Source organism: Haliotis asinina, chromosome 1, assembly GCF_037392515.1.
Source record: "Haliotis asinina isolate JCU_RB_2024 chromosome 1, JCU_Hal_asi_v2, whole genome shotgun sequence".
NCBI lineage: Eukaryota > Metazoa > Mollusca > Gastropoda > Lepetellida > Haliotidae > Haliotis > Haliotis asinina.
Window position 1 is genome coordinate 102,428,303 of NC_090280.1, and position 72,089 is coordinate 102,500,391.

The 72,089-nt window shown below is 40.1% G+C and overlaps 1 protein-coding gene across 1 annotated transcript; it reads right to left on the reverse strand.

Moving 5' to 3' along the window:
* Positions 1-9,773: 9,773 nt before the first annotated feature.
* Positions 9,774-25,275, reverse strand: LOC137285323 (uncharacterized). The gene is made up of 4 exons (XM_067817684.1): positions 24,967-25,275; positions 22,542-22,632; positions 10,542-10,739; positions 9,774-10,234 (listed from the first exon to the last, which is right to left on the reverse strand). The coding sequence occupies exons 1-4, from the start codon at positions 25,273-25,275 to the stop codon at positions 9,774-9,776; spliced, it is 1,059 nt and encodes a 352-aa protein (XP_067673785.1).
* Positions 25,276-72,089: the final 46,814 nt, after the last annotated feature.

Here is a 72,089-nt window from a genome sequence, read left to right on the forward strand (position 1 = left end):
CTGCCAAGGAGAAGAAAGAAGACGGGGGGGGGGGAGCTATTTTTTCCAGCTCAATGCCTCCCGAACAAAGAAATGGTTTAATTCTATGTCCTAGAGGCGGGGCGAGAGATGTTTTGCTGTATAAATCCTCATAAAGGGGATTGAAAACACAGTTAAATGCAGGGTTAAATTCATTAGAGTATAATTTAGTAATGTACTGTAAAACTATCTTCATACGGCGCTGTTCAAGAGATGGTTCATCAGCCTCAACATAGGGACTGTCAACAGACCTGGACAGAATCTAATAGTTTTAAGTTGGTTTTGCAGGCTCCACCATATACGATGGAGCCATAATCAAGTTTAGAGTGATCGATATAGATGGAGAAGGGTAGCTTGATCCCCTCCCCATTTAGAATTTGAAACCATTTTCAACAAGTCAAGTGCTTTCAGGCATTTAGTTTTAAGGGATTTAATATGCGTCAAAAACGTTAAGTGTGAATCAAAGATTAGACACAAGAAGTTAGCTTCCTTCACAACTTTAATTTCCCGTGTGGACCCGGGACAGAATGTGTCCACAGCACCCCATTGCTGGTCGTAAGAGGCAACTAAATTGGGCAACCTGTTTGCCGTGGGTTGCGTCCCGTGTCGGTGGAGGAATGGAACCTGGTGGTTGAGGGCATTTGGGCTTTTAACTGCTTTCCATTTGCCCAACACACCACTTTGGCCCTTACTTCACCTAGACGGGTGGTAGAACTGGCCCAGTTCTATCAATCGGCTGGTCACGCCAAGCCCTGAGCTGCAACTGTGTATGCTCACAATTTATGACATTGTTCATTTTATGTTTCATGCTTAGTCCTATCTTGAGACTGTTATTTCAAATGTATAATGTTATGTATGTTTTCGCCTAGAGTCGTAAGCCCAGAAGGCGGTGGCTCATGGGCCAATCAGGTGGAATAATTACTTTTATATTATTCTGCTTGAGTATATCATCCGGGTATCCTTGGTGCTGCAAGCTGGAGATCCGCTTGTTTTTAGCATTGTCCTTGTGATACTCCGTGGCGGGTAGGGAGCTCGGATGATGAAATCTAAACCCTAAACATGGCTTATGAAATCCCCACCAAAAAAACCAAACGTCCTCTTGAAAATGATGTTGATGATGATGACCTTCGACCGTCCAGAGCAATTGACTTTTGGCCACGCTTTCTTGTGATTGAAACTGTTGACAAAACACCTCTAAAACTGAACCCGTTTGCATTTGCCAAAGGTATTCAAGGTATTGCCGGGGAAGTTAAGAACATTAAACGGTTACGTTCAGGTGCACTGCAGGTTGAGTGCGGGAAACGGCAGCAATCAGTCAATTTGTTGAGTACAGAATCGTTTGTTGGCATTCCAGTTAGTGTTTCTGCTCACAAGACGTTAAACACGAGCAAAGGTATCATCAGAGACCGTGATCGGTTATTTTCTCACATGACAGAACTTGACATCGCGACTGAAATGAAAGACCAAGGTGTACTCTATGTAAAACGATTTTCAACACGTCAAAACAATTAAACTGTTCCAACAACTACCTACCTGTTTTCCTTTTCGTCACCAACTGCTCCCAAGTTCTTGAAGGCAGGTTACTGTAATATCACTGTTGACACCTACATTCCCAATCCGCTGAGATGCTTTAAATGTCAGAAGTATGGCCATGGTGTGAATACGTGTACATTGTGTGTTGTGTGTGCTCACTGTGGTGAAAAGACACACACAACTGAAGATTGTACAAGTACTTTTAAGAAATGCACCAACTGTTCAGGTGATCATTCCTCTTTCTCTAAAGAATGTCCAATTTGGAAAGAACAAATGCAGATCAACAAGATCAAATTTACCCAGAACATTAGTTTTTCTGATGCCAAGAAACTTGTACAGAGATCTGAGCTGACAGAAAGTTATGCTTCAGTAACCAAAACACCAATCGAGCTAAGCCCTAAAGTATCTAAATCAACCACAAGCTGCCAAACAAACTTGACTTGGATAAAAGGCAACTCTCCACAGAATCTATATCCTGCTACATCATCTCAAACTGCGGAGTCAATACCTAGTACGTCAGAGGAAGTATCACAACCGTCATCTAATCATACGTCGTCTTCTCAATCAAGTTTACAGTCTCAGTCATCATCGGATAGTCAGCAAGCTGTGAAAAGCAAAACTAAACTGAAGCACGATGCTCCCAAAAAGCAACGTGGCAGAGCCCCAAAAGGCTCGGAAAATAGAATTCAGCTATATAACAAATATGGATCTCTCGAGGACATGGACGTCTCCGAAAACGTCCATTCTAGGGCCCACATTTTGTCGCCCTCAAAAAAAGTTCGGGGTAGATCCCCAATCAACCCACCTAAAAGATAATGTCTTCCAACATTATAGTACAGTGGAATTGTAGAGGATTGAGGACTAATTTTAATGAATTACAGCTATTAGTCCAAGACTTTGCACCATCAGCTGTCTCTCTACAGGAGACGTACCTCAAACAGACAGATACTTTTACTTTACGTCAGTTTGATGCATATCATTCTTTCTCACCTCTGGGTGATCGAGCCACCGGAGGATCATCGACCCTTGTTAAGCAGAATGTTATTCACAGCCCAATAACACTACAAACTAACCTTCAAGCCGTTGCAGTGAGACTAACTCTTCATATTGCTTTTACAATATGCTCACTGTATATTCCGCCTTCTTCCACACTTCATTTGTCTGATCTTCAAGCTCTTTATGATCAACTTCCAAAACCCTGCATTATAATGGGCCATAATCCACTCTGGGGTGGTACAAATACCAACACTAAAGGTAAAACAATGGAAGATTTTATCTCCAATAACGATTTGTGTATATACAACGATGGTTCGAGTACTTACCTGCATCCTGCAACTGGCACCTACTCTTCTCTGGATTTGTCTCTTGCAGACTCTACTGTACTTAATGGATTTGAATGGTCAGTCCACAATGACCTTTGTGGAAGTGATCACTTTCCTACGATACTATCAGGAACTTCTCCAACTGATTCTGCATCTCACACACGATGGAATTTTTCCAAAGCAGATTGGTCTTTATTTCAAACCTTATGCACATCTAGACTAAGACCCGAATGTTTCTTGGATATTGCTGATCCTATTCAGGTGTTTTCTGATGCCTTAAATAAAATTGCTGATGAGTGTATACCAAGGTCCTCTACAGCTCCACATGTACGGAAGCCATGGTTTAATGCAGACTGCAAAAATGCTAGGAAAGCAAGGGAAAAGGCAGAGAAATATTTTCGTCAACACCCAACTGTCCATAACTTAAATAAATTTAAAATACTAAATGCGAAGGCACGTCGTACCTTCAAGCAAAACAAACGGCAATCCTGGAGGAACTATATTTCCAAAATTAATTCACGAACGCCTATGTCCAAAGTATGGAACATGATTCAGAGAATAAAAGGCAAATGCACAAAATCGGCTGTTCACCATCTTAAAGATGGTGAGAATTTAATTAAGGATAAATGTAAAATTGCAAATAAAACTGGCGAAACTCTTGCCAAAGATTCTTCATCAGCAAATTATGTTCCTGAGTTTCAGAGATATCAGAAACAACAGGAAAAGACAAAACTTAATTTTGAATCAAATAACGGTGAAGATTATAATGAAGTGTTTTCATTACATGAGCTACATACTGCTCTTGAGCAAGCTCATGACACTGCAACGGGTGATGATAATATACATTACCAGTTACTGAAACACTTACCTGAGCCATGCCTGGTCACACTTTTAGACATATTTGATAAAATATGGACGTCTGGAACATTTCCTCCTTCATGGCGTAATGCCATTGTAGTCCCAATACCCAAACCTGGCAGGGATCATACAGATCCATCAAATTATAGACCGATATCTCTCACTAGCTGTGTCTGTAAAACCATGGAATGTATGGTTAATAATAGACTAACTTGGTATCTTGAAACCAATAACCTGATCACAAATATTCAATGTGGTTTCAGAAAAAATCGCAGTACCATTGATCATTTGGTACGTTTAGAATCCTTCGTGAAAAATGCTATGGTCAATAAACAACATGCAGTATCGATTTTCTTTGATCTCGAAAAAGCTTATGATACGACCTGGGAGCATGGTATTTTGAAGGATTTACATGACTTTGGGTTGAGAGGCCGTCTGCCTCTTTTTATATCAGAGTTTTTAAAAGACAGGCAATTTCAAGTACGAGTAGGTTCTACCCTGTCTGATCATTATAATCAGCATCAGGGTGTTCCACAAGGCAGTATTTTGTCTGTCACATTATTTAGTATTAAGATCAACAGTTTGTCGAAGGTTTTAAACGATTCCATTGATGGATCACTTTTTGTGGATGATTTTAATATTTCTTGTCGAGGTAAAAATATGCATACTGTTGAACGACAACTACAGTTGTGTCTAAATAAAATAAACAAATGGTGTCTTGAAAACGGCTTTAAATTTTCTAAATCCAAAACTAATTGTATACATTTTTGTAGAAGATATAAGCCGCATAAGGACCCTGAATTATCTTTAAATGGCTCTCCCATCAAAGTTGTCAAGGAGGCCAAGTTCTTGGGTTTAATTTTCGATTCTCATTTAACCTTCTTACCGCACATTAAATCCCTCAAAGCTAAATGCCTGAAGGCACTAGATTTGTTTAAAGTTGTTTCCAACTCCAAGTGGGGAAGGGATCAAACTACCCTCTTACACCTATATCGATCACTGGTCCGTTCAAAACTCAATCGTATATGGTGGAGCCTGCAAAAACAACCTTAAACTTCTTGATTCTGTCCACCATCAAGGCTTAAGACTTTGTCTTGGGTCTTTCAGAACTTCACCCATTGAAAGTCTATACGTTGAGGCCGATGAACCATCTCTTACACAACGTCGTATAAAACTGTCTACAATACATTACTAAATTGTATTCTAATGAATCTAATCCTGCGTATAACTGTGTGTTCAATCCGCTTTATCAGGATTTGTATCACAAAAAGGCTTCTCTTGTTCCACCTTTTGGTCACAGAATTAAACCATTTATTTCTTCTGCCGGTATTGAGCTGGAACGTATATCGCCTTCCCGTCTTCTTTCTTCTCCTCCTTGGCAATTAGTTAGGCCACAAGTTGACCTAACATTAACTTCATTTAAAAAATCAGAAACAAATGCATTACAATATAAACAAGAATATGATCAATTAAAACATAAATATAGCAATTACAAACCCTTATTTACAAATGGATCCAAGGACGGTGGCGCAGTTGCTTGTGCTACTGTCATTGGATCCAGAACAATATCTTCTAGATTACCAGATAATAGTTCTATTTTACAGCAGAAGCTAACGCCACATTAACAGCTGGTCATGCTAGATATACTCATTCATACCTATTGAAAGGTGAGGATCCTCCGTTTTGCATCCCTTGTGATGAGAGAACCACGGTCAAGCATATCCTGCTTGACTGTGTTGAATTCACCATCATAAGGGATAAATATTTCAATGTAAAAACAATTAAGGATCTTTTTAACACCGTAAGTTCTCATTTAATTCTTGGATTTTTAAAAGAAATTGATTTCATCATTGAATTTTGATTATTATGTTCTGTAGATAGGTGCATTTTAATTCATGGTAGTTTAGATTAGTAACTTGAATTGTTAGTGACTGTACCCTCAAAGGGGGTTGAAGTACCGTAAAATTATTGTCCTCCTGAGAGGGTACGTAAGTCCCAAAACATTTCCTGTACGTTTAGACTTCCACTGTTTTTAATCGTAGTATATGTGTATTTTTAATTTTTGGCTAGATGTGTCTAAATTGCTAACAGCTGAGGGGATGATGTAAATCCAACTAGGGTCCATGCAGGTAGCAAAGGTACTGTAAGTCCCCATGGTCCCTAGTATGGTGATCTACCTTCGGTTGTTGGCAATCTATAGCCTGATTTTATGTTGTATTGTCCGAATAGTGATACTATTTTTAACTTTCCACACTAGTTTTAATCATACTTGTGATATTCTAGTTGTTTTACTGTCCCTCGTTGACAGGTTTTTATAGTATCGATATATTTCACTTCAGTATTAAACATTCTCGTCACGATATGGCTGAGATATTGCCGATGTGACGTTAAATATTAACTCACTCACAACTTTAATTAGCGTGCCATCGATTTAGAAAATTTAAGCCCGTTTTCAAGACACCATTTATTAATCTTGTTTAAACACAACTGCAGTTGCCGTTCAATGGTATGCATATTTTTACCACGACAAGAAATATTAAAATCATCCACAAATAACGATCCATCAATTGACTCGCTTAAAACTTTTGATCTTTATACTAAAAAGTGTGACAGACAAAATACTGCCTTGTGGAACACCCTGATCCTCATTGTAATGATCTGACAAGGTAGAACCCACGCGGACTTGAAATGGTCTGTTATTTAAAAAGTTGGCTATAAATTGAGGCAAACGACCTCGCAAGCCGAAGTCATGTAAGTCTCTTAAAATACCATATTTCCAGGTTGTGTCATACGCTTTTTCGAGATCAAGAAAGATAGACACAGCGTGTTGTTAATTAAGACTCTAGGCAAAATTCAGAACTTAAAAATACATCCCAAAACCTGAAAAGTCGATGAATAATTCAACCTAGACCGAAATTAAAAGTCCAAATATATATATATATATATATATATATATATATATATATATATATATATATATATATATATATATATATATATATATATATGCACAGGGCTTGGCATGACCGTCAGGCAAACAGAACATGGTTGAAGGTCCAGTTGCCGTTAACCACCAGGATCCCGTCCTCCAACGACACGGGACGCAACCCACGTCAAACAGGTTGCCCAATTTGGCCGCTCCTTGCGACCAGCAATGGGGTGCTATGGACCTTGCTGACCCGGGTCCACACGGGGGTAGGCGAGCACTTACCGTTACCCAGCACCCACCACAAAGAGCTGGCTCGCCACGGGTGCCCCGTCTAGGTGAAGCTAGGGCCGAAGTGGTGTGTTGAGCGTTAGGAACACTGGTCCTACTCCCACGACCTCAACCACCAAGATCCCCTCCTTCACCGACACAGGGCCGCAACCCACGGCAAACGGGTTGGTGGACCATTTATGCCACCGGGTACACGACAGGGGTGAACGACTCTTGGCGTTACCCACCACGAGGAGGTGCCGTAAGGCATCGGGGATAGACTTGATAGATAGTGTTGACTTGATGGCTCCATTGTTAGCTGAGCTATTTAATCTCATATTTGAAAAGGGTGTTTTACTAGAATCATGGTTAACGGGAATAATTAAGCCGATTTATAAGGAAAGGGGCGATAAATCTGATCCGAACTCATATAGACCAATCACGTTACTTAGCTGATTTGGAAAATTGTGTACCAAAATATTAAACAACAGCCGTTCAGCTTTCTTAGATACAAATAATATTCTCAAGCCTGCCCAAGCTAGGTTTAGAAAGTCATTCTCCACTGTTGACACTGTATTCATTTTCTATAGCTTAAAACATATTTTCAAAAAAAGAAAAAACACCTCTATTGTGCCTTTATAGACTTTACAAAAGCTTTCGATACTGTATGGCGAGCATTACTGTGGAGAAAATTCCATATGATTGGTATAGAGGGTAAATTCATGAATCTTGTTAAATCAATGTATAACAATATCAAATCACTTGTACAATGTAATAATGAGGTATCAAACTACTTCTCATGTAACAGGTGAAGCCCATTTTCTGGTGTTCCCCACCGTGGCATTGCTGGAATGCTACTGACAGCGGCGTCAAACTAAACTCAGTCACTCCCCCACTCACTCTCATGTAACAAGGCGTCAGACAAGAGCGAAATTTGTCACCGCTACTATTTTCCATTTTCATAAATGATTTTGAATCTCGTTTACTTCATTCCGACAGTCATGGTGCAAATCTAACTTACACTGAAGACGAAAATGTGGTGATGTTTGCAAAGTTGTTAGTTTTGTTATACACAGACGATACAAAAATATTTCATGAATCGCCAAGGGACTACAAGATACTTTGAACTCATTTAAAAACTTTCGTAAATTCATGGAAGCTAAAAGCGAAAATAAGCAAAACTAAAATAGTAATATTTGGGGAGGACCAAGTATTAAAACTGTAAGTAATAGTGCTTCAAAAGCAATATATAGTTTAGTTAAAAATGTTAGAAAGTTAGACTTGCCCTTAGGCTGCTTACATGCTCTTGTACCACCCGTGTGGTTTATGAGAATAAAGAATTGACAATCCAGTGATTGTTGAAAGTACGTGTAACATCTCTGTTGTCCTGTTTGTTGTCAGTACTCTGTCCAGCCGGGTAACTGTGTGTTGATTGCTTATCACATTGCTTGTCATCATTGCGGTTACATATTGGAATTTCTTCCTCATGTCTTCATGCATATGCATAATGTCAGACAAAGCACCAGATAATATCTCTTTGTCTCTCTTGTTTAATAATGTCCCGTTGTCCGCTAAAGTGTTGGTACGCTTATGTCTAGACAACTTCGTTCTGTATTACATGTGCAGGCACAGAGCCTTTCACAAACTTATACAACAGGTATTATATCAGATGCATATATTGTCTAAAAACTCTTTGTACATGTCGTGTTATCTTCTTCATCTGGACGCCGTCGGGTAAATCATCACACTGTGTTTTTTCTACGTCATATGCAGACTGTCTCATGAAGTTTAGACCAGATTCATGATTATAAAAAAATGGCAATAAACTTTTTTTCTCAGGTTTTTCTGTCATTTTCTCCTAAAGGTCATCCAGTTTGTTAATGATAAAGTTGTCATGACTGTTGGATTTTGTGTATCATAAACCCGTGAAGAGCACTGATCACTGAGTTCTGATTACACATATGGCTGAAGTGTGTACATGGTACAATTTACCTGGTTTCCTTAAAATTCATAGATCCAAGAATAAAATTCACACACCAGAGCATATTCACGTAAGAGAAAGAGAATCAGTCACGTCAAGATTTGATGTCGATCATTAAAAGATTTGAATAAGTAAGTACAGAAGGGTGTAAATAGTATCAATCAGCGGCAGTAGTTTCACACACAAAAAAATCACTCAAAGGTTACAGCAATGTACATCTGAAAATATTATTATATATGAAATGCAAACCGGATTTATGAAGGGCAACTCAACGGTGGATAACATATTCACCATATTCTGCATGGAATGATCGGAAAACACATCTCAAAATCGGGGTGGGTGGGGGGGCGTTTCTCTTTTCCAGTGACTTTTCGAGGGCGTCTGACAACTGAAACCATTCACATCTTTAATGCCCACTCGTCAACCATACTATACCATATCTGTAGATTGTAATGTAGGACAGCCCTGCAAGATATTTTCTCTAAACTATAACTATATGTCAGATATCCCAGTGGTTTAACAGAACTCGTAAATGAATTACATCAAAGAGAACCAACCAATAGTTACACCTACTTGAGTTCTAACTGACGCAATGGCCATGCAAGATATATATCATCCAAAGGAGTGGATTCTTCATTTAGAATGCCTTGTAATTTTTCCATCAAAAGGGATCAATATTTCAATCATCCACTATGAAGGCTCATTTATTGTCTAATCCCTTTAAAAAGAAATTGATTTTAGTCATTTTTTTAATTAGTAAGTGAATTGGCATTTGTATAAATGAATACGTAACTTTGAGTGTTAGTGGCAATATTTTCAAAGGGGATTGATCGCATAAACCGCATAACTTACTCATTGTTGAGTATTACTGCGCAAGGAACAGCCATGTGCCAGGATTATTAATGTAGGTGCTGAGACTAACGTGATTTATCACAATGGGACTATTTGGGGCCCATTCCATGAACTTATTACTCCCAGCAACTAGTCCTTTCCCTCCAGAGATGACGCCATTCTTCCAGCTGATCCAAAATGGTCTGTACTCGTTGCAGGATACAATAGATGATTCATAGAGGAAAGCCATGCTCCCGCACTGCAGGCATCCATTAATAGAGGACCTGGAGTTACCGTGACCACCAAATGACACCTCATACATAGCAGCAGAATACGTGTTGGGATTTGTGTGTAGGGCAATGTTGGCATCGAAGCACGTCTTGACCAGAAACACCAGGGTAGAAGTGTTGCCTGTGATAGCTTGAAGGTTGCTGGTTGATATCTGTTGGAAGGTGTATGTGCTGATACTGGGCGTGGTCTGTGTGATGTAAGGACCTGGAAATGAAATGATTTGAGCATGTTGATGATTGTCAGTGAAAGTACAGAACAAATAGTAGATCTGCCTAATCGTCTCCTCTCTCTTGGAGCAGGCCAAATTGGAGCACATAATAAGGATGCAGCTGGATGCCAACCTGATCCGCCTGATGCAGTCGTAGGTTTACCAGTTTAACAATAAAGAGACGCAAACACACCAACCCATTATCCGCATCAAATAGTATCAGTCCTAAATACGTACACCCATTCTGTGAAACAAACAGGTGCTGGCAGAAACAAAAGAAATTTCTTTTGAAAAAATGGTTACCTGTGCAGTTGATCACGGGTGGAGTCCAGCTGCCATCGACCACGCAGGTGTTGTTGACACTGACGACATCCAGCGGTACATCTCTGTACTTTGTGTTACACGTACATGACCTGATATCCCCTGTTAGCTTGGATTCAGAACTACAGACTGCGTTAGGGAAAGGTTCTTCAGAACAGACATCTAGTTGATAAACTTCAGCTGTGGAGTAGAAAAGTTGACACTGCCGTCATACTAAGCGCTGCTCTGTTCAGTACGATCGGTGTCAAACTATGCAACAGTTCAATCGTACCCAAGTGGTCTGCAGATAATCTAGGACTCCTTCCACATAGCAACCTTTGCTACGATTAGCCTTACCTCCCATTCTTTGACATTGTACTAAGGTTACCTTAGTGACCTACGATCACCTTAGTGCTTTGTGTAAGGAGAATCTGGTCTGGACATTATATGAAGCTTTGACTCAGATCTCAAACTGTATTTGGAACAGGTTCTTCAGAACAAACATCTGGCGGATTGACATTAACGGTGAAGTAACTAACAACATACAATGTTGTTGGGAGGTCAGATTAAAGGGTGCTAGTGACATCACTTCATGTGTTTTATGTATTGACAATGATGTATGAGTGACCTTTAGCTCCACCACAGAAGTATTTCAGTCACATCCTGACTACAGATAGTTATAAATACATAAAACATGTACTCGAAGGACAGTAAATCCATCTAAAATATCACAGTATCTCAGGAACTGATACTAGCATCCTTCTCTAAAATTCGATTTCAAATTAAAACAATACAGTATGAAAACGCGATGAGTATCGCCTGCACCTGAAGGTAGATCACCATACTAGGACTGCAGCAATGGCATCGTGTTCAGCGGAATGGTATATCTATTCCTCATGATTTTTGTGATGAAAGGGTTCTTCCAGTTACGCCCAATACTTCCTTGTCTACGCAGTAAGGTGAGTCCCACTCTGGGCAGATCTGATCGGAGATTGACTCTTTAATTTGGTTGACTATAGACAAAAAGCACACATTCTTTGTCGGACTGTGGATGTATAAAGTGTGATATCATCACACCGTTGGTGGATCTGGACATAATGAGGTCAAGGAAGACTCGTCTGATAATAGTATCAAGCTGAACAAGCTCGGAAGACCCTGCATTCTGATAGCTTTGGTTCTTGATGACTTCAACATTAGGCCGTCTGCAAATCAAGCTATCATTTGATTGATTAATGTTGGCCCTTCATGATATGAGTCCAACCCTGCCAGTACTAATATGAGACACTGAAGAGTCACAGGCTTGGTCATGTTCATCCATTCCACATGTGCTAGTTGGAACGTGTTGGGGGTCGTGTGTCTTTTTTCTGTTGGAGGGGATCACAAGCATTCCACAACTATTCTATATCGTTATGAAATAAGCAATTAGTATGAGTCCGTATAGGGTAAAGAGGGAAAGTTTGCACTAAACCAATTGATATTTACCATTAAACGGTAAAACTAATTGAGTATGGCTTGTACCGGACAAAATGACAGCTCCTTTGATAATATGAAAGATAATATGAATTATACCCATTGCGTGCCCTTGAGCCATAAAGTTGGGGAATAATGGAATGGATTTTGATCCTAAAATAGACTGTTATACTCCCTTTGTATTAAAATGGACTCCATGCGAGCCCATTTGTCTTCCGGAGCAGAAATGTATAAACCGTTCAATGTTTCTTCACCAAACCTGGCACAAAGATAGGTATGGTGGTGTACTGGTGCTTTTGTGGTAGTTTGGGTGAGTGAGTGAGTTAATATTTATCGTCACATCGGCAATATCGCAGCCATATCGTGACGAGAACAATACAAAAAACATGATATATATATCAATAATACTTGAAACAATCTAAAAACTGTTGACAAAAAACAGCAAAACCACTAGTATATCACAGATATTCATTTAAAACTAGTAATAATGTCTAAAACAGTTTAATTACTGAGGACACTACAATATAAAAACGGGCTACAGACTGCCAACAACTGAAGGTAGATCACTATACTAGGGACCATGGGGACTTACAGTACTTTTGCTACCTACATGGCTAGCTGGATTTAAATCATCCCTTCAGCCATTAGCAATTTAGACATATCTAGCCATATATTAAAACAACACATATGCTCCGAGTAAAACAGTGGAGAGCTTTAATTCACTTCGAAAGTTATGCCTCGGGAGGACAATAATTTTACTGTACTTTAACCCCTCTTGAGGATACTGCCACTAACAATCTCAGTTACTAATTGAAACTTCCATTCGTATAATATTTATCTATTTACAGCTCAGACAACAAAACTAACTCTTCCAAAAAAGCAATGATTGAATGAGAACTATCATTAATAAATAGATCCTTCAAAGTTCGTGATGTAAAATATTTATCCCTTGTGATGGAATATTCTACACAGTCAAGCAAGACATGCTTGACTGTGATTCTCTCATCACAAGGGATACAAAATGGAGGATCGTCATCTTTAAGCAAATATTCATGTGTATATCGTGTGTGGCCAATACGACATCGTCGCATGATGACCTCTTCAAAGTTGTATTTCATGTAATTTGTTGATACCTACTTGAGTGTCCCACCTCTTCTGCATCAGGTCACGGATGTAAGACCTATTTGTAGCTTTATAATCAGTGTATGGAGTAAGTAGTGATGTCACAGATTTGTTGAGTGCTGCTTTAGCAGCAAGGTCAGCCAGTGTGTTCTCAGAAATGCCCACGTGGCTGGGTAACCAGCAACAGACGATGTCGTATTGGCCAGTAGCAAGATCATCATACAGTTCAATAATGTCTATTAAAAATGGATGTTTACAGGAAATATTTTTAATAGCCTGAAGACAAGAAAGAGAGTCTGAACAGACTACATATTGTTTACGCTTAGAGTGTCTTTGAATATATTTAAGAGTTGTTAATATGGCATTTGCTTCAGCAGTAAAAATAGAGCTGTTATCTGGAATTCTACAAGATATTGTTCTCGATCCAATGACAGTGGCACAAGCTACTGCACCACCGCCCTTAGAACCATCTGTAAATAAGGGTTTGCAATTGCAATATTTGCTTTTTAATTGATTATATTCTTGTTTATATTGTAATTCATTCGTTTCTTATTTTTTAAATGAAGGTAATGTTAGGTCGACTTGTGGCCCTAACCAACTGCCAAGGAGGAGAAGAAAGAAGACGGGAACGAGCTGTTTCCCATGTTTCTTCAGCTGTCTCAATGCCGGCCGAAGAAAGAAAGGGTTTAATTCTGTGCCCGAGAGGTGGAACAAGAGGAGACTTTTTGTTGTACAAGTCCTCGTAGAGAGGATTGAAAACACAGTTATATGCAGGGTTAGATTCATTAGAGTATAGCTTTGTTAAATATTGCAAAGACAATTTTATACGGCGTTGTTTAAGAGATGGTTCATCGGCTTTAACATATAGACTGTCAACAGGAGATGTTCTAAAGGACCCAAGTTCTAAAGGAGCTAAGACAAAGTCTTAGACCTTGAGGATGAACAGAATTTAATAACTTTAAGTTGCTGTTGCAGGCTCCGCCATAGACGATGGAGCAATATGCAAGTTTAGATTATCAAGGGTAGCTTGATACCCTCTCACCTCACCTCTCCATTTAGAATTTAATACCACTTTCAACAAATCAAGTGCTTTCAGGCATTTAGTTTTCAAAGATTTGATATGAGGCAGAAACATTAGGTGTGAGTCAAAAATTAATCCCAAGATCTTGGCCTCCTTCACAACTTTAATGGGAGTGCCATCTAGAGTTAGTTCAGGGTCTTTCTGTGCTTTGTATTTACGACAAAAATGTATGCAATTATATTAGTTTTCGATTAGAAAATTTAAAGCTGTTTTCAAGACACCATTTATTTATTATTCAATTGCTGCTTAATGGTATTCATATTTTTACCACGACAAGAAATATTAAAATCATCCACAAATAACGATCCAATTGAATCGTTTAAAACGTTTGATAAACTATTTATCTTTATACTAAAAATAGTGACAGTCAAGATACTGCCTTGTGGAACACCCTGATCCTGATTGTAATGATCGGACGGGGTAGAACCCACGCGGACCTGTAATTGTCTGGGTTTTTTTAAAGTTGGCCATAAATTCAGGCAAACGACCTCGCAAGCCGCAACCATGTAAGTCTTGAATTCAAGTACATAATTCGAAGAGGAAGAGTGTTTCACTTAGTTAATTAGCAATATCAGATTTATCAGTAAGCAATTGATCTCCCTGTTAAAGATGATGGACAGTAGATTTAGTACCTTTACCTTTGATTTTCTGGACCATGTTCCATACCTTAGACATAGGTGTCCTCGAATGTATTTTAGATACATAATTTTGCCAAGATTGGCCTTTGTTCTGTTTAAGAGTACGCCGCGCGTAACATGTAACGTAAATCGGACGGCAACTGCTTGAAAATTAGTAGTGAGTGTGATAGGGCTGTGGATAACATTCTGTGTGACTTGGATTGAAGATCCTCCAGTGGCTCTGTCAGCCGGACGTGAGAAACAATTATAAGCATTGAAATGACGTAGCTCAAAAAGATCTGTCTGCTTTAAAATAAGTCTCCTACAGACAGACTGCTGACGGCGTACAATCCTGGACCAATAACTGTAATTCATTATAATTATGCCTTATTGGGGATCTACCCCGTACCTTTTTGATGGGCGAGAAGCTGTGTGCCCTAAAATGGACATTTTCGGACACGTCCATGTCCTCAAGTGATCCATATTTGTTGTAAAGTTTAATCTTTTCGGACCCTTTCGGGGCTCTGCCACTTTGTTTTTGGGAAGAATCCGGCTTAAGTTTACCTATGCCTTTAACAGTTTGTTGCACGTTACACTAAAATTGAGACCTTGTGGTAGACTGAGATGACACATTATGCTCACGATCTGGCTCTGGTTGACTTTGAGACGTGCCAGGAAGTGGCTCAGCAGTTTGGGTAGATATTGCAGGTGCCAAATTCTGTGGGGCATCGGTGCTCACTTACGTCAAATCTGTTTGACAGCCGAAGTTGATCTGGTTGCTTTATTCGCCGCCTCAGATGATGTCTTAGTTTTTGAAGCATATGTTTCTGTTAATTCAGATCTCTGGACAAGCTGTTTTGCTTCAGAAAAAAACTAATATTTTGGGTACATTTCAGTTTGTTTATCTCCATCTTCAGCTTCCATATTGGACACTCTTTTGAAAAAAGAGGAATGGTCTCCTAAACAATTAGTACATTTCTTATAACTACTGTCACAATCTTCTGTTGTGTGTGTCTTCTCCCCACTGTGAGCACACGCAACAGGCAATGTGCAAGTATTGACGCCATGCCCATACTTTTGGCATTTGAAACATCTCAGTGGATTCAGAATATATGTTTCCACTTTGATGTGACAGTAACCAGCCCTTATCGATTTAGGAGCAGTCGTAGTAGAGAGAGAAAACAAATAGGTGTTTGTTTGTCGGATCTCATTATGTTTACGGGTAGTGAAACGTTTTACATACAACACACCTTGTTCCTTCATGTCTGAGGCAATATCAATTTCCAGCATATCTGCAAAAAGGCGGTCTCGGTCTCTCACTATGCCTTTGCTGGTGTTCGATGGGCAGAGACTGATACGGGAATGTCGACAAACGATTTAGTTGACAGGAGGTTATTTGCCTGTTGTCTCTTACTACATTCAATAAGAAGTGAACATGTACGCAAACGTCTAACGTTTTTAACATCTTCTGCTATGCCTTCTACGCCTTTTGAAACAGCAAAAGGGTTCAGCTTCAAAGGAGTCTTGTCAACAGTCTCAAGTACTATAAAACGTGGCCAATAGTCAATAGATGTGGGCGGTCTTTGTTCATTAACATCAGGATCCGTGTCAAGAGGACGTTTTTTCTTGGTGATAGGGGTTTCATAAACCATAGGTAGTGTTTTAAGATTCGTCATCCGAGCTTCCCACCCACCACGGAGTATCACAAGGACAATGCTAAAAACAAGTGGGTCTCCAACTTGCAGCACCAAGGATACTCGGATGATATACTTCAGCAGAAGAGTTATAAATAACTAATCCACCAGATTGGCCCATGAGCCACCGCCTTCTGGCATAAGACGCTTGGCAAAGAGCAAACCATCATATTGCAAATCATTGACCTTTGATATGAACAAATGTACCAAGTCCAGAAGTGAAACATTTTCAAATTAAATTTGTGCAGTGACGTACAAGTCCATAGACAGGGCTTGGCGTGACAAGCCGATTGGTAGGATCGGGCCGATTCTACCACCCGTCTAGGTGAAGTAAGGGCCGAAGTGGTGTGTTGAGCAACAGGAACATGGTTCAGGCTCCTACTGCCGTCAACCACCAGACTACCGTCCTCCACCGACACGGGACGCAACCGACGGCAAAACAGGTTGCCCAATTCGATCGCTCCTTGCGACCAGCAATGGGGTGCATTTGACCAAGCTGACCCGAGTCGACACGGGGGTTTGAACAGTTCTTAGCGTTACCCAGCACCCACCACGAGGAGGTGACTGTTCATAGGTGCCTTTGGTAGTTTGGGATTCTGAGCAGATTAATTTTGTTTTCGCTTCTATGGAAACAAGTTTGGCTTTGACTGAATGTGATGATACTGATCCTTGCTAGAGCAGAATTTCAAAACCTTTCAATACTCTCCGTCCACTTTGCTGTATACATGCGAAACATATGACACAATTATAACTTATAGCACTCATATTCATGAAGAGCAGTTTTGCGTTTGAAGGAGATTGTGATTACTTTGTCTTCTTGTTTTTATTGTTCTGTATTTCCTTCCCCACTTATTCTGTTCATTTTCAGTCATTCTCAAAGATTTCAATAGTCCAAAAAGCAATATGCTAGCCACCACCTTCGGGAAAGGGAGTGCTCAGTGTTTCAGAATGTTTTGTATTTTCTAAAATTACATATTTCTTGTCTTTTCATGAACCTGTATATCACTATTTATGAAAACTATAGGTGTGTAATAAATGGCGGTGCTAACGTTTGAAGGGAAACACTGGAAATAGTATGTCAAAGTTTATGTGCTGCGCATGCGCACAAGAAAATATACAAAATTTAAAGAGCCTCCACATCTGAAATTATTGGAAACATGCTCCTTAATATCGTGACCAATCTTGGTGCTTTTATCATCAAAAGCACAACTCTCATAAAAACGCTCCTTTACTGCAGGGAAAAAAACCTATGTAAATTAATTTGGGTCTTCATTTTGTCACGTAATCGATTAGAAAACACACAGACGGCACTGTAATGGTGTAGGTTACCAACAGCTAATGTGATGCTGTTCCTATTTAGAAGCGTTTCTAGCCCATCCAGGTAATCTACAGTGGCGTGAGACTATATCACTGATAGTCGACGTGGTTACTGTGTACACATGTATAATAGCGCAACGCATTTCTAAAGAATCAATCTGCTCTGACAGCACAAGGGATAAGCATTTGATCGATTCAGTTGTGTACATCCGTTATTGAAAAGAAAGGGAAAGTGTTTGGAAATGATCTTGCAACTGGTTTTGCTTTTTTTTTCTGTGCCAGGAATTCTGTAGCTACTCTGAACGTGCATTTCGTGCAAAACATCACCATAACCAGACTCAATCTGGAGGACTTGCTTGAATCAGATTCTCATGGTCTTTCCGCTGCAACCAAAGGATTGATTTACAACATATATTCTTAGGCTCTATATGGATGATAAAACGATAATTTGTCGATAACTCCTACTACGTATCTAAGTAAACAGAAAACGAACAGTTGAATCGACATTATTCTGAAGGTTATTGATCATCGACACGTTCTCTATATTTCGCGGTACTCTGGAATTTGCCCAGTTTCCGAACAATTGCCGTCCAAGTTCACAGTTGAAAAATGTATTCTTTTCGTTTATTTTGTATGAAATAAGACAAATATACAAACAAGAAAGACCATGCTGTCGGAAATAAACCGTCAGAATTCATAACGGCCCATGGAAAATACCAGCAGCAAAACATTTTCAAGGGTTCACCGTAACTCCTATTCTTTAACATTACATTACCTTGAGGACTTGCGATCACCTTAGTGATTTATGGAAGAAGGCCCTAGGTTCAGTTGTCATCATTTGTACTTTCTGCCATTACTTGGCTGGATTATTGCCATATATACTAGCCACATAAAGAAACCTTGCATTGTCAAAATATTATCCCAGTACGATAACAATGTGAAAAGTGCATATAAACGTAAATGGAGGGATCATGAAACCATAATATGTCGGGAGAATTTCATTGAGAACAGCAATGCATCGACGACGTATAGAGCCTATCAAACGTGCAAGGAAAGCTTGTGGGATATCACGCCATATTCTCTCAAGTTCTGTTTCAAGGTCAAGGACCTTATCTGGCGGATAAGGAAGACGGCGTAGACGTCGACCCATCACGTCCCTAACATGCTGTATGGGGCCCATCACGTCCCTAACATGCTGTATGGGGCCCATCACGTCCCTAACATGCTGTATGGGGGAGAGATCGGGTGAATTTGCAGGCCAAGGCAGTACGTCGACGTTGTGGTGTTGCAAGAAATCCATAGCAATCCTTGCCGTAGGAGAGCAGTCATCGCCCTGTTGGAATGTTAACCCAGGGGCCATAACGTTGCAGAAAAGGAATTGTCGAAGGATCTGATCCCTGTAGCCCACACCAGTTAAGCTGCCCTGAACAATCACCAAAGGAGTTCTTGGCGTGCTGTTAATCTGCTCCAAATCTTAATGGCCTCATGACGTTGTGCAGACGTTAGCCTTGGCAGGCTACGCGTTTCAATAGCCGTTTAATTTTTTGAACGAAGGGCAGGGGTTGAGCTTTCCAAAGTGACAGTATTGTGTGGCATTCTGTTGCTCCCTTTCTCTTTCCCGGTATGCACGAGCAACAACGTATTGCACGTCTCAAGGCCGAAACCACTTACGTCTTGGAACGTGGCACGTGCACGCATGTTGGATACATGTCACTAATCTCTGAATTTATATCATTATGTGTCTACATGGGTTTGATAAATTTGGATTTTACATTTTTGTATATGCAGTTTTTTGTGTGCCTAGTACTGCCGACAAAAATAAGTGAGTGAGTCAGTCAGTATTTAACGTCACATCGGCAGTAGTGCAGCCATATCGAGAACATTCTTGAAAAAAGGAATTTATGTATATGGTAAAAAGCCTGTCGACAAAGGACAGTAAAACAATTACAATATCACAATAAAAAATAAAACTAGCGTGACAAGTTAAAGTGAGTGAGTGAGTTAATATTTAACGTCACATCGGCAATATCTCAGCCATATCGTGACGAGAACATTGAACATTTGTAATGTAATATATGCATGAGGTAAAATCTATCAACAGTACAGTAAAACAACTAGAATATCACAATTTGAATTAAAACTAACAAAGAAAGTTAAAACTAATATCACTATTCAGACAATACAATATAAAAACAGGGCATAGATCACCAACAACTAAAGGTAGATTACCATACTAGAGGCCATGGGGACTTACCATCCCCTCAGCTGCTGGTGATTGTATCCAAGATTAGCCACACAAAAAATAAGTGAACGGATGAAATGACACTCAATGTGAAATTGCTCTGAATGTCCACTAAATCGAATTTGGGTGTGAAGTTCAGTATCTGGTGTGTTTACCGTGTTAGGCAATACATTCACGATGGCATACTGTTGATCAATTTCCCGATGGTTACCCGTGGTATTGCCGGCCATTCCTCCCGAGTAGCTGCAGCAAGCGGGGGAAGTTTGACGGGTGAGGGTCCCTGGCGTACTCCCTTCGACAGAGAACGTCCCGTAGATGTTCAATTACGGACAGGTCTGAGAGAGCTGGTCCAGCGTCCGTATACCCTCTCGTCGGAGATAACTGCGACAGTTTGGGCGGGATGTGGTCAGGCATTATCATCATGGAATTCAAGATTCCTCCATAAGATTCTAGCCAGTAGAAATTCGTCGCCCAATGTGTACGGAATTCCCTATTGATAGCAAATGCTGATTTGAACCTATAGTGTACAGCCGTTAATGTAATAAGATGATTCTGTCGTGGTGTCGCTGATTTTGGTGTACCGCGCCCAGGTCTCATTGCAACCCCACCTGTTTGACGGTACTTGTCCCACAGGCGTGAAATTACACTTTTTGATTTAACCAACATTCGGGCAACGTGACACAACGATGTCTCCACCCCAGGAGGCAATTCAATTCTATTGCATTAGTGAGTTCTCCAATACGTTTATAGAGGTTAACGTCTGTGTGCACGTGCATCAGGCGGTGGTAATATAAGTAATGCATCATGTGGAGGTGTCAATGCATCATGTGGAGATGGTAATGCAACATGTAGAGGTGGTAATGCAACATGAGGAGGTGGTATGCATCATGTGGAGGTGGTATGCATCATGTGGAATGTCATTGGCATTAGTTCCTTTATTTTCTGTCAATAGTATATAAAAGTGACTTAAACTATAGTTACTCAAGTTATTCACTCACAACTTCCAGCTGATGGAAAATATGGACGATTATCTATAGCGTCTGATACGCAACGTCTTTGGTCGATTCAGGTGGAACTGAAGTCATGCTCATGTGCCGCATATGTACGCGGAACGTACAATTGTGAGGGAACTGTGATTAGGATAACCAGTTGTCCTAGAGCTGTACTGGCTGAGTGGGTTACATGGCGAACTTTGAGTGTTGGCGATAACCTGCCTGAGACAGAGAACGTAGGTTCCTATCTTTAATACGACTCATTCTAACAAAAGTACTAAGATCTCTACGTCACTTATAATGTGAAATCCCAAATAGACCATGTGTCAAAAAGTCAAACTAATTAATATTATGAATCAATATATGATTCTGCCGCTGGTGCCCAGACGGTCCCGGATTCGAGGAGACATTCTCCAAAACAGGTTCATTGTTGGTGTGCATTATGCAGCAACCGCCTCGACACAGCCGCATTGCTGAGGGACAAAATTGCTCGGTGTGTACACAACCGTACGGATCTAATATTTACAGTCTCTGCCAGCCTCCCAATAAACACGGCCCAGGAACATATCAATAACAGGCTGTGATAAGGAAACGCTATTGGTCCTATGGGAATTGTGTGTGTGGCGATTCCTTAGGGAGACAAGGTGGATCGCAACGCATCCGATAACATCCGTGTCTGTTCTGTTAGAGTTTGATACAAAACATGCTTATTAAATCAGATCAGAAGCACCCGATTCCTCATATTATATACTAACTGCCACATTTGCATGAAAGACAGAAATATAATGATAAAATACCAAGAATAGAAAGTTGAGTGTCATTCATTTTAATGATAAAATACCAAGAATAGAATGTTGAGTGTCATTCATTTTTTGAAATGAATGACACTCAACTTTCTATTCTTGGTATTTTATCATTATATTTCTGTCTTTCATACTGTGGAAATGTTGTGCAATTCTGTATATACAACACTATAGAAAAATTGGGTTTCACTTGTCAAAGATAACAAACAGTAACTTCTGGTTTTCACTTTTCAAAAGAAGGTTACCTTTTGAGGGGATACGTGGCACGTGCACGTATGTTGGATACATACAATACAAGAGACAACACATACAATACAAGAGATACACATACATAAGGACACAAAACACCCATTCATATGTCAAGTAGTACTAAAACAGCTAGCAACAACGCCCAGTGTATGAGGTAAAGATAAATGTGAATGTATAATAACAAATTTAAGAATCAGAGCTGTATACAGGCGACATTAAAAAGAAAAAGAAAATTTTGCTGAGGAGCATTAGCAAATGGGAAAAAGCTGACTTTAATTAAACGCATGTCATAAAAAAGTAAGATAGTATTTTGAGTATCATAGTTTCGGTATAAAACATACCACTTCAGTGGCAAAACATCACACTTTCTCACAATATATTTAATGTTCATGTAAAATTACAAAACAAAGGCCTACCTGCCAGACACAGCGGTGCTTTGGTCACACGATGCACACTGCATCGCCTCCCTGACGGACACGTGTGATCTGCGCAGGGGCCAGTGAGTTCCTGTATTAATGTAAGCCAAATATTTCCAACAATTATATACATTTCCGGTGTTAATTAGAAATTTCTCCAAGATAAAGATCAAAAACAAAACTGAACGGAACTATATCGGGCACAAATATCCATCGTTTTCCTGGAACATCAGTCACTGGCAGGTAGTGCGTTAAACAGTACATACAGCACATATAGTACTATATAGTACATATAGCACATGTAGTACTATATAGTATAGTACTGTATAGTACATATAAATAAAACAACCAAACGATTTGCATAAGCATGAGATCTTCCCTCATTATACTTGGTCTAAAGACCCGGGTTCGATTCCCCATATGGGTCCAATGTGTGAGGCCCATTTTCTGGTGTCCCCCGCCGTGATATCGCTGGAATATTGCTAAAAGCGGCGTAAAACCAAACTGACTGACTCACTCACTCACGTGGTCTAATGCACACTTTTGATGATCAGGAGCATCGGTTGCAAACTCACTTAAACCATACATTTCCGCTTTTGTTCTATACTGAGTCGAAAAAGAAACTTCACATTCTTTCTTCAGGGCACCATTAAAGAACAAGAGATGGTAAGATGGTTAAATTGTTATTATTTCATTGCTGAAATCTGTGTGATGTACTCGATACACTGACACCGACACAAACAGTTCCATTAGGCTACGCCGCCGTTCCAAAACATGGGTATACAGAATGTCAAGTCACAAGAATATAAGAATAAGAATATAAATTCGAAATTTCTCAGTTCAATATTGTGTATGGTCGCCCCTCGCATTCGCCACTGCCAAACACCGTCTCCTCATCGACTGCCTGATGCTTGTGAACACGTGGTTGGGGATTCTGCGCTATTGCTCTTGCAAGGCAGCGCCAAGTTCCTGCAAATTCTGAGCCTGGTTCCTAAGACCACGAAACCTTCTCCCAAGTGCATCCCAAACGTGCTCTATTCGATTCAGGTCAGGGGACCCCGATGGCCAGTCCATGACGCCGATTCCAGCGTTTTGAAGGACATTTCGTGTCAACATCGCGGCATGCGGGCCATGAGCCTCCATGAAAGAACCATCTCAGAGATGAGCACCTGGTCGCGGTAAGCAGCAGCTGTGAGGCTTCCATGGATGGCCAGAAGTCGGGAACGGTTGTTCCCACAGAAAGCATCCCACACCATGCAACTTCCGCCCCCGAATCTGTCGACTTCCTGTACACAACATTAGGCATACCGTTCACGACGTCGTCTCCAGACTATATGCCTGCCGTCCGCGAAACTGAGAGTAAAGCTGGATTCATCGCTAAACACGACTCAATTCCAGTCTCTCTGGGTCCATCGGAGGTGATGTTGGGCCCACAGCAGACGTTGACGTTTATGAAACGGCGTCAATATAGGCCCACGATATGGACGTCGAGAATGGAAACTGGCCGCCCACAACCGATTTCGAATGATCTGTGAGGACAGTCGACCTCTCAACATTTCAGCCCTGGTTCGTGTAGCCGGCAGAAATCTGCTCGTGACGTCACACGTGGACGACCCGACCTTGGGCGACCAGAAGTGGTGCCAGTTTGTTGTAGACGACCTCGCAAGTCATACACAGTACGACGGCTGCATCCCATTGCTCTTGCGACTTCAATAACGGATCTTCCCGCTTGCAGCATGTCAACGGCACGTTTGACAATCGTGGCATTTAAAGTACCTTTCGAACTGTTGTTTAAACGTGTTTTTTTCAATTCTTGGGGCCAATGCAAACACGTGCAAATGAAGAAAACTTCGATTCGAAGATCACGTGATCGACTGCACGAGCAAAACCTGATTTGGCACCAACGTCATTTACACGACGAATGGATGGGTTTGAGCTGCTTTTGCTAACGTTTTTCTAGAGTTGAAAGATAGGGATCCCATTTCGGATATATAGATTTATCATCGGAGACACAATATTCATTTGTTTAAAAAAGTACATTTTGTGACGTTTCTTTTTTGACTCAGTATATATTATATGGACAACTGACTAGCCATCGCACCTGTTTATGACGGGGAAACCGATAAGGAATCACCTATCTAGAACACTTGTCATCACGTTTTTGCATCTATGTTGGACAACATATTGACATGGGTGTGGACAGGGCTTTCTAGCTTTTAATCATTTAACACAGGCATACATTCATGGCGCCGGGTTTCCAGCGGAAAATAAGCCACTGTTTATCCCTTCGCTGAACACGTCATTTTGTCATTGGGTAATGACTTGTCATTAATCGATATATTTTCTCACACACCCGTATACCCCTCTGGATCAACATTCATATATGTGCCTGCAATGTAATCCACCCCTACATGGAAATACATACCTTCGGCCAGTGTGAAATATCACTATGTTGCCACGGTGGTTTCGTCACCAGGTCGGTTGGTGCTGTGGAACTGTCTTTCTTGTGAAGGTGGCAGGTGCGAAGTGTAGGTTCGAATCCGAACGAGGAACAGCCAAGATGAGCGTAGCATTCAACGGCACACTCACGTGCAGCAGACACCTTTTCCTTAATGATGCCAAACAAGTTGTTTTCTAGATAAAGACCGCTTTCTGTGATTGATGCGTCATTGATGCAAAGCAGCTGAACTGGATAAATGAAACTAACAATGAAACACAGAATCACCGGGACCATCTTACTGCGCTGCAGCTGGATAACTGAGTTACACTGCCATTGTGTTGATATAGCTGCATGGTTTCCATGTGGTTATCGATTGTTTAACAACATCGATTTTGATACATCTCCTTACATACAACCCCGCATGGCTCAGTCTCAACTTCCTGCACCTAGTTTGATGATTATATAAGGCCCTCGGATTCCTTCAATTAATCTTTGAAATAGGTAGTTACACTCAGCTCGAAGGGTTGAGGGGTGTAACTAACTATTTCAATGATTACACCCAAGGATCAGGGTCATATAACTGTCTTCAACCATAACAGAAAAATTATCTCGATTTGGATGATAATCGATAACATAATTTCTACATTTTGTCACGCACTGTTTGAAAGCAGAGTTTGATCGCCAAGATGCGAACTTGCTCATGTAAAGTACACTTTTGGTTGAGTCCCATCTGGGATTCGAACCCGCACTCTCAGAGTCAAGCACCTAATCGCCAGCACAGAAAGTCAGCCGCCTAACCCGCTCAGCCACCACGACTTCCACAAAAATGAGAGTCGGACAACTGGTAGTCTGGACTGCGTACTTTGTGTACCCCTCTGATAAGTGTGAATTGGCACGGCTCCCACGGCCGAAAGCTATGATTACACGATGCCACTTAGAAAGTGGTCAAATGCAACATAGGTCATATTTGGGATTTCACTTTCTCACTAAAGTACAAATTCTCATTGCTCATGTAATGCCCGTGGTGATTAAGAGCTTGCTGCACTGACCTGTGATCGTTCCCGCTGGCATTTTTGTTTTATGTGAGCTCAGTTAGGGAAGAGATGTCAAGTATTCCCGCGGTATGTGTCTGAAAGGAGAGCCGCATGTATCATTTCAGCAGCAGACGGTGGCCTGAACGGTGACACGCTTCGGAAATGTCTACCTAGGAATTTATTTAAGATGTTGAAATGTTACCGTGCTCTCAGGTTCTCAGACTGTATACATACTGGAAATACGATGTTAGTGATATAATACGATGTTAGTGATATAATACGATGTTAGTGATATAATACGATGTTAGTGATATTACATTAGAGGAGGAAGAACAAATTTTAGCATCCTGGGAATCTGCCACATGGACTTCAAACATCAGCGTAATTGTTAATATGGCTTTGCTAACACTTGTGCACTGTGAGTGAGTGAGTTACTATTTTACGTCACATCGGCAATATCTCAGCCATATCGTGACGAGAACATTGAACATTTAAATGTAATATATGCATGAAGTAAAATCTATCAACAGTACAGTAAAACAACTAGAATATCACAATTTGAATTAAAACTAGCAAAGAAAGTTAAAACTTATATCACTATTTAGACAATACAATATTGAAACAGGCTATAGATCGCCAACAACAGATCACGACACTAGGGACCATGGAGACTTACAGTACCTTTGCTACCTACATGGACCCCAGTTGGATTTGCACCATCCCTTCAGATACTGCTGATTGTATTAAAAGTTAGCCAAAATTAACACAACAAGAATTCTACCTTTAAAAAGCTTGGAAAGTTCACATAGACCTGAAAGGTTTTGGAGTGAGTGACTGAGTGAGTTAATATTTAACGTCACATCGGCAATATTTCAGCCATATCGTGACGGGAACATAACATTGAAATGGAATATGTGAGTATTATAAAAATCTGTCGACAAAGGACAGTAAAACAACTAGAATATCATAGAAAAGAATGTAAAACTAGTAACTATACCTGAAACAATTTATCTATAGAGGACAATACAATATAAAAACAGACTATAGATCGCCAACAACAGAGGGTAGATCACCACACTAGGGACCAAAGAGACTTACAATACCTTTGCTACCTACATGGACCCTAGCTGGATTTACACCATTCCTTCAGCTGCTGGCGATTGGACGAAAAGTTAGCCAAAATTAAAAGAACATGAATACTACGATTAAAAACCTGGTACACGTAAATTTACTGTGAATGTTTGTGGACTTACGTACCCTCTCAGGAGGACAATAATTTTACAATACTTTAACCTCCTTTAAGGGTACAGCCACCAACAACTCAAGTTACTAATCCAAACTACCAATAATTAAAATACATCTATTTACACAACATAATATTTCGTTTAAAGAAACAACAATTAAATGAGAACTAACGCTGGTAAAAAGATCCTTAATTGTTTTAACTGTAAAATATGCTTGATCGTGACTCTCTCATCACAAGGGATCCAAAATGGAGGATCCTCACCTTTTACCAAGTATACATGAGTATATAGTGTACGACCAATACGACATCGTCGTAAAATAACCGGTACCTCTTCAAATCTGGACTGACAACCTAAGTAGGTGTAACCAACATACGGTTTTATTTCATGTACTTCATCTATACCTACTTGGTTGTCCCACCTCTTCTGCATCAGGTCACGGATGTAAGTTCCAATGCTAGCTTTGTAATCAGAGTTTGGAAATCCCTACGTGGATGGGTAACCAACAGAAGACGATGTCGTATTGGCCAGTAGTAAGATTATTATACAATTCAATAATGTCAATTAATAGTGGATGTTTATATGATAAATGTTTAATCGCCTGAAGACAAGAAAGAGAGTTTGAATAGATTATATATTGTTTACGTTTAGGGTGTCTTTGAATATAAAGCTACGTATTATCCGGTAATCTAGAGATATTGTTCTGGATCCAATGACAGTGGCACAAGCCACTCCGCCGCAGTCCTTGGACCCATCTGTAAATAAAGATTGACAGATGCTATATTTAGTTTTTAATTGATTATATTCTTGTTTATATTGTAATTCATAAGTTTCTGATTTCTTAAATGCAGTTAATCTTAGGTCAACTTATGGCCTAACCAACTGCCAAGGAGGAGACGATAGAAGGCGGGAAGGAGCTATATTTTTCCAGCTCAATGCCAGTCGAAGAAAGAAATGGTTTAATTGTATGTCCTGCAGGCGGAACAAGAGAAGGTTTCCTGTTGTATAAATCCCCATAAAGGGGATTGCAAACACAGTTATATGCAGGGTTTGATGTATTAAACTACAGTTTAGTAATGTATTGTAAGGATAATTTTATACAGCGTTGTGTAAGAGATGGTTCATCGGCCTCAACGTAAAGACTGTCAATAGGTGAGGTTCTAAAAGACCCAAGGCAAAGTCTTAAACCTTGGTGGTGGACAGAATCAAGAAGTTTCAGGTGGCTTTTGCATGCTCCACCATATACGATAGAGCCATAATCAAGTTTTGAACGGACCAGTGATCGATCTAGGTGTAAGACCATCGCGTGATCCCCTCCCTACTTGGAGTTGGAAACAACTTTCAACAAGTCAAGAGCTTTTAGGTATTACGTTTTAAGGGACGTAATATGAGACATATGAAATGTTAAGTGTGAGTCAAACACTAAGCCCAACAGGTACGTAAGTCCCAAAACGTTTCACAGTTTAATTTTTGCTTACCCGATTTTAAACATAGTATATTTGTTCTTTTAAAAAATTGGCTAAACTTTCGCACAATCGCCAACGGCTGAAAGGATGGTGTAAATCCAGCTAGGGTCCATGCAGGTCGCAAATGTACTGTAAGTCTCCATGGAGTCTGATATGGTGCTGTTCCTTCCGTTGTTGGCGGTCTATAGCCTGTTTTTTATAGTGTATCGTCTTCTAGGGTTAACTTTTTTAGATTTAATTACCAGTTTTACATGTCTGTCTGTGCTAGTCTAGTTGTTTTACTGTCGTTCGTTGACAGATTTTTTACCATTCTCTATTATGTATATTCTTATTGGTTCTCGTCACGATATGGCTGCAATATTGCCAATGTGACGATAACATTAACTCACTCACTCACTCACTAATCCCAAGAACTTGACCTCTTTTACAACTTTGATGGGAGTGCCAGCTAGAGATAGTTCAGGTTCCTTATGTGACATATATTTTCTGCAAAAATGTATAGTTAGTTTTGGATTTAGAAATTTTAAAGCCATTTTCAAGACACCATTTATTTATTTTGTTTAAACACAGCTGCAACACAGTTTTGAATAAAAATTATGATGGGTCACATTTCGTTTAATAAATGGTCAATGCTTTTAGGATTCTGGTTTTCCGGAATTTATCTCCTCTTAGTTCTCTATGTGTTTAGTTCCGGGAAACTTGTTCGAGGGCATTCTACAGTGTTGACGATGTTCGTAAGTGCCCGAACTTTCGGGAAATGACTGAATATATATAAAAAGCCTGGTTGCCGTGTTGAGGGCGACACACATTCACATAACTGGAGGATATACATCACTGCCAATGCTTGATCATCCAAACCCGTCAACGACTGAATCTATATTACCTGCTGTCAGACCGATCGCTATGTTTACATTCTGCATAGTTGATTATCTCTCGTACTCAGACTTTGGTGAGTTTGCTATATTATATCTTGTGACTCCTTGCCTTAGATCTTGTCTCATTTGTATTGAATTTGTGATCAGCATTGTGACTATTGACTTGTGACTTTGTATACCTTGCTCTCGTTGCATAATGGCACCCGTGGCGAGCCACCTCCTCGTGGTGGGTGCTGGGTAATGCCAAGAGCTCGCCAACACTGCCGTAGTGGACCTGGGGGAATATTTGGTCCACCAACCCATTTTCCGTGGGTTGCGGCCCTGTGTCGGTGGAGGAGGGGATCCTGCTGGTTGAGGGCAATGGGAGCAAGACCAGTGTTCCTATTGCTCAACACACCACTTAGGCCCTGACTTCACCTAGACGGGAGGTTGAATGGGCCCGGTTCAACCAATCGGCTCGTCACGCCAAGCCCTGAGCATTACTGTATGTAATGTTAAACAAAATTTTGAGAATTGTAAGATGTATATTATTAGGTCTTGGCCGATTTTTGGATCTTCTGAATTTCAAACTTTACTAATTCATATTTTTGCCTAGAGTCGTATGCCCAGAAGGCGGTGGCTCATGGGCCAGTCTGGTGGAATTATTAATGTTTTAATTCTTCTGCTGGAGTATGTCATCCGAGTATCCTTGGTGCTGTAAGCTGGAGGCCTGCTTACTTTAGCATTGTCCTTGTGATACTCTGTGGCGGGTGGGGAGCTCGGATATTGAACCATTTACACTAACCATGGCTTATGAGAATCCAACAAAAAAAACAAAACGTCCACTTGATATTGACCCTGTTGATACTAACCATAGACCGTCTGCATTGATTGAGTATTGGCCGCGTTTCATTGTCATTGAGACTCCTGACAAGACACCATTGAAGTTGAACCCCTTTGCTGTATCCAAGGGTATTCAAGGTATTGCAGGTGATGTGAAGAACATAAGACGCTTACGTTCAGGTGCCCGGTTAGTAGAGTGCGGGAAAAAGCAACAAGCAACTAATTTGCTGAACATCAAATCTTTCGTGGGCATTCCGGTCACAGTTTCTGCACACAAAACCTTGAACTCAAGCAAAGGAATCGTTAGAGATCGAGACCAATTGTTTGATGATATGTCGGAACTTGATATAGGATCTGAAATGAAGGATCAAGGTGTACTCTACGTCAAGCGCTTTTCAACTCGGAGAAACAGTGAAACCATCAAAACGAACACCTATCTGTTTACTTTTTCATGTCCCAATGCTCCAAAATCAGTGAAGGCAGGCTACTGTAACATTCCAGTTGATACATACATCCCCAACCCTCACACTCAAAGTCTCAGTCGACAGCTGGTAGTCAACAAACGGTGAAAAGTAAACCAAAGCCAAAGCCTGATGCTTCAAAACAACAAAGTGGCAGAGCTCCTAAAGGGCCACAGAACAAAATTCAACTGTTTAATAAATATGGGTCTCTTGAAGACATGGACGTTTCTGAAAACGTCCATTCTAGGGCTCACAGCTTGTCCCCATAAATCACCCAAAAGATAGTTTATTCTAATAATATTGTACAATGGAACTGGAGAGGATTGAAGACTTATTTACATGAATTACAGCTATTAGTCCAAGATTTCACACCTTCAGCGATATGTCTCCAAGAGACATCTTTAAAACAAACAGATACATTTGACCTTCGTCATTTTAATGCATATGATTCTTTTTCACCTCCGGGTGAGAGAGCCACTGGCGGGTCATCCATTCTAGTCAGACAAAACGTTATTCAAAGCCCTGTTTCACTTATTACTAATATGCAGGCTGTTGCTGTGAGAATTACTTTACATGTAGCGTTCATGCTATGCTCACTTTATATTTCGCCATCTTCGACATTTGCCAAAACTGATCTTCAAGCTCTATATGGCCAACTCCCGAAGCCCTGTATTATAATGGGAGATTTAAGTGGGCACAACCCACTATGGGTTAGTGTAACTACAAACACTAAAGGTAAAATGTTGGAGGACGTTTGTTCTGACAATGATTTATGTATTTATAATGATGGTTCCAACACATATTTACACCCTGGTACAGGGACCTATTCTCCTCTTGACTTGTCATTGACAAATTCCGAACTACTAAATGAATTCGAATGGTCAGTCCACGATGACCCCTGTGGAAGTGACCATTTTCCTACTGTATTAAAAGCTGTAACTCCATCCGATGTTCCTCCATCATCAAGACGAAATTTTAAAAAGGATAACTGAGCTTTATATGAAACACTGTACGCTGAAAAACTTAAAGCTGGACGTTTTATTGACGTTCTTGATGCTATTAAATGCTTTTCTGATGAACTGAATTCCATAGCTGATGAGTGTATACCAAATTTATCTGTAGTTCCACACATAAGAAAACCATGGTTCAACAATGAGTGCAAACAAGGTAGGAAGGCAAGGAAAAAAGCTGAACATTATTTCCGTCGCCATGCTATGGTGCATAATTTCAATGAATTTAAAATTTTAAATGCTAAAGCACGGCGTACTTTTAAACAGAACAAACGTCAATCTTGGCAAAAGTATGTATCTAAAATAAATTTTCGGACACTCATGTCCAAGGTATGGAACATGGTCCAAAAAATTAAAGGTAAAGGTACTAAATCTAGTGTCCATCATCTTAAACATGGAGATCAGTTACTTACTGATAAATCAGACATCGCAAATAAACTGGGCGAAATCCTCGCTAAACACTCTTCCTCTTCTAAGTATTTACCTAAATTCCAGCAGCATCAAGAACAACAAGAAAAGAAAACTATTACTTTCAACTCAGATAATGGAGAAGATTATAATGAAACCTTTTCTATTCATGAGCTCCATACTGCTCTTGAACAAGCTCATGATACTGCTACAGGAGCTGATAACATACATTATCAACTCCTGAAGCACTTACCAGAATCCTGTTTAGAGACGCTCTTATCAATTTTTGATGGTATTTGGACTTCCGGGAAATTTCCTTCTTCATGGCGTAATGCCATAGTAGTACCAGTACCTAAACCTGGACGTGATCATACGGATCCGTCCAATTATCGTCCGATTTCCTTAACTAGCTGTGTTTGTAAGACCATGGAACGCATGATAAATAATCGACTTGTCTGGTACTTGGAAACAAATAACCTCATCACAGATATACAATGTGGTTTCCGTAAAAACAGAAGTACTGTCGATCACTTAGTGCGTTTAGAATCATTTGTGAAAAACGCGTCGATTAATAAACAACATGCTGTGGTCTATCTTATATGACACAACGCATATGACACAACGTGGAAGTATGGCATTTTAAGAGGATTACATGATTTCAGTTTGCGAGGTCGTTTGCCTGAATTCATAGCCAACTTTTTAAATGACAGACAATTTCAAGTCTGCGTGGGTTCTACCTTGTCTGATCATTACAATCAGGATCAGGGTGTTCCACAAGGCAGTATTTAGTCAGTCACACTTTTTAGTATAAAGATAAATAGTTTATCAAAAGTTTTAAACGATTCAATTGATGGATCCTTATTTGTGGATGATTTTAGTATTTCTTGTCGTGGGAAAAATATGCATACTATTGAACGGCAACTGCAGCTGTGTTTGAACAAAATAGATAAATGGTGTCTTAATAATGGCTTCCAATTTATCTAAATCAAAAACCAATTGTATACACTTCTGCCGTAAATATAAACCTCATAAAGACCCAGAACTATTTCTAAGTGGCACCCCTATCAAAGTTGATTTTTGATTCACATTTGACCTTTTTGCCCCATATTAACTCCCTAAAAGCCAAATGCTTGAAGGCACTCGATTTATTAAAGGTTGTTTCTAATTCAAAGTGGGGAGGGGATCAGACTACCCTCCTTCACTTATATAGATCACTCATACGTTCAAAACTTGATTATGGCTCAATCGTATATGGTGGAGCCTGCAAAAGCAACCTGAAACTATTAGATTCTGTCCATCACCAAAGTCTAAGACTTTGTCTTGGTTCCTTCAGAACTTCACCTATTGACAGTCTCTACGTTGAGGCTGATGAACCATCTCTTGATCAGCGCCGTATTAAGTTAGCTTTACAGTACATTACTAAATTATACTCTAATGAATCTAACCCTGCCTATCACTGTGTTTTCAATCCCTTTTATACAATAAATAATCTTCTGTTGTTCCACCTCTAGGACATAGAATTAAACCATTTCTTTCTTCGGCCGGCATTGGGCTGGAAAACATAGCTCCCTCCCGTCTTCTTTCTTCTCCTCCTTAGCAGTTGGTTAGGCCACAAGTGGACCTAACATTAACCACATTGACAAAACTCAGAAACTAATGAATTACAATATGAACAAGAATATAATCAATTGAAACATAAATATAGCAATTATAAATCCGTATTTACAGATGGGTCCAAGGATGGTGGCGCAGTGGCTTGTGCCACTGTCATTGGATCCAGAACAGTATCTTCTAGGTTACCAGATAACATTTCTATTTTTACAGCTCAAGCTTGCACCATACTAACGGCTCTTAAATATATTGAAAGACATCCTAAACATAAACAGTATATAATCTTTTGAGATTCTCTTTCTTGCCTTCAGGCTTTTAAAAATATTTCTTGTAAACATCCACTTTTAATTGAAATTACTGAATTGTGTAATAAACTTGTTACTGGCCAATGCGACATCGTCTTTTGTTGGTTACCCAGCCATGTAGGCATTTCAGGTAACGCAATGGCCGATCTTGCTGCCAAGGCAGCACTCAACAAATCTGTTACACCACTTCTCATTCCATACACTGATTACAAGGCTAGCATTAGAACTTACATCCGTGATCTGATGCAGAAGAAGTGGGACACTCAAGTAGGTATCAATAAATTACATGAAATAAAACCGTATACTGGTTACACCTACTTGGGTTGTCAGTCCTGATTTGAAGAGGTTATTTTAAGACGATGTCGTATTGGCCACACTAGATATACTCATTCATACCTTTTAAAAGGCGAGGATCCTCCGTTTTGTATCCCTTGTGATGAGAGAGTCATAGTCAAGCATACCCTGCTTGACTGTGTTGAATTCTCCATCATAAGCGATAAGTATTTTACAGTTAAAACAATTAAGAATCTTTTTACCAGCGTTAGGTCTCATTTAATTGTTGTTTTTGTAAAAGAAATTGATTTTTTGGTTGACTTTTGAAAATATGTTGTGTAAATAGATGTATTTTAATTATTGGAAGTTTGGATTGGTATCGTGAATTGTTGGTGGCTGTACCCTCAAAGGGGGTTGAAGTATTGTAAAATTATTGTCCTCCTGAGAGGGTAAGTAAGTCCAAAAACATTCACAGTAAATTTACACTTTCCACTGTTCTTAGTCGTAGTATGTCTGTATTTATTAATTTTTGGCTAGATGTGTCTAAATTGCTAACAGCTGAGGGGATGATGTAAATCCGACTAGGGTCCATGCAGGTAGCAAAGGAACTGTAAGTCCCCATGGTCCCTAGTATGGTGATCTACCTTCAGTTGCTGGCAATCTATAGCCTGATTTTATATTGTATTGTCCGAATAGTGATATTAGTTTTAACTTTCCACGCTAGTTTTAATCTCATTTGTGATATTCTAGTTGTTTTACTGTCCTTCGCTGACAGGTTTTTATACTATACATGTATTTCATTTCAGTATTAAATTTTCTCGTCACGATATGGCTGAGACATTGCCGATGTGACGTTAAATATTAACTCACTCACTCACTCACTCGTTGCATAATAATACAGAATTTGAACGTTTACAACTTGTCTTTTTTCTAAGTCTTTGAAGGGCATTTAGAAGTGAAATACATAAGAATGAAGATTTTTATGGATATCAACTTCTTTATATGAGAACACAACGTTTCGGAGTTAATGCTTACTCCTTCATCAGGTGATTGAGAATGGGGTACAGAGCTATATTTATAAGTACAGGTAAAACAATAACAAAGTAACAAGTGGAATGAATTAACAAAAGCTGGAAGCCAGTATAAACAAGCACTGATAGGAAGCCGACAGTTATGATAACAATGATGGAAGACAATGGCAATACATTACAGATGATAGGATATGTTTACATATGTTTACATACAGATAGGGGATAAGGACGACGTACATCATTGGGGATAAGGATGGACGCCAGTTGTGATACATTACGCATGATTGGATGATGTTTACATAACACATGATTGGGGATTAAGGATGATGTACATGATTTACATGAGGGTTGATGAGCATGATTAGATGAGGGTTGATGATGTACAAACACAAGTTGATAAGGATGTATACGGGTAGATTGGCTATACATGAATTACATAGATAGAATGTACACAGATAGATGAGATTAATTTATTAATAAGTCCCAGGCATTTGGTAGGTACACTCCTTGGTAACGGTTGATTGCTGGTTTCTATCTCCGGATCTCGATGGCCTCTTGTAGTTTCCTTTGGCGCCAGTTGTTGTTGTTGGTAGATAGTATCCTAATGTCCTCCCATCGAAATGAATGTCCAGGGTTCTTGAGAATGTGTTCAGAGATCTTTGTTCTATTTTGGTGGTTCACAGGGGATTTTTTACATAGTTTGTCACTGTAAATTCTTAACCGTAACAATACTAAAAAGTGTGACAGACAAAATATGCCTTGTGGAACACCCCGACCCTGATTGTAATGATCATACAGGTTAGAGTGAGTGAGTGAGTGAGTTAATATTTAACGTCACATCGGCAATATCTCAGCCATATCGTGACGGGAACGTTAATTCCTGAAATGAAATATATGGACACTATAAAAACCTGTCAACGACGGACAGTAAAACAACTAGAATATCACAATTTGGATTAAAACTAGTGTGGAAAGATAAAACTAATATCACTATTCGGACAATACAACATAAAAACAGGCTATAGATCGCCAACAACTGAAGGTAGATCACCATACTAGGGGCCATGGGGACTTACAGTACGTTTGCTACCTGCATGGTCCCTAGCTGGGTTTACACCATCCCCTCAGCTGCTGGCGACTGTATGCAAGATTAGCCACAATTTAAAATGACACATATTCTACGATTAAAAAAGTGGAAGATTAAATCTGACTTATACTGTTTTGGGACTTACGTACCCTCTCAGGAGGACAATAATTTTACGGTACTTCAACCCCCTTCGAGGATACAGCCACTAACAATCTTAAGTTGTTAATTCAGCTTCCAATTATAAAATAGTAATCTATTTACAAGTCATGTAACAGGTCTAATTCTTTTAAAAATGCAATGATTAAATGAGCACTAACATTACTAAAAAGATCCTTCATAGTTCTTGATTTAAAAAAGTTATCCCTTGTGATGGAATATTCCACACAGTCAAGCAAGACATGCTTGACTGTGATTCTTTCATCACAAGGGATACAAAACGGAGGATCTTCACCTTTAAGCAAATATTCATGTGTATATCGTGTGTGGCCAATACGACATCGTCGCATGATGACCTCTTCAAATCTGGACTGACAACCCAAGTAGGTGTAACCAATATAGGGTTTTATTTCATGTAATTTGTTGATACCTACTTGAGTGTCCCACTTCTTCTGCATCAGACCACGGATGTAAGACCTAATGATAGCTTTATAATCAGTGCATGGAATAAGAAGTGGTGTCACAGATTTGTTGAGTGCCGCCTTAGCAGTAAGGTCAGCCAATGTGTTCCCAGAAATGCCCACGTGGCTGGGTAACCAACAGAAGACGATGTCGTATTGGCCAGTAGCAAGATCATTATACAGTTCAATTATTTCAATTAAAAGTGGATGTTTACAAGAAATATTTTTAATGGCTTGAAGGCAAGAAAGAGAGTCGGAATAGATTATATAGTGTTGATCTTTAGGGTGTTTTTGAAGATATTTAAGAGCCGTTAGTATGGCATTAGCTTCTGCTGTAAAAATAGAACTGTTGTCTGGTAATCTAGAAGATATTGTTCTGGATCCAATGACAGTGGCACAAGCCACTGCGCCACCGTCCTTGGACCCATCTGTAAATAAGGATTTATAATTGTTATATTTATGTTTTAATTGACCATATTCTTGTTTATACTGTATTTCATTAGTTTCTGATTTTTTAAACGAGCTAATGTTAGGTCGACTTGTGGCCTAACTATCTGCCAAGGAGGAGAAGAAAGAAGACGGGAGGGAGCTATGTTTTCCAGCTCAATGCCGGCCGAAGAAAGAAAGGGTTTAATTCTATGTCCTAGAGGAGGGACAAGCGAAGATTTCTTGTTGTATAAATCCCCATAAAGGGGATTGAAAACACACTTATAGGCAGGATTAGATTCATTAGAGTATAACTTAGTAATGTACTGTAAAGCTAGCTTTATACGGCGCTGTTCAAGAGATGGTTCATCAGCCTCAACGTAGAGACTGTCAATAGGTGAAGTTCTAAAGGACCCAAGACAAAGTCTTAGGCCTTGGTGGTGGACAGAATCAAGAAGTTTAAGGTTGCTTTTGCAGGCTCCACCATATACGATGGAGCCATAATCAAGTTTTGAACGTATGAGTGATCGATATAGGTGTAAGAGGGTTGCTTGATCCCCTCCCCACTTTGAGTTGGAAACAACTTTCAACAAGTCAAGAGCCTTCAGGCATTTAGTTTTAAGGAACTTAATATGAGGCAGAAATGTTGAGTGGGAGTCAAAGATTAGGCCCAAGAACTTGGCCTCTTTAACAACTCTGATGGGAGCGCCATCTAAAGATAATTCTGGGTCCTTATGTGGCTTATATTTTCTACAAACATGTATACAATTAGTTTTGTATTTAGAAAACTTAAAGCCGTTTTCAAGACACCATTTATTTATTTTGTTCAAACACAGTTGTAGTTGCCGTTCAATAGTATGCATATTTTTCCCACGACAAGAAATATTAAAATAATCCACAAATAAGGATCCATCAATTGAATCGTTTAAAACTTTTGATAAACTATATATCTTTATACTAAAAAGTGTGACAGACAAAATACTGCCTTGTGGAACACCCTGATCCTGATTATAATGGTCAGACAGGGTTGTACCCACTCGGACTTGAAATTGCCGGTCTTGTAAAAACTGTGATATAAAATGAGGCAAACGGCCTCTCAAACCAAGATCATGTAGATCCTTCAAAATGCCATGTTTCCAGGCCTCAAAGTATGAAATATTCTTTTCACACTTGAGTTTCATGATTTGAGATTCTTTTTGCCATACAGGGCATGATCTGGAAGAAGCGGGATGCGAGCCATCACAATTTGCACATTTATAATCCTTCTCACAGTCAGTATCATCATGGTGGTCTCAACAACGGTGGCACACCACTGAATTACGACAGGATTGTGAACCATGGCCAAACTTTTGACATTTATAACAACGTAGTGGACTGGGTACATACACCTCCACTCCAATGTTCAAATATCCAGCTTTGATTGATGATGGAATAGTAGCGCGAGCAAACGTCAAGAGATACGTATTAGTTTTAATGGTAACCCCTTCTCTTTTAACTGTAAAGCGTTTCACGGCTGTAACAGCTTGGTCTTTTAACTCCAAAGCAATGTCTTCTTCACTCATTTCAGACAGACAACGAGCTCTGTCGCGAACAATGCCGCGACAGGAATTTAAAGTTCTGTGCACAGACACAGCAACCTCAATATTTGCAAACATTTTGATTGACAAAAGATTCAGAGATTGCTGTCTCCGTGCACACTCAATCAAAAGCGAGCCACTACGAAGACGAGTTACGTTCGCAACTTCACCACAAATTCCAGAAATGGCTTTAGCAATTGCAAAAGGATTCAATTTGATAGGCATATTATCTTTTCCTTCAATAACCAAGAATCTCGCCCATGAGTCACCAGTAGTAGACATATTTCCTGTATTTTGGTCAAGTTCATCCAAACGCCTTTTCTTTTCACTTCTATTTGAACCAGATTGTTGTAATGCCATAATGAAAGAAAAATGATTCAGCACCCCTGCTCCCCATCCACCACGGAATGTCAACAAGGACAGTGTCATATAGCACCGGATCTCCGTGATGCTGACACCAAGGATACAGGGATGTTATACTCCAGAGAATATGACATGAACAGATGCATTTATCTACCAATTTAATGTCAGACTGGTTCGGCCCTAGACACGAAAGTGGAGACATACATTATTCAGAGGTCAGATTCACCAGATTGGCCCATGAGCCACCGCCTTCTGGCATAGGACTCTAGACAAATATGTATAATATAATTTGAAATACAATCATTCTTTTTTCAGAAAACACAATAATGAACAATAATTGCATAAGAATGTTGTCCATGGCGTGACCAGCCGATTGATAGAACCGGGCCAGTTCTACCACCCGTCTAGGTGAAGTAAGGGTCAAAGGGGTGTGTTGAGCAAAGGGAACGTGGTTGCAGGCTCCCAGTGCCCTCAACCCCCAGACTCCCGTCCTCCACCGACACAGGGCCGCAACCCACGGCAAACGGGTTGGTGGACCAAATATGCCCAAGGTCCACAACGGGGGTGAACGGCTCTGAGCGTTACCCAGCACCCACCACGAGGAGGTGGCCGTTCACGGGTGCCATACAGGTTAGAACCCATGCGGACTTGAAATTGGTTATGAATTTAGACAAACGACCTCGTAAACCGAAATCATGTAAATCTCTCAGAATGCCATATTTCCAGGTTGTGTCATATGCTTTCTCCAGATCAAAAAGGATAGACACAGCATGTTGTTTATTAATTAGTGTGCTTCTCACAAAAGATTCCAGTCGCACGAGGTGATCGACAGTACTTCTGTTTTTACGGAAACCACATTGTATATGTGGTATAAGTTTATTTGTTTCCAAGAACCAAACAAGTCGATTATTTATCATGCGTTCCATGGTCTTGGAAACACAGCTCGTTAATGAAATTGGTCGATAATTGGATGGATCCGTATGATCACGTCCAGGGTTAGGTATTGGTACTACTGTATAAGTCCAAATATCATCAAAAATACATAACAGCGTCTGTAAACATGATTCTGGTAAGTGCTTCAGAAGTTGATAATGTATGTTATCATGATCAGCTCCTGTAGCAGTATCGTGAGTTGATCAAGAGGAATATAGTATTCATGAAAAGAAAATAGTTCATTATAATCTTCTCCATTATCTGAGTTGAAATTAATAGTTTTCTTTTCTTGTTGTTTTTTATATTGTTGGAATTTAGGCTCATAATTAGAAGAGGAAGAATGTTTAGCGAGAGGTTCAGCCAGTCTATATGTAATATCTGATTTATCGCTAAGTAATTGATCTCCGGTCCATGTTTAAGATGATGAACACTAGATTTTGTACCTTTACCTTTAATTTTCTGGACCATGTTCCATACCTCGGAAATGGGTATCCGAGAATGTATTTTGGATACGTAATTTTGCCAAGATTGGCGTTTGTTCCGTTTAAACGTACGCAGCGCTTTAGGATTTAAAATCTTGAATTTATTTAAATTATGCACCATAGGATGGCGACGGAAATAATTTTCTGCTTTTTTCCCTTGCTTTCCTAGCTTGTTTGCAGTCATCGTTGAACCATGGTTTTCGAATGTGTGGAACTGCATAGGAATTTGGTATATACTCATCAGCTATGGAATTTAGTTCATCCGAAAAACATTTAATAGCATCGGGAGCCTCAATAAAACGTTCAGCTTTAAGTTTTGCAGCACACAATGTTGCAAACAAAGTCTAGTTAGCCTTTTTAAAATTACGCCTTGATGGTGGAAGTACATCTGATGGAGTTACAGGTTTTAGAATAGTAGGAAAATGGTCACTTCCACAGAGGTCATCGTGGACTGACCATTCGAATTCATTTAGTAATTTTGAATTTATGAGTGACAGGTCGAGAGAAGAATAGGTTCCTGTACCAGGGTGTAAATATGTGCTTGAACCATCATTATAAATACATAAATCATTATCAGAACAAAAGTGCTTTAGGAAGTTACATTTAGCGTTTGTAGTTACACTACCCCAGAGTGTGTTAACGTTGTGTCCATTCAGATCTCCCATGATAATACAGGGCTTCGGGAGTTGGTCATACAGCGCTTGAAGATCGGTTTTGTGAAACGTTGAGGAAGGAAAACAATAGAGAGCATAATGTAAACGCAACATGCAAAGTTAGTCGCACTGCAATGGTTTGAAGATCGGTAGTAAGTGAAACAAGGGCTATGGATAATGTTCTGCTTGACTAGGATGGAAGACCCTCCCGTGGCCCTGTAACCCAGAAGTGAAAAGCCTTGTCATGACGCAGGTCAAAAGTATCTTTTGTTTTAAATAGGTCTCCTACAGACAGAAAGATGATGGTGTTAAGCCCTGGACTAAGAGCTGCAACTCATTAAAATTAGTCCTTAGACCTCTGCAATTCCACTGTATACGATTACTCTGAAAACCTTTCTTTTCTTCTTTTTTTGGGGGGTGGGGGTGGTTATTGGGGATCTACAGCACACTGTTTTGGTGGGCGACAAGCTGTGAGCCCTAGAACGGACGTTTACACACACGTCTATATGTCCTCAAGCGATCCGTATTTGTTGAATAACTGAATTATATTTTGTGACCCTTTCGGGGCTCTCCCACTGAGTACTTTTAAAGAGTCTTGCTGTTTACCTTTGGTTTTAGTGAGAGTTTGCTGATGACAGAGAAGATGGTTCTAGATCCGGGAATGTTTCTAATTGTATTTGGGACGTACCAGGAAGTGATTCTCGTGTTTGAGTAGATGTAACGGGTGAGAAAAGGTTAGTGGATACTGTAAGTACTCTAGATATTGTTTCTTACGCCATGGTTATTGTTTTTCAATTCATCATCCGAGTTCCCCACCCACCACGGAGTATCACAGGGACAGTGCTAGAACAAGCGGGTCTCCAGCTTACAGCACCAAGGATACCCGGATGATATACTCCGGTAGAAAAATTAAAAGGTTATTTATTCTACCAGATTGACCCATGAGCCACCGCCTTCTGTGCATACAACTCTTGGCAAAAATGTGAGACTATTTGAAATTTTGACCTTTTAGAAATCGCCAAGTCTAGTAGGATATACAGATTTTAGAACATTACAAAATGTAATGCTCAGGGCTTGGCGTGACCAGCCGATCGGTTGAACCGGGCCCATTCAACTTCCCGTCTAGGTGAAGTCAGGGCCGAAGTGGTGTGTTGAGCAATAGGAACACTGGTCCTGCTCCACCAGGATCCCCTCCTCCACCGACACAGGACCAAAAATCTCCAGGGGTCCACGACGGGGGTGAACGGCTCTTGGCGTTACACATCACCCACCACGAGGAGGTGGCCGTTCACGGGTGCCTTGTGCAATGTTCAGTATCATATATGTATTTTTAATTTCCGTTTATATTTGGATTTTCATCTATCTCATAATTTTCACAGTCTTTCATTTTAATTTTAACGCGAGCATTCGGTGACAACTTTGAAGGAAGGGGAGGTGACACCACTGATGCCAGCGAAGTGACATTCTTAGCAAAGCACGTAATACAGGTAGTAAACTTTTAACTGTAACGATACCTTTCGACTTGAAGTCTTCACATTTGTTCAGTAAAATGTGCAAATCTGCATATTAGACAGGTTTATTAAACGTTGTTGTCTGTCAGAAATAGAATGTACATCGTTTATTTGATCAACCCACTTGCGTGCAAAATACGAATCCTTAGTCGAAACTAGGAAAACTACTGTATTCTTTTTCTGAATACAGTTTGGAAGAAAACGTGTCAAGGTTTAATTTAGGAATAGTTTCTTCTGTGTAGAATGTAATATAGAATCTAAATAATATTGAGTAATGTCACTGTTCGGAAAACGCTCATTAGATTCTTATATGCGAGATTTATCAATGAATCCTTAATGCAGTTTGTAAACGGTATTATTGCAAATGGGCTATTTTGTCAACTTGTTTCCGGAAACCACAATTATCACTTGATTGCTGAAACACTGACAAATGTCCCTAAACAAATCTTGTAAATGCAAAAATCACTCAGATTCTCACAAGTTCTGTTTCAAGGTTAAGAACGTTATCTGGCGGATAAAGAAGACGGCGTAGATCCATCTGGTCCCAAACATGCTCTATCGGGGAGAGAACGGGTAGATTTGCAGGCCAAAGCAGTAAGTCAACGTTGTGGTGTTGCAAGAAATCCATAGTAACGTGTGAATACGGTGAAATCCTGGCTGGGTGGATGGCTCCATTTCCATATGTTTCATAATTCATTGGGTTGTTACCCGACAACCATTAATGTCCACATTTACATTGTGTATTGTGGTGTATACCTAATGACTAATGACTGCACCTATGACAACGAGGCGGTGTTGAAGACTGCAGTTTGAAAAGGTTTTGAAGGGCGTCCGTAAGTGGCAAATGCTGATAAAAACAAGACATGTCATAGGGGTATATGCACTCTAAAAGTCACCTCCTTGATAAAAAGTAAACACAAAAATATTGTAAAGTCACAATCAATACACACAGCCGACACTTAATGAGCAGTGGGCGTATCACGTGACATGACGTCATATGTGCCAGTTCCGTACAGCTCACTCTTTAATATTTCCTCAAAAGTTAACAGTGTCATGGATTCTGAAGCAACAAAAGAAGATCCTGGTGTCATTTCTGAAATAAATGTTACACGGTATCAATAAAATCCAATCTGACACCCTGAAAGACAAAACCTGTTTTTAATATATCAGGAATAATATATCAACCGCAAAATGTGATACAGTTTCAACCAGCACACCCACCCCTATATATAATTTTGGGGTGCCTACGGAAATATCTTTGAAATTTGGTTGCAGTTCCTTTTGCGGCAAATGATTAATTGCTGAAACTTTAACAAATGATTATGCTTCAGATGCGTGAAAATAGAAATTGTCTGCTACAAAAATATTCTGTTGGAAAAAAAGGATCCCAGTTCTCATAAATCATGTGCCAAATCACCATACTAGATCACAGTCTGGACGAGCAGAGATAATGTAAGCGACGCAGATATGTGACTTAAGATATTCTGGTAATTATAAAATACTGCTCTGGACAAGGTGTATTTCATTAGTTTTTGTATATGGAAATAGGTATGGTACTCGGTTACTGGTGTAGCTTAAGAATGAATATTTTCAGCCAATGAAAACACAGAAAGACGTTCTCGGCATACACTACTGACAAAAAGTGACTCTGATGCCGACATTGAATGTAACAAGGACTTCATGATTTGTGTTTGAAGTCGGTAGTTTTCGGGTAGACTGCACTATTTGAGGCTCCAAGCCGGAACGAACGTTACAGAAAAGCATTTTCAAGCTCACTGAAATATTTTACTGATTTTGGTATTATAATAATTCATCACAATCAGACTTGATTAAATCTATGATAATAATACCAGTGACAGTTAGTCGTAACATGGAATGTTATAGTATATAACATGATCGTGGGTAATGCTTCCTTCTCAACATTTCTCCTGACTAAATCTGTCGTTCAGTTACAAAACAGACGAAGTAGTGCCCCTTGCAACTGGTCGATGATATTGTGGATCCATAAGCAGCGGAATACACCATCGTACCATTTTCATAAAGGACAGATACAACATGATTTGTATTAGTGTTGAGCTTGATCTTTGGCAAAATGGCGGACCCCAGTCACTAGACTAAGGCTTATTCTCTGAATATATATAATTTTGACAGCAACCAACAAAACCATTTTAATTGAAAAGGATTTCCAGGAAGACCAGGGATTCAGAGAAAATCTAGGCTTGTTTCATTTAAGGCTTTAGCACTACGGAGAAGGCTTGGCAGTAGGCAAAATCATGTTGTTCGGGGACTGATAGACAGACTATCTAGTCACATATGACATCATGGGCGGAAAGGTCACGAGAGTTCCAGGGGAATATGCATAATGGCCGAAACTCAAATAACAGAAACTGTTTTCGTGCTTAAAACATAAATAAACAAATGATATAATTGAAAATTGGGGTACATGTTTCTGATGACTGTACCTTTCACCTAGCAAATTATTGCAGTTTTCTAATATTCACCATTAACGTCTTAATTGTAAAATCAGAAAATATATTGGCAGATCAACGAATAATGACCTGATTATGTTAAAACTGAAACATGTCCCTTAGCTTTTCAAGGTTCTTTTCTTGTTGTTCGTTTCTTGACCTAGTGCACGTTAACCCCAATGGGAACACAGTTATAGACAGGGAAACTAAATTTGGTATGTGGTTTCAAGACATGAATGTCGTGGTGGGGTGAAAAACAGGAGCCAATTAGGAGTAGAGCTCTGTGGCGGGGCATACTGATGGCCATTATGTTTATATTTCACGTTATGTCACGTTACGTTACGTTACGTTACGTTGTGGCTGAAGAACCATATAGTCCATCCCATTTACATGCAAGTTTTTACCTTGAGTATTGGGTGTCAGTCTCAACAGCACATCGCACTTTCAATCTGAGTCCTTTGGCAGCACAGAACGTGAGCGCTAAGGTAATTGGCTCTCCCATCACTACTAGGTACCCACTCACAGCTAGGTAAATCAGGACACAGTCACATTACTTTATCCACGTATGTGTATCAGCATTTTAGTGTTTGCACGTATTCGTGCGGGAACTATCTGGTCATATTAACGGATTGGTGGGTTCCTGTAAGTGCACAGGGTTGTGACAACACTGAATGTAAAATCAGAAATCAACTGGGCAGATCAACGAGTAATTCATCAAGTGATTATGTTAAAAACTAACAGAATGGCCCTTAGCTTTTCAAGGTTCCTGAAAGTTGGATCCAAAGTTTTCACACTAGGTCACAGGTGGACTCAATCCCGGCACTAAGGACTTCCCTAGTCTGGCGCTTCAGACAGCTTGCCCATCAGGTCACATATGTATTTTTTTAAAATGATGAATAATTTTGCTCTGAGGATACATGTATGCATCCATCCGACATGGGATCTCTATCTTACGACTCTAGTTAAATCGTTAGCAAAATCCACTCAAACCCATCAATTCATTGTTCAAATGACGTTTGTGCCAAATCAGGTTTTGCACGAGCCATTTTCTTCACTTGCACGTGTTTGCATTGGCATTAAGAATTGAACAAAAACCCACCTTTAAACCACAAGTCTAACGGTACTTTAAATGCCACGATTGTCAAATGTGCAACGTGAACGTACCGTTGGCATGTTGCAAGCGGGAAGATCAGTTGTTGACATCGCATAGCATTGGGATGCAGCCGTCGTACTGGGTATGACGTGCGAGGTCGTCTTCAACAAACTGGCACCACTTCTGATCGCCTAAAGTCGGGTCGTCCACGTGTGACGTCACGAGCAGAAGACCGTGAAATCGTCCCACGTCACTTAATTGACAGATTTCTGCCGGCTACACGAACCAGGGCTGAGATTTTTAGAGGTCGACTGTCCTCACAGACCATTCGAAATCGGTTGCTGGCTGCCAATCTCCATTCTCGACTTCCATATCGTGGGCCAATATTGATGCCGTTTCATCAACGTCAACGTCTGCTGTGGGCACAACATCACCTCCGATGGACCCAGAGAGACTGGAATTGAGTCGTGTTTAGCGATGAATCCAGCTTCACCCTCGGATGTTCGGACGGCAGGCATAGAGTCTGGAGACGACGTCGTGGACGGTATGCCCAATGTTGTGAACAGGTGTGGGGTGCTTTCTGTGGGAACAACCGTTCCCGACTTCTGGTCATCCGTGGGAACCTCACAAGCTTACCGCGACCAGGTGCTCACCCCTGTTCCTTTCATGGCGGCTCATGGCCCAGGGCAACAGTTCCAGCATGACAACGCTCGGCCGCATACCGCGATGTTGACACGAAATGCCCTTCAAAACGCTGGAATCAACGTCATGGACTGGCTATCCAGATCCCCCGACCTTAATCCAACGGAACACGTTTGAGATGAACTTGGAAATAGGTTTCGTGGTCTTAGGAACCAGCCCCAGAATCTGCACGGCGCTGCCTTGCAAGAGCAATGGCACAGAATCCCCAACTACGTATTCACAAGCATCAAGCAGTCGACGAGGAGGGGTGTTTTGCAGTGGCGAATGCGCGGGGTGGCTATGCACAATATTGAAATGAGAAATTTCAAATATTATTTCTTGTGACTTGACATTCAGTATACCCATGTTTTGGAACGGCGGTGTAGCCTAATGGAACTGATTGTGGCACTGTCAGTGTATCGAGTACATTACACAGATCGCAGCAATAAAATAATAACGATTTAACCATCTTACCATCTCTTGTTCTTTTATAGTGCCCTGCTGAAAGAATGTGAAGTTTTTACTTTGAATCAGTATATATCACTGTATATATTCTTTGTGAGACCCGTGAAGGTCCCGGGGTATAATAGGCCTTCAGCAACCCATGCTTGCCATAAAAGGCGACTATGCTTGTCGTAAGAGGCGACTAACGGGATCGGGTGGTCAGGCTTGCTGACTTGGTTGACACATGTCATCGGTTCCCAATTGCACAGATCGATGCTCATCTTGTTGATCACTGGATTGTCTGGTCTGGTCTGGACTCGATTATTTACAGACCGCCGCCATATGGCTGGAATATTGCTGAGTGCGGCGTAAAACTAAACTCACTCACTCTTTGTGGATAACAAGAAGTTCTTATCATCTTTATAAACACAACGAGCCCTCAGCATGTCGGTAAATGAACCACCCGATGAAAGGCTTCGTTACATTTGAGTGCACACCATTCCCCTCTGGGTTCGGTCTCCCGGGTGCTTCGTTTCGAGTAAACATGTACAAAATATTACACGCTTAAAAATTTGTAAGTTTATAATTTTGTTTCTCTTGTTTTGTTGCATGCGACTCCCATGGGATGGTAATAGTCTTCATTTCATTAATACAATCATATTCAAATGATACTCTTGAGAGACATTTCTAACGTATAATTATTTAGACACATTATAAATGACATTCAAACAATCAGTTCATAGCGTTGCCGTGAAGTGCTGTTGGCATCATTATCCACCCACCGGGTTATTTCAAAGTGATCTCTATTATCACCCACCGGATTATTTCAAAGTGATCTCTATTATCACCCACCGGATTATTTCAAAGTGATCTCTATTATCACTCACCGGATTATTTCAAAGTGATCTCTATTATCACCCACCAGTCAACGTTTCCTAACCCATCTGACTATGTAACATTGCAGAAACAAAACGTATTTGAGGGTTAATTCATGAATACTTATATATACTTGTATATGAACAGAAAGGACAACAAAGGTTTCAATAGAAAATGACCCATGTTTCAGATTTACCAATTCATATAGGTTATATACATTGCTTCCACACCTTACTTCCTTTCTTCTACATATCGTTGATGTATTTTCTTTTCTAATCCATTCTTTACAATATTATTAGTAAAGACATCATAGCGCCAAATTTAAAGACAAGCAAATTGTCTCACACATAATTACAATTAATGATACAATGTGGCAGCATGTATAGAGAATTAGCAACTACCCACAGCACTTGTTTCTTCGTCCGTTGTTGTTCGATAAAACGCTGAACCTAAAACAACGGAAAATACACAATGACATGAGAAACTAGGATCTGTAGTTGCCCTAATGATTACATCTTAAGAATGATTCAAATGATATCTTTTACTGACAATAATCAATATTACGTGATATGTATTGTTGGTTCATGGTTTACTACAGCTTTTGACCCTTGTTTTACCCACGGTTACTGTATGATGTGTGCCATCATACCTGCTGGTGATCGTGTGTCCCCGTTGCCTGTAATGAAATATATGACAATCTGTAATGAAATGTATGAGAATCTTTTTATTCAGAACATATTCAGACCAGACGATGTTATGAATAGTGAGTGAACGTAACATCGGCAATATCTCAGCCATATCGTGACGAGATCATTTAACATTTCAATGGAATGTATGCATATATTAAAATCTGCTAACGAAAAAGCAGTAAAATAACTAGAATGTCACGGATATACATGAAAAACTAGCAATTACATCTAAAACAATGTAGCTATAACGGACAACACAATATATAAATAGGCTATATATCTCCAAAAGCTGAAGGTAGATCACCACACTAGGGACGACGGGAACTAAGAGAACTTCAATGAATATGGAAGTCAGACAAAGAATATATGTCGGCAATGATTGTGAGGAATACAAGGCTCACAAACCGCATGCATTTCTCGCTTGCTGTATGCCCCACCTCTGGTTCCAAATCACTCTCCTGTAAGTACTGATATCACATTATCGTTACAATAACCATCTAAACGATGCCCTATTATCGTTGCCAGATCATCATACTAACCATCAAATTCACTAGTGTAAATGTAGCCACTTCCTTTAGTTCCATGCAGTTTTACAACATTGTCCACGTCATTGTTTACATTTGGACTGATGTATTGTTAATTTATTCGTAACTTTGAAAGGATTGAACGCTGGGAAACCACAGCTGTTCTTACGCACGTTATCTGCATATGCATTTCGGCAATTTAATGCATGAATCTCGACCAGTTCATTTGCATCGGGTTTGCCCTTAGAATTTCATCTCCGATGCAACTATATAATCACGGGATTACAAGTGAAAGTACAAGTGTTCCTTTAGTTATTTCCAGAATTTCACTCGCAATGCAATACATACCTTGCGAAGCAACTGGAAAAGAATAAAGGAACACTTGTACTTCCAGGCTAGACCAAGCCAAAGTTCTAGTAAATGTAATGCCATGGTACTTGTAAAAACTGACGTCATATATTATGTCGGTGAACGTTTTTACGGCGTCATCTATGCCATCCGGGAGTAACGTACATCGGTCAAGTGCTTCAACAGCATCCGGTGATGGCAAATTATCCCTAAACGTAGGAGCCTTGTGCTGCATCGGCTGTCTCGACGGCTCGAGTTTGGTCACGTGATTGCAATGTACAACATAGCGGGAGATGTGATGACTCCGCCCTCGACAGAATGTCAAAGTTTTGACAGCGATTGAAGAGTTTGTTTGACACAATAAAGTAATCAATAACACTTGACCCAGTGTGACTGATAAATGTGAAGTCGCCTTTGCCACGACCGGATCCACAGCGGCCATTAAGAATTGATAAACCCAGTGTTGCACACATGTTTACGAGAGCACGCCCGAAACTCTTTACAACTTGATCACATGACGCTCTGTTTATATACTGAACTACAAAAGAAACGTCGCACTTTTCAAAGTCATCTTGCTCCGACCTGATATTGGAATTTGATAGGTTCACTCACAGTGTATGCTACTGTAACATTACAAATATGGCACTGACCATTCATAACACATCATCCTAAAGAAATGAGACTTCTGTGTAGGATTCAAACACATACACTTTCCGTGAACATGGTAATGCTCTCGAACACAACTTTCTGAAAAGCATAATGCACGTGCAAATCTCTGGTACAGTGGATACAAAAGGGACCCCAAACCATCATCCTGTCATTCGATTCCTGAACACTATCACTATGCCACGTCTAACTGGAAATCAGAGGGAACAAGCCATCGGACGTCTTGACGCTGGTCAACGTCCACGGGTCATTGCCAACGACTTCAACTGCAGTGTTCGGACAGTCGAGAGACTGTGGGAGCGTTACAATGCAACCAACAGCACCAACGATCATCCCCGCAGTGGCCGTCCCAAGGTAACAACTGCACGCCAAGGTCGTCATCTTCACCGGAAGCACTTACAGGTTCAGTTCCACAGAGCAACAGAATCGGCTCGAACGACTATTGGGACCCACAATAGACCCATTTCTGCAGCAACAGTTCGTCGTTAGCTGAGAACTTTCAACTTGACCTGTCGACGTCCTGCTCAGGGTCCTGTCCTGACAGTTCGACATCGTTGGGAACGTCTTCTGTGGACCCAGCAACATCAGAAGTGGCGCTATCGGCAGTGGAGGACTGTCATCTTTTCAGACGAGAGTCGTTACTGCATATCAGTACCTGTCCATCAGCAAGTAACAAATTATGTTGTATGTAGATACATGTACGATGTTTGTTTTGTACTTCAGTGTATTTACTTTATCGAAAAGAGTTGAAAGACCTTCTTCTCCAAGAATTTCAGCAATATCATCATCGACGTGGTCGGGAAGCGACGATGTCCTAGCGTTCAAGTCCCCTCCTATGATGATATCGATACCTGTATCAATCATTTCAATGCAGTCGATTAAAGTATTTAAGAAGAGAGTAACACCACACTTCGAATGTTTTTGATCATACCATACTGAACCGGGTGGGTTAACATAAGCACAGGCAACAAGAATATCTTTGTCGAGGTTAAATGTACGTTTATCCATGAGAAGAAAATAGCATTGTCGGATTTAAGGAACCACTTGACAAAAGGACTAATATTTCAGAGTTAATCCTCCGGAAGAACTTCCTCTTTTGGCGGGTTTCATCGCGTTGATAGTATAGGAGATGAAATTATGGAATGCGTCCTCGTATGGGAAATCAATAGTCCAAGTTTCGGTCAGCCCAACAATTTCAAATTGGGTAATGAAACGAATAAAGTCAGTATCATTGCTTTTATTAGCAAATCCAGAAACGTTCCAAAATAGAAAGTTTGTCACATTTATCATGGGCGTGGCCAGATCGCTATTTATCAATGTCGGTGACCTGGTGTGGGGATTGAGCGCCGGTTGTCACATCAGGGTCTAGCACCTCGTTGTCAATGTTGTTGTCAGTGGTTTCAGTGTTGTTATCAACGTTATTATCAGTGTTATTTGCAGTGTTATTAGTAACAAGGTCCTCTACAACCGAAGTGCCCTCCTTATGGTAGCCGCGGGTGTTCTGTGCACGGAGATCTTTCAGGGTTTGTCTCTGTCTAAATGTAAGTTCACATGAAATACCATATCCATTATTTCGGAGCATCCTTCGTAGCCCTAGCGCACATATTTTCAAATCTTGACTAAGAAATGAAACAGTCTGGGGTCTGGGTCTGGGTCTCTTGCATCCTGCAGACCACTTACCAATCCTGTAGGCTTCGGCGATATGAGAGCTGGACACTGTCCTCCGGTAACAAATCGTTTATCTTGTCGCTGACTAAACTCAGAGCTTCAGCACGTCTCATTTGCTTTCTCCGTTAGGCCAAAAATCAACACGTTGTTTTTTCTCCTAAACTGATCCAATTTCTCGATTTCATTCTGGATATCAAGTATGGAAGATCCAGAGGTTTCCGTGTGTGTGGTTTGTTCCAAGTGTTCAAGCCGTTCATTTATGGCATCAATATCTAATCGAGATATTGTTTGTTGCCCCTGAATTTCCTCTATACTTTCTTTTATTTCCTCAACAGTTGCGCTTAACTAGCGATTCTGTGTTTTAATTTCACGAACATCACGAGTTATTGCTGACAAATCTGATCGCACTGATCGAAACTCCTGTAAAATCTCCGATTTCAAGTCGTTGACCTCTGAGCTGCTTAACCCTTTACTTGCGGGACCAGGATTGGTTTCTACATCACCCGAGACGGAGATGTTGTTCCAGGTATATATCAGTAGGGAACTTGCATTAGATATGCACGTTAGCATGACGAAAGTAGCCAAGAGTCGATAGCCTACATCTACACGGGGTGACCATTCGATGAACAGGTTGTAAGGGTCACTATGGCCGACCTGCTGAGTCCCATGTGGTTGCGTGAATTGGCCAATTCTCGCCCGCCACGCGTCGGTTGATATGCCCATTATAAGCGGCTGAAGGGATGATGTAAATCCAGCTAGGGTCCATGCAGGAAGCAAATGTACTGTAAGTCCCCATGGTCCTTAGCATGGTGATCTGCCTTCAGTTATTGGTGATATATAGCCCGTATTTTATATTGTTTTGTCCAAATAGTGATATTGGTTTTAACTTTCCACACTATTTTTAAATCGTAACTGTCATATTCTAGTTGTTTTACTGTCCTTTGACGACAGGTCTTTATGACATACATATATTCCATTTCAGTATTAAATGCTCTCGTCACGATATGGCTGAAATATTGCCGATGTGACGTTAAATCTTAACTCATCACTCACTCACTCACTCAGCCACGCCTGCATTAACACTCCCTGGCTTCCCTTGTCCATTATACCCAACCCATCTGGCTTACCATTGTTTGTCTTACCAATCATGCCTGGGTCAACCATCCCGCTCCCTGGCTTCCACTCCGGTCCATCCACCAATTAACTACTAGCTTCCTTTGTCACAATGTTGTTGTTTCTACATGTACATACAAACCTCGGTGTACCCCGCTGTTTCATTCACCTGATGAAGAAGTAAGAATGAACGTCGTGACTCTTCACAATAAAGAAGTTGTCATCCATAAAACCTCATGTTTTTAGGTTCTGTTACGTAATTTCACTAAACCTCGAACGCCAGCGGTCTGCCCCATCTTTGGCCTTGTATACCGGAGTGAACATTAGCTGTGGGTATAATTAGGTATAATTTCTTTAAGATTCATTGTATGTGTATCACGTGCTCAATATCACACAGCCATTTGGAATATCCAAATGATTGATTTATTACATGGGATGTCGAACTGACCAATGATAATTCTCTTTGGGGAAAATCACACAATCGTGACTTTGAGTCTTCCGATTATATATGTTATGGGATGGAGAAGGCATCAGAACGCACGTTAAATCTCCACACCACCATCATCAAAGGATCAGAAACGGATATTCAACAACGTGATTAAGGTAATAGTACGCGCATTTATACCAGTGATCCCTTCTGATATTATTGCTATTTTGTTAAGAGAAAAAGATTTTTGTTTGGATTGCTGAGACCGAATTTCACACACGTTGACATACGAGGGGATGTCAATAAGTTTTGAGCCTTGAGCATTTTCCATACCCAGGTGTCACAGCCAGTGGTACGACATTGAACCTTGGGGTGTAGCTGATGTGATTTATGAGTTTTGGTATCCTACTCTCAGAAGTTATTGAACGGCTCACATTGACAGAAAGAGACACGGCAGTGAAAATGAATAAAATTGAGTATAGAGCAGTAATTAAGTTTTTAGTTCTTGAAGGAAACTCGGCGAAGAACATTCAAGAAAGGCTTTCAGCAGTTTGTGGGAAGTCTTCCCCTTCATCTGCTACCATCAAACGATGGGTCAATGAATTAAAGCATGGTAGAGAGAGTCTTGAAGATGACCCCAGTCCAGGTCGCCCAACAACAAGCACTAGTCAGGAAAACATTGACAGAGTGCATAGACTTGTGCTGGAAAATCGAATCGAATCACACTCCACGAGTTAGAGGAGACCACAGGCATTTCACACGGATCCATCCAGACAATTCTTCATGAACATCTCGTCATGTCTAAGGTGTGCGCAAGATGGGTGCCAGGAATGCTTAAAGATGAAATGAAGCAAACAAGGGTCACCATAAGCAACTCCATGCTAACCAGATACAAGAACCCAGCAGATTTTCACTTTAGGCTAGTAACCTGTGATGAAACCTGGATCCACCACTGTGATCCTGAGAGCAAACACGAATCCATGGAATGGAAACATGTCACTTCTCCCAGGACTAAAAGGTTCAAAGCCTCCAGATCAGTGCAGAAGGTAATGGCGACAGTATTCTGGGATAGCAAAGGCGTCATCCACAGATTACTTACCAAAAGGAAGAACAATGAATAGGGAATATTACGCTAACTTGTTGAGGCAAGTGCGACAGTCAATCAAGGACAGTCAATCGGGGCAAGATCAGACGTGGTATTCTTCTACATCAAGACAATGCTCCAGTACACACCTCTCGTGTTGCAGCCGCTGCTATCCAGGAATGCGGGTACGAAATCTTGCCGCATGCCCCCTACTCTCCAGACCTGGCACCAAGTGATTACGATCTGTTCCCAAATCTCAAGAAACACTTGTGTGGTCGTAGATTTCAGGATGATAGTGAGCTTATTGCTGCTACTGAGGCATGGTTTGAGGACCAACATGGTGCCTTCTACAGAGGTGGCATCAGCGCCTGGTAGAAAAGATGGAACACGTACGTGTCTTGACTCACAAGCGGACTATGTTGAAAAATAAATGTGGTTCATACCAATATTTTGTGTTTTTCTATGCAAGGCTCAAAACTTATTGACATCCCCTCGTACGTAATTTGCTTTACCTTAGAAATCACACTTGAAGTCACGACAGAGGCGGTAAACATCGGCTGCCCGTCAAATACCAGACGTCAGAATTCACAAGGGCTCGGAATGCGTTGGTAAGTGCAAGCATATACGTTGATACCCACAAACTAGCAAATGACCTGTACGTTAATGTTGCAATATTGGAAACCATTTATCGCATGCATGTAAATATTAACTCAATACGTTTCCACCCGATATTGCAGCTGGAGAAAACCTTTGAATGTTAATACCAATAGTTATCTTTTATTCTTTAACAACATGAATATTTGTTTCAGCGCGATATCACCTTGCTCGTGCTTTGGAAACAATTCCAGGAGCCATGACTACTTACTCCCCCCCCATCACACACACGTTTCACATTCATATAATACATATTTGAAATTATCAATTACTTAACATGAAAATATTGCTTTGGGTGCTTTTATTTTTTACGTATGTATGCCAAGCTCTTGTTTTAACCTAATTTAAACAAATTCTAGTTTAACTGACCACAATGACGCAATGTCTCTTTTACAAGCTGTACCAGATTTAGATTTGGTTTTTCTGTACCCTCTTCTCAGAAGATTTCATTGGCCATGAAGAAATTGAAGAGTTGCTTTGCTCAGAACTGATTTTAGTGCCACATGGTTTGGTTACTATGCTGAACATTTGTCGAATCATCTGCATAAATTCACGTAATTTTGAAATTCAAAAGGAACTATGGTGATTGTACCGAACGTACAATTTTATTTCCTCAGATCACTGAGGTACACATACTAGAGGGTACTGTAAAGCAAAACATTTTTTTAACAATATAAACCTAACGTGTGCTTCCAGAATAACCGCATTTGAGGTTTTTGTCTTGGAGGGACAGGTTTTACTTTTTGTTAGTAAGGCCACTTCCCTGGGTTTACTTTTCCTAACTTTATATGAACATTAACATTCAAATGACAAATGAGTGTTTGAAATCAATTGAAAAAATATCGTTCAAAATTAATGTCACAACGCAAAGGTTGTGAAACCACAATTATCTCATCTGTAGGCAGATGCTCTACAGCAAGGCCACCGCGTGGATGGGACTAAATTATCTACTTATAGTTATTTTCATTAAATTTATTTTACGCGCGCTTCAGTTATTGTTATGTAGCTTCATTAAATGATCGTCTACATTGTAATTACCCATCATTGACGGTATATACGCTCGAGAAAACACTTCTCCTCGGTTTTGGTAGACAATGTAAAACCATCCCTCCAACATTCCCTCCCCCTCCGGTTCTACATTGTCTACCTAAACCTTGGAGAAATGTTTCTCCTATACTCGAGTAATTGTGTTCATACGTATCAGTCCACACAAAAATTGTCATAAGAAACGTTTTTGTATATGGTTTAGGTTGGAGTATCTACATCTGACGGGTTTGGTTGAGACAGAAGCAAACGTTGCCAGTTTGTGCGGGCATGTTTATTTTCGCGTACACATTTAAATCATTTCTGATCTACATTTTAATTTCATTTCTGCTCTTAGCAGAGGGTGAAAGTAACTATGAGAGAATCACACCTGCTGCCATTGCGATGAGGAAAAGGAAACAAACAGCAAGTAAGTGTTTCCTTGAATAACTCTCACAAGTGCTGTCCAAAATAGGTTTCAGAAACGAAACGTGACTCAAAACCATAAGAGGAATCTTCACTGTTTGATTTTACGCGCGCTTCAAATCTTCTTTTTCTGCTTCAGGACAAAGAAAGAAGGCACGGAGGCGAGAAAAGCTGTTGCAAATGACAGTATTAAGGCGTTATTTAGGACAGCGTTTGGATGAAAATGTCTGGACAAGTTCATCAGATCTGAGGTGTTGGAGAAGAGAATATTCTTTTGGACAACACATCATGTCACAATTAGAGGCTACTTTCAACTACCAAGAACAGGATGCCTGCAGCATCATGTTCACAGTTCAAGGCCATTCGGTGTGCCCGAAGTGTTGGCGGCTAATCTTTGCCATTAGCAAATCAAGGTTGGTGGGGTGCAATTTTCTTTGCTATTACAGTGCACTGTCAGATGTCAAGAAAGGCCTCGCCACAGCCAGACCAGACCATCGAAAATATTTATGCTACGATACCAAACGGTTTTTAGAATCAAAGCTTTGACTCCCCCGTTTTACCAGAAGGTAACTATGGCCCCCATGGCAGTGTGTTTTTGAATGATACATTGGTAGTGCATTAATGACTTTATCAGATGGGATCTCATTTTACATTATCACAATAACCCTATTGTATATAGTGTATAAAATTTGAACTGATTTATAAAAGTGATTTATTTCTGAAGTCTATAAGCAGTAGATGAATTACAAAGGTTCTCTGGGCCTTCAGACATTTTAGTCTTGCGTGATCTCAGCTGTAATCAATGTGGCATTCAGCAAATATTTGTGGTATCGCAGGTCACTCAATTCTAGAACGAAGGTGCAACCTTTACCAGATTAAATGATGATACAGAATATGTTAATGTCAATCGTAATGGGGAACATCGGGATTGTGAAGTGAAGATAAATAGTATAGGGAGAAATGTCATGGGAGGTCATGGGAGGGATGTCATGGGAGAAATGTCATGGGAAGGATGTCATGTTACTCCAGTTGCATAACAATCGACGCAGAACTTTACATGAAAGTCATTTGTTCAGATGTTGAGACAAGTACAGCTGCCTTCAACACTAACGAAGAGTGCGATCTGGCAAGATATTATATTATATTATACTATACTATATCATATCATCTTATATTATGTTATATTATGTTATGTCCGCAGTGTAAGGACTTCGCACAGTGCAAGGACATTAAGGATTATCAGAATGCAGTGTTTTGCAAGCCCCCAAAAGAAGACCAGAAAGAGCTGAAAGAAGGATTAAAGGCACATCTCAATATACAAAGATATGCTTACAGAGGTATAATATATGGCCTAAACAATGTCACCGTGCAGATTAATAGGGAAATAGGATACACGTCTAAAGCCCAAAAGAACCCCGAAAAATATTAGTCTCTCATAACTCGCAACATGGATCAGCGTTTCCAAGACAATTCAGGGTAAATGAGGCTTGATACCCTATATTTCCTCCACCATAGTTGCATTAAAGAGAAAGTAAGATAGAAGGTACTGCCCAAACATTTTATGTAGGTTGTAGAAGAACCAATATCTGTATGACCAGAAACGAAAAAATCGAGCAGTCAACGAAGGTTGATAAATTGAATACTTACACTTATTTCAATGGAGACATAGTGTCTAACTCAAACAACTTGAAACCTTCCTAAATAATCTTTCATGACTAAGCAACTCACGGCATCCACTTTTGATATCATGGTTTCACTGTCGTGATCATATCATCAAATGATGTAAGACTGAATGACACGTTTTTCTTCACACAGTAATGAAGATGGGCTTCCAGAAGTGATGTACATTCAAAGTGACAACTGCCCAAATGAAAATAAGAACAAGACAATGATATATTTCCTCGGGTATCTCGTGAAGCTTAAATTGATCAAGAAGGTAAGACAGAGAAAATAATTCCAGTAAAGAAACACGCCGTGTCTTCAATGACCCTCATGTGACGAATAATGCATTCAAACAATTCTGTTATCGTTAAAATAAATCATTATTCCTTTGAGGTGAAGCTGAACTCCCTGATGGTGGGGCATACTCAAGAAGACGTGGATCAGATGTTTTTCGAAGTTTTCCAAGGCCCTCAACAACAAATCCGCTCTAACAGTTGACAAGTTGTTGGAGATTTTAAACTCCGCCTATCGGGCTAATACTTCCGACGTCCAACGTCTCAAGTCTATCTGGGACCCCAGAGCCATGTTTGCTGGTTGCGGTGCACTCAAAGGGCATTCCACACCCAACGTGTTAAAAATCTACACGAAAGGGAGCCAGCTTACTTTGGTCTACAAAAACTGGTCTCTACCGAATGAAATGTACAGGGAAATAAACACGAACTTCACAGGTATAAACCCACGTCTGTCTGTTGTAAGGCCACTCTGTACCACCATCGACGATATCAGAAGTGCCATGGACAGAGATCTTTCCAAATGGAAAGAGTCAGCTCGTCTCAGTCCCTCTGAAGTCAATCGTCAAGGTTATTCCGTATTTCAGGCCTCTTGACCCATAGTACAATTGTATTATAAACTATACAGTTATGTTCATATGACCAACGTAGTATTAAGAAGATAGTAATCTAAATATTTTAAACAGATATATAGCTTTTAGACGTAATACATTTACATCAGGTGTGTTGAATATTTGTTGCAATGTTAATCTAGCTTTGCAATATATTTTTATGGACAAAAGTATTCATTACGGAGCAGAACATATCTATCACAGATAAAGAAAACGTGGTATTCGTTGTCCACAACGTTCATATCACAGTGCAAGCAATTCGATTCTAGGTCGGATTTATCACTGACTTTCTTTTTGCGTTGTTGGTTAACCCTGAAATCACGGAGAGATATACGAAATTTACACATAGATCTAAGTAAGTTTCTATTTTCAATGTTTTCTATGTTCTTCTGCCAGGATTGGATGTACATATCAATCAGACGTCTTTTAAATATTGATATAAAAACAGTGGCATCCCCAACATCTTGCATAATCCATGCATAGCTCAAAGCCACTTGTGAACAACATCTCACGAACATGAGAAACCCAGCTAATTTTACCATGTTCGTCATGTAATTTAAGCATTTCATAACAATGTAAAGGGTAACGTGAAACACTCATTCTTAATAACGTAATCCAATATTTTATTACCTTTATCTGTGTTGTTATGAATAAACAGTATCGTCCAGTTTCTCCAAGAATAGCTTTGTTTGCTGCATATTTACCCACTCCTAGAAATCTTCTGAAGAAGTTTGTATGTACTTTTTCTATAACTTCGTGGTATTTTACTCCCCAGAATTCTGACCCATATGTGAGAATAGGAGGTATTTTGGAATCAAATATTTTACAGGCAGTTTGAAAATCAATATGGTAGTTGCTAGTTAACAATGATAAAACACAATACCCAGGTACTGATAATAAGACACAGTTTCAAGATTTATATCATTTTAAGTCCATTTTTCATTCTTGGAAAGTATACCTCCATTTCTGAAGACTATGATTTTTTATTTGTCTGTGTTTACACTTAGTCCCCATTTCGAACAATACTCAAATAAGACATCTAATTGCCTTTGCAGGCCAACAGTGGAGAAAGGAAATATATCAGCGTCATCTCCAAATAGCAACAATATGAAGTCGTCAATACTCTGGTTAACAAATATACAATAATTGCAGGCTTCATACATTTCGTGCACAAGTTCGGTGATAAAGACTATAAATAATACAGGACTCAGAATACAACCTTGTTTAACTCCAGCTGATGTACTGAACGGTGGTGTCTCATGATTACCGACTATGACCCCTGCTTTAACGGAAAAATACATGTTTAAGACATTATAAATTTTACCATGACGCCCATTTTTTACAAGGAGATATAACAGTTTTCCTCTGTCAACGAGGTCAAAGACCTCTATTAATGTATAATAACATCTATAAATGTACAATAAAACCTGCCTTTGTGCTTACTCAGATATTTAGTACATAAGGCCTGCAAAGTAAATATTTGGTCTTTAGTGGAATACGACCCGTGAAGGTCCCGGGGTAGAATAGGCCTTCAGCAACCCATGCTTGCCATAAAAGGCGACTCAGCTTGTCGTAAGAGGCGACTAACGGGATCGAGTGGTCAGGCTCGCTGACTTGGTTGACACATGTCATCGGTTCCCAATTGCGCAGATCGATGCTCATGTTGTTGATCACTGGATTGTCTGGTCCAGACTCGATTATTTACAGACCGCTGCCATATAGCTGGAATATTGCTGAGTGCGGCGTAAAACTAAACTCACTCACTCACTCACTTCAGTGGAATACTCTGGGTGAAACCCCGCTTGAGATTCAGGAATTAGTCCATTAATATCTAAGCAGATTCTTAAACGTTTTTTTCTAGAATTGATGTGAAAAGCTTTCCACAGCACTTCAAGAGAGATATAACCAAACAATTACAGAGGCATTTCTTGGCCCTGAATTAGAAAACGAGGTTTTCATACCAGTATTCCAGCTGGAAATGCTCCACTATCCAAGACTTTTTTTTAAATCCCGAATACCGTTAAGTAACTCCTTTCCTGTGATTTATTCAGCGTGTCATTAGTAAGATCTATTGGGACATTATCACAAGATTCACAAAATCACAAGTGTGCACGTGGTTATCAACAAAACTATACTCTGCATCATCGAACCAGTTATTTTGGGTTTTTTCTTTGAGTTCAGTAGATCGGAAAAGTAGGAGAACCATGCGTCTGGTGTGATGTTACTCGTTCCTCTATTTGATAACAATCGACGTTTCACTGTTCTCCAGAAGAGTCTGCAATCACTTTGAAGGGCGGCATTTGAGATCTCATCTGCAAGCAGTTTGGACTTTCTTCAGCTTGCAGTAACTTTTTAAAGTTTGCTTTAGCTTGCAAATAATTTTGCTACGTTGTTTTTGCAGTGATACTTTCTAAGTTTAGTGAGATATTTATATTTGTCTGATTTCAGAAAGCTGCACTCATTGTCAAACCATGGTGGTTGGTTACTACTTTTTTCCTTAAAATTGTTTGCATTATAGCCCACAATAGAGCAGAGAAGTTGGGAAATATCTGTTAATTTGGAAACAGCGACAGTAACATCAATGTCTAGGGATGAAACTAATTCCTCCGTACATGTATCTATAATATTAACAGAAACCACTGCCTGAAGGTGTTCATAGCTAGTATCATTCATTCTAAAGCGAGGTACTCGTACCATCGGTATGTCATTACGGACATTTTTACATTGCTGCGCAGGGAAAAGAATGACTAAAGGTGCATACAAGTGGTAGGTGATCTGATTCTGACTTGTGAGGACTGACATATACTCCACATTAGGAAGTAAATAAGTACTGATGACAAAATAGTCTACTATACTGGTTCCAGAAATAAATGTCCAGTTAGCAGGGGTATCACTGGTGGTACGTCCATTGACGATGGATGCATGTTCATGGTTTTACAAAAGGTGAGCATCTCAAGACCATGCTTATTCACAACTGTGTCATGGGAAAGTCTCGGTTTTACGTAGGGGTCTTCAGGATACAAGTCATTATCTACATCTACAGGTATGTAATAGGCATTATCATCAAAAATAAAATCATCGTCAGTTGCTGTTCTCGCATTAAAGCCTCCACATATAATGAAAGTTTACAGCAAATTCTGTTTTCAGTTGGTGAAGCTTGTTCTCCTGCAAGTCGACCCCACTATCACCTAGACCATGGTACTCTGGCGCCCAAGGGAAATTACCATTAACTAATTGTAGGACAATACAGTTGTCCCATGTATCTTTAATTCTAGAAAAATACATCTTTAACCGATCTCTAACACATACAGTGACACCACTGCTTCGCAAGGCAGAAATAATTAGTGCTAAGCAGGTCTTGTGTATCATTACACATAGTTTCTGTAAAGTCTATTACGTCAAACAAGTTAGCAAAGTATACACAATCTTGAAAGATTAGAGCTGATCGCAACCCATTTACGTGGCAAGTACAGAAGGAAACAGTTTCATCAGTTGAGTCAATGGACGGGTCAGTACAAGCACGAGTATCACTGGGGCCATGGCCAAGCTCCTATGCAGTATCTGGTCGCTCTGGACTGGACGGCTCTGACGTCACGGTGTAGGTGTTATCGCCCGTCGGATTGTCGGTCTTGTTCTTACGTTACCCTCACTTCGTGCATGGTCCATTAAAGGGAAGAGTTGTGATCTGAGCCATCACCTTTCAGGAGCGATTTTCCAGCTTTAAGGAGGTTACTTTTATCCTTGTAAGAGGCAAACTTTACAATGACAGGGCGATTTGCTGTTTTGGCTTTCAGTCGATGTGTCCGCTCTATCGGCACAGTATCAGCGTTTTCTAGCTTAAGGTTATCGCGAAGGAATTTTCTCACTTTGGCTTCACTATCCTCCCACGATTCCCCCTTATGGTCAGTGAGTCCATCAAAATATTTGATCTACGAGGCACCCGTGGCGAGCCACCTCCTCGTGGTGGGTGCTGAGTAACGCCAAGACACGTGGGCATATTTGGTCCACCAACCCGTTTGCCGTGGGTTGCAGCCCTGTGTCGGTGGAGGAGGGGATCCTGGTGGTTGAGGGCTCCCATGCAGGACCAGTGTACCTTATTGCTCAACACACCACTTCGGCCCTAACTTCACCTAGACGGGTGGTTGAATGGGCCGGTTCAACCAATCGGCTGGTCATGCCAAGCCCTGTGTATGCAATTTTTTATGCACAATTTCGGACACTTCGGAAAAAGTTTTGTGAGATGACTTGGCTTAAAACATTTATTTGAATGTGACATTATTTCTCTTCTGTATTTTGCCTAGAGTCCTATACCCAGAAGGCGGTGGCTCATGGGCCAATCTGGTAGAATGATTTATTTTTTCTACTGGAGTATACCATCCGGGTATCCCTGGTGCTACAAGTCGGTGACCCACTTGTGACTAGCACTGTCTTTATGACACTCCGTGGTGGGTCGGGAGCTCGGGTGGTGAACCATTCAATCTCAACCATGGAATACCAAACCCCTACCAAAAAACAAAACGTCCACTTGAAAATGATGATCAGGAACGACCCTCTGTATCTGTTGATTATTGGCCACGGTTCATAGTTATTGAGACTCTTGATAAGACTCCTATCAAACTGAATCCCTTTGCCATTTCTAAAGGAATCTCTGGGATAGCAGGAGAAGTAAAAAACATCAGCCGCTTGAGAAATGGTTCACTGTTGATTGAGTGTAACGGGAAACAACAAGCGACAAACTTGTTATCAATTGATGTGTTTATTGGAGTACCTGTTCTGGTTTCAGCCCACAGAACATTGAACACTAGCAAGGGCATTGTCCGAGACCGTGACCACCTCCTTTCAGATATGACTGAGCTTGATATAGTTTCTGGGTTGAAGGACCAAGGAGTAACATGTGTCAAAAGGTTTACAACACGAAGAAATAATGAGACTGTTCAAACAAGCACTTACCTCTTTTCATTTTCGGCTCCAAATCCTACTAAGTCATTAAAGGCAGGTTACTGCAATCTGAATGTTGATGTATACATTCCAAATCCTCTCCGCTGCTTTAAGTGCCAGAAATACGGACATAGCGTTTCTAACTGCACACTGTCTGTTACATGTGCTCACTGTGCTGAGAATACACATGCAACAGAAGATTGTGATAGTAACTATAAAAAATGTGCCAACTGTCAAGGAAGTCATTCGGCTTTTTCGAAAGAATGTCCGGTTTGGAAAAAGCATATGGAAATAAACAGGATCAAATTTTCTCAAAACATCAGTTTTGCTGAGGCGAAAAAGATTGTACAGTCCTCCGAACAGACGGAAACATATGTTTTTATCACCAAAACACCCGAAACAGCTTCAAAAGGCACTACTACACCCGTGATCACTTCATCACACTCCTGTCAGACAGACTTGACATGGGTGAATACGGAGCATCCAGAACCTCTCTCTACTCAGATAGCACCACGTACTATCCAGCAGACCGAGTCGACTGCTTCTCGACAGCCTAGAAGGAAGTGAAAAACAGAATGTCAAATCCAAAGCAAAAACAGAGGCTACTAAACCAAATAGAGCTCCAAAGGGGTCAGAAAATAGGATAAAATTATATAATAGATATGGTTCAATGGAAGAAATGAAAGTGTGTGATAACACCCATCCCAGGGCACATAGCTTGTCACCCTCAAAGAAAGTACGGGGTAGATCCCCCATCAACCACACCACACACACCCCCCCCCCCCCCCCCCACACACACACACCCAAAAAAAAAAAAAAAAGATAGTTTATTCCCACAACATTGTACAATGGAATTGCAGAGGACTAAGGCAGGCATAATTATAATGAGTTACAGTTATCGGTCCAGGATTGTGCGCCGTCAGCAGTCTGTCTGCAAGAAACTTATTTAAAGCAGACAGATCTTTTTGAGCTACGTCATTTCAATGCTTATAATTGTTTCTCACCTCCGGGTGACAGAGCCTATGGAGTATCTTCAATCCTAGTCAAACAGAATGTTATCCATAGCCCCATTACACTCACTTCTAATCTGCAAGCAGTTGCCGTCCGACTCACTTTACATGTTACCCTTACATTATGTTCTCTGTATGTCTCACCGTCTACAACTCTTCAGAAGACTGGCCTTCAAATTTGAAGCATATACCATCAACTTCCCAAACCGTGTATTATTATGGGAGATTTGAATAGCCATAACCCACTCTGGGGCAGTACAACTACGAATACTAAAGGTAAACTATTAGAAGAGTTCTGTTCAGATAACGATTTATGCTTATAATACAATGGTTCTAACACATATTTACACCCTGGTACAGGGACCTATTCTGCTCTCGACTTGTCACTCACAAATTCAGAACTACTTAATGAATTTGAATGGTCAGTCCACGATGAACTTGGTGGAAGTAACCATTTTCCTACTATATTAAAAGCTGTAACTCCATCTGATGTTCCTCCATCACCAAGGCGGAATTTTAAAAAGGCTAACTGGGCTTTATATGAAACAATGTGCGCTTCAAAACTTAAACCCGAACGTTTTATTGACGTTCCTGGTGCTATTAAATGCTTTTCTGATGAACTGAACTCCATAGCTGATGAGTGTATACCAAAGTCCTCTGCAGTTCCACATATTCGAAAACCATGGTTAAACGATGACTGCAAACAAGCTAGGAAGGCAAGGAAAAAAGCAGAACATTATTTCCGTCGCCATCCTATGGTGCATGATTTAAATAAATTTAAAATTTTAAGTGCTAAAGCGCGGCGTACTTTTAAGCAGAACAAACGCCAATCTTGGCAAAATTATGTATCTAAAATAAATTCTCGGACACCCATGTCCAAGGTATGGAACATGGTCCAGAAAATTAAAGGTAAATTTACTAAATGTACTATACATCACCTTAAACATGGAGATCAGTTACTTACTGATAAATCAGATATCACAAATAAACTCCGAGAAACCCTTGCTAAACACTCTTCCTATTCTAATTATTTACCTGAATTCCAGCAGTATCAAAAACAACAGGAAAAGAAAACTATTAATTTCAACTTAGGTAATGGGGAAGATTATAATGAAACTTTTTCTATTCATGAACTCTATACTGCTCTTGATCAAGCTCATGATACTGCTACTGGAGCTGATAACATACATTATCAACTCCTGAAGCATTTACCAGAATCCTGCCTAGAAACTCTTCTAAATATTTTTGATGATATTTGGACATCGGGTAACTTTCTTCCCTCATGGCGTGACGCTATAGTAGTACCAATACCATACGGATCCGTCCAATTATCGACCTATTTCACTAACTAGCTGTGTTTGCAAGACCATGGAACGCATGATAAATAATCGACTTGTTTGGTACTTGGAAAATAATAACCTTATCACAGATATACAATGTGGTATCCGTAAAAACAGAAGTACAGTCGATCACTTAGTGCGTTTAGAATCATTTGTGAAAAATGCGCTGATTAATAAACAACATGCTGTGTCTACCTTTTTTGATCTTGAGAAAGCATATGACACAACCTGGAAATATGGCATTTTAAGAGATTTACATGATTTTGGTTTGCGAGGTCGTTTGCCTGAATTCATAGGCAAATTTTTAAATAATAGGCAATTTCAAGTCCGTGTGGGTTCTACCCTGTCTGATCATTACACTCAGGATCAGGGTGTTCCACAAGGCAGTATTTTGTCTGTCACTTTTTTTAGCATCAAGATCAACAGTTTATCTAAAGTTTTAAACGATGTAATATATGGATCTTTATTTGTGGATGATTTTAATATTTCTTGCCGTGGTAAGAATATGCATACTACTGAACATCAACTGCAGCTGTGTTTAAACAAAATAGATAAATGGTGTCTTGAAAACTGCTTCAAATTTTCTAAATCAATTGTATACACTTCTGTCGTAAATACAAACCCCATAAAGACCCAGAACTCTTTCTCAGTGGTACCCCAATCAAAGTGGTCAAGGAGGCTAAGTTCTTGGGACTTATTTTCGACTCACATTTGACCTTTTTGCCGCATATTAAATCCCTTAAAGCCAAATGCCTGAAGGCACTCGATTTATTAAAGGTTGTTTCTAATTCAAATTGGGGAGGGGATCAATCTACCCTTCTTCACTTATATAGATCACTGATCCGATCTAAACTTGATTACGGCTCCATCGTATATGGTGGAGCTTGTCAAAGCAACCTACAACTACTTGATCCTGTGCACCACCAAGGAGGCCTAAGACTTTGTCTCGGTTCTTATAGAACCTCTCCTATCGACAGTCTATACGTCGAAGTTCATGAGCCTTCTCTCAACTTACGTCGTATCAAACTATCTTTACAATATATTACAAAATTAGCTTCTAATGAGTCTAATCCCGCATTTAATTGTGTCTTTAATCCTCTCTATGAGGATTTGTATAACAAAACGTCTTCCCTTGTTCCGCCTCTTGGGCTCAGAATTAAGCCATTTCTTGCTGCTTCTGGCATTGAGCTGGAAAATATAGCTCCCTCCCGTCTTCTTTCTTCTCCTCCTTGTCAGTTGGTTAGGCCACAAGTTGACCTAACATTAACTTCATTTAAAAAATCAGAAACCAATGAATTACAGTATAAACAAGAATATAGTCAATTGAAAAATAAATATAACAATTATAAATCCTTATTTACAGATGGGTCCAAGGACGGTGACGCAGTTGTTTGTGCCACTGTCATTGGAACCAGAACAATATCTTCTAGATTACCAGACAACAGTTCTATTTTTACAGCTGAAGCTAACGCCATATTAACAACCCTTAAATATATTCAAAGACACCCGAAACGTAAACAGTATGTAATATATTCCGACTCCCTTTCGTGCCTTCAGGCTATTAAAATATTTCTTGTAAACATCCACTTTTAATTGATATTATTGAATTGTATAATAATCTTGCTACTGGCCAATACGACATCGTCTTCTGTTGGTTACCCAGCCATGTAGGGATTCCTGGTAACACATTGGCTGACCTTGCTGCTAAAGCAGCACTCAACAAATCTGTGACACCACTGCCTATTCCTTGCGGTGATTACAAAGGTGTTATATTCGTGACCTGATGCAGAAGAAGTGGGACACCCACGTAGGTATAAATAAATTACATGAGATAAAACCTTACATTGGTTATACCCACTTGGGTTGTCAGTCCAGATTTGAAGAGGTTATTCTACGACGATGTCGTATTGGCCACACTAGATATACTCATGCGTACCTGTTAGAAGGTGAGGATCCTCCATTTTGTATCCCTTGTGATGAGAGGGTTACGGTGAAGCATATCCTGCTTGACTGTGTTTAATTCTCCATCACAAGGGATCTTTTTAGCAGCGTTAGTTTTCATTTAATTCTTGGTTTTTTTAAAAGAACTTGATTTTTTGACTGAATTTTGAGCAATATGTTTCTGTAAAAAGTGTATTTTAATAATTGGTAGTTTGGATTCGTAACTAGAATTGTTAGTGGCTGTATCCACAAAGGGGGTATTGTGAAATTATTGTAAAATTATTGTCCTCCTGAGAGGGTACGTAAGTCCAAAAACATTGATAATAAATTTAATTCTACCAGGTTTTTAGTCGTAGTGTTCCTGTTGTTTTAATTTTGGCTAGCATATTGTACACTCGCGAGTGGCTGAAGGGATGGTGGAAATCCAACTAGGGTCAATGTAGGTAGCAAAGGTACTGTAAGTCCCCATGGTTCCTAGTATGGTGATCCACCTTCAGTTGTTGGCGATCTATAGCCTGATTTTATAGTGTATTGTCCAAATGGTGATATTGTTTTTAACTTTCCATGCTAGTTTTAATTCCATTTGTGATATTCTAGTTGTTTTACTGTCCTTCGTTGACCGGTTTTATAGTAGACAGTAGATTTTGATATTAGTTGTTCTCGTCACGATATGGCTGAGATATTGCCGATGTGACGTAAAATATTAACTCACTCACTCACTTTGATCTACGTGACTGTACCTCGATGTTGTCAATTTTAAACAGTTTCTGTTTCAAATCCTTATTTTCTGACTTTAGGTCAACTAATTTATCTCAAACGTCTTTAGAAATCTATTAAACTTTGAGTTCATCGCTGATATCTCATCATGAATTGTTTTCAGTGTCTTTACAATGGCAGCCATATTAGTCAGGTCGGATCGTGCCTCTTCACTCCCACCCAGTAAACATTTGCCCGCCACGTTTTTTGTTGACAATCTTGTTTGTACTCCGTTCTTACTGGAGTCACTACTATAGCACCGACCGAGTTCTGGGTCCAGGATTGCTTTCAACGTCACCCGACAAGACAACAAGCATATACAAGTACACAGACAATCTGGCACCCATCTTGATACCCGGCGTTAGCGTAATAACGGGGGTCTTCCAGCCACGGTTTTCTTTTTCAATCTTTGACAAAACGTTCCAATGGTGGCCCTCCAAACATCAGTTGACACTCCCATGGTACTCACTCATATATCTGGCACGTCCTGGGGCCAAATATGTGGCAGTTGTTCACTATCTCTTATACCAAAAGTACAATGCTGCCCCAACAGAAGAAAGGAGATTACCAGAAAATTTGTTGGGAGCATTTATGAGAAGTGAACAGATAATATCCAGGAAGTCCCAGGTTCGTGAATACATACGTTATTGTATAATGCACCGTGTGTTTTCACTTCAAACAAGATCTGAACTCATGCTTCAATCCCTAACGTCGTGTACTGTGTGTGACTCATGCTGACATTACCCTTGAAGGTCCGGGGTAGAATAGGGTTTCAGTAGCCCGTGCTTGTTGTAGAAGGCGACTGTGCTTATCGTAAGAGGCCACTAACGGGATCGGGTGGTCAGGCTCGCTCACTTGGTTGATGAATGTCATCGGTTCCCACTTGTGCAGATCGATGCCCATGTTGTTGATCACTGGATTGTTTGGCCCAGACTGCAGCCATACAGCTGGAATATTGTTGAGTGTGACGTAGAACTCACTCACTCACTCATTTTGATATTAAGCGCCTGTGATAGGCTTTCATCCTTCCTCATTCACTGAAAACCGACTGAACAAATGACTTTATGTGAACAAGCATGATGATTCCATTCATTTGTTCATTAGAGATTCAGAGAATAGAATTTAGACATAGGTATATTCGGTATATTCTCAGCCTCAGCAAAGTACACGTTGCCAGGGTCTAATGTGAAAACAGTCCTTGCTGTAGAGACACATTGCTTCCGATATATATTCAGGATGCTCTGTGTTTCTTGTTCAACTTCAGCCTGACAGATGTCTATAGTGATTTGGGGTTTAAATGTTCAAGGTGTCTGTTCAAAGGAAGAGGAAGACCCAATAGCTGTATCAAGAAAATACCACGCACAAGTTTATAAACGTCACATGAATACCTGTGTGCAATAGGTCTTTTGTCAAATCTTGTTTGCATATGAAAGTCCAACGTGTATTGATTTTTGAACTTGGTTTATGCAAAAATGTCATGTGAAAGTATTCTGTAATATATTCCTGCTCATTTAGGAAAGCCATTGAACACCTTGTTTACTAAGGTATGTTTTTTCTGACATCTAACATTACGTTACAAATATTGAGTGAGTGAGTTAATATTTAACGTCACGTCGGCAATATTGCAGCCATATCGTGACGAGAAAAAGGAATATGTATGCATATTATGAAGAACCTGTCGACGAAGGACAGTAAAACCACTAGACTATCACAGTTAGTATTTAAAACTAGCGTGGAAACGGAAAAACTAATATTGTCACTATTTGGACAGAACAATATAAAAACAGGGCATAGATCGCCAACAATAGAAGGTAGATGACCATATTAGGAACGACGGGGACTTACAATACCTCTGCTACCTGCACGAGCCGTTTATGAGCCGTTACCGTGACTGGAACGCCGACAAACAATTCTGTACTCATAAGGTTAGTGGCTTGTTGCCTTTCCCCACATTCAACCAATAGAGCACCGGAACGCCAAAAGTCTAATATTCTTGACATCACCAGCAAGGCCCTGTATACCCTTGGATATGGCAAAAGGGTTCAACTTTAATGGAGTCTTGTCAACAGTTTCTATTACAAGAAATCGTGGGCAGTCTTTGATTAGTTTCAACTGGATCAGTGTCTGGTTGTCATTTGTTTGTTTTTTTGTTTTGTTGTTGTTTTTTTCGTTTGTTTGTTTGTTTGT

Bases quoted from the DNA above. Each gene is read 5' to 3' on its own strand.
- LOC137285323 (XM_067817684.1), bottom strand. From the start codon at position 25,275: ATGGTCCCGGTGATTCTGTGTTTCATTGTTAGTTTCATTTATCCAGTT. The intron at 22,633-24,966 runs GTATGTATTTCC...ACATTAATACAG, and splicing joins ATATTTCACACTGGCCGAAG to GAACTCACTGGCCCCTGCGC. The intron at 10,740-22,541 runs GTAGGCCTTTGT...TCTACTCCACAG, and splicing joins AGCACCGCTGTGTCTGGCAG to CTGAAGTTTATCAACTAGAT.